A 72,089-nucleotide genomic window follows, 5' to 3' on the forward strand; every position below is an offset into this window, starting at 1 on the left:
CTTAAAAAGTCGTTTTTCTTTCGTTTCTTCTCATTTGGCTCGACCGTACAAAAAGTGTTGGCAGGGGCAAGCCCATGTTCAAGGGAGAGTCCCATGTGCTTCTTGAGATTGCCGCTTAGCCCTCTCCTCACCAACCATTCTGCCCCCACCTGACACTAAACAGTTGCCATTGTCAAAAGCTAAGCGGATTTAGCCAAAAAAAAAAAAAAAAAAATTCACTCCTTGATCAATTTCGCACCAAATGTTTGCATTATTCAAATTTGTACACCGATATACATTTACCTACGTATAAATCGGACAGAAATGCTTGTACTCATATAGAACTATAATCATATCTACTCAAATCCAAAGAGCTTTTGCACGCTTTGGGCCCTACATGGACAACACATGCAATACTGAGGAATGGAGGGAGAAAATCATCATGTATTCAATGGCTATAGCATGCGCTTTAACTTCTCACTATTCTTTCTACTCTTTAGTACTTTTCATCTTCCAAATCTTTGTAATTGCCTCATATATATCTGGCGTCGACTATGCTCATTTGTCACGGCCATGGCAGAGAAGGATAGAGTGGAAAAATTTCATAACCCCAATCATCTTTTGCGTCGTTAATGTCCAATCCACAATCAGCGGGATGTTTAGAGTTCCTTCTAGATCATCTAAGTTGCTTTTTAAATGAGATGCTACAAACTTAATTAATTGCATAAGACTGGTAGGTAAGGATCTAATTTAATGATGCGATAGGTGTTATTACCATGAGCCCATTTATAAGGAGGTTCTAAATGGTAATAGGTCTCATAATCCATTCATATGATTTATGTATGCAAGAGAAAAATGAAAGAATAATGGACAGCAGGAAGAGAGGAGCGATGCAGGCACTTGGTGTTCATTTGGAGCCCCTTTTTAGTTTCTTCTATAAGAAGTGGCTAGTGGAGGTTAGGATTTCTGGATGGTAACATGGAAGGATAAAAGGGGACAAAACTAAAGAGTTGGGAGAGGTTAGTCTCCCTAGGGTTTTCAAAATAATATCTTAAATCTTTCAAATTTCTTCTATTTTGTGCGGATTTTCTTCATAGAATTTTGGGAGAGGAGATGTAGTATTTATAGGGAGTGGGTGAGGGCTTTTATAGCTTGGATTTAGTGAGGATTGAGGTTGCATTAAATCTAAGGATTAGAAGCAAGGGATCGAGTGGCTTGTTCTTACTAGCTATTAGTTTGAGGAGAAATTGATTATTAGGATTTGACGCTTCGAGATTCAGCCCACATTGAGCCCACAGCGAGGTTCGCGGTGAAAAATGGAGTCCAACGAGACCAAGATCACCCGAAACAGATCTCGGATGAAGGAGATACGAGCTTTTGAAGTCGGTACGAGGTCGAAGCGCGATCGGAGGGCCCAGGTGACTCCCGATCTTGATCCGACGGTCTGGTACGTGATTTGGGTTGATTAAGGAGTCCTAATCATGATCTAAGTCATGATTAAGACCTATAAAAGCCCTATACATGAAACAGAGGAGGGTGGTTCGGTTTTTTGCACCGTACGAGCCGTACGGAACCCAAGAGAAGAGAGAGGCGGAAGCGCTGAGAGAGAAGGAGCAGGAGGCTCCTGGATAGCGGTCGCCAGGCACTTCAGGGGTTCAGGGGGTCTTCAAGAGAGAAAGAGCTTTTGTGAGGGGAACTTCTAGTGAGAGAGAATTGGGTGTACAAAGATTGAGGGTGAGGTCTCCTCTTGTAAATTTTTTTTTCATAGTGAAGTTTGCATGCCCCGTGGAGGCGAGCCCTTTTGTGGCTGATCCACGTATTTTGATTATTTTTCTTTTTATTTTGTTTCTTCTTTCTTCCTACTGCATCGCGTGGTACTGAAAAGGTCTTGGAAGGTGGTGTCCAGGTCAGACATCCACCCAACAAGTGATATCAGAGCAAGGTGGTACAAGGACGCAGATTGCAGTGGTGGTGAGCAAGACTGAAGATGGAGAAGACAGGAATAATCAAGATAGAGATCAACAAGTTCGATGGTAAGAGCAATTTCTCCTTGTAGCAGGCAAGGGTGAAGGACGTGCTCATCCAACAGGAATCAATGCTCTCTTGTGCGATGAAAAGCCAACCACCATGGAGGTGCGGGATTAGAAACGGCTATAGATGCAGGCGGTGAGTACCATCCGCATGTACCTGACGGATGAGGTGGTGATCCATGTGTTGAGCGAGACTTTCCCGACGGTGCTGTGGTCAAAGCTCGAGGAGTTGTACATGGCGAAGTCTCTCACCAACACACTTTTTCTCTGGAGGCAGTTTTACCAACTGCGGATGACTGAGGGACAGAGCGTGCTGGAGCATTTGAGCCACTTTCAGAAGATCCTCACCGACCTCCTCAGCGTTGGCGAGAATGTTGAGGAGAAGACCAGGGCACTGGTTTTGCTAGCGTCGCTTCCTCCTTTGTACGAGTCCTTGGTGACTGCTCTTCTAGTGGGGAAGAGCACCATCAAGATGGATGAGGTCACCGCGGCGATACTTCAGAACGAGGTTCTCAGGAGGGAGAACCCAGCTTCAAGCTCAGGTGGCGGTAGCTCAGCTTTGGTGGCTTCTGGAGGAGCAGGAGGCGGTAGACGGAGCGACAGAAGATCGCAACGAGGGCGGTCCAAGTCCAGGAGGGACTTGAGCAAAATCAGGTGTTACCGGTGTGAGGAGTTGGGGCATCTAGCCAGAGATTACCCTCAACTCAAAAATCAGACGGTGGTTGCTGTAGCGACGGCCGGCAGCGATTTAGATAGAGATATCTTGGAGATATCTGACGAGATATCTACTTCTTTCCAGCAGTGGATATTAGATTCTGCATGCCCCTATCATGTATGTTGCAGAGAGTAGTTTGACTCCCTGGAGAATAGTGAGGGCACTGTATATCTGCCGGATGGATCGAGCTGTGCGATCAGAGGTATTGGGACGGTCAGCTGGAGGACACATGACGATGCAGTGAGGAGATTGGGGGAGATCCGATACATATCCGATTTCAGACGGAATCTTATCTCACTTAGCAGACTGGATTCGAGAGGCTACAGGATGGTAGCTGGTGGAAGAATCATGAGGGTGTTACGCGGCGATAGGATTATGCTGGAGGGGAAGAAGGGGAGCAGAGGACATTATTACATGGCGGGGAGCCCAGCGTGAGGTGGAGCTTCGGGAGCCAAGTGGAGCCCAGAGCGAGGTGGAGCTCCAAGAGGCGGATCGGACATGAGACAGGAGACTCGAGAGGACGAGAGACGACGTCGCAAGGTGAGATTCCTATTGCTGCAGGATGATGCCTTGAGTAGGTCTCAGGTCAGGAGGAGCACAGCATACGACGGAGATGGGATCGAGCAGCCTGGCTCGACTCCCATGTTTGCCTATCCATGATCAGCAGGCGATTGTCCCAAGGTATAGGGGCGAGGAGATCCAGAAGCTCTCAGAGTTTGAAAGAGGCCGAATATCGAGTCGAGGTGGAGATTGTTAGGATTTGACACCTCGAGATTTAGCCTAAATTGAGCCCACAGCGAGGTTCGCGGTGAAAAACGAAGTCCAACGAGATCAAGATCACCCGAAACGGAGCTCGGATGAAGGAGATACGAGCTTTTGAAGTCGGCACGAGACCGAAGCGCGATTGGAGGGCCCAGGTGACTCCCGGTCTTGATCCGACGGTCTGGTACGTGATTTGGGTTTATTAAGGAGTCCTAATCATGATCTAAGTCGTGATTAAGGCCTATAAAAGCCCTGTACATGGAACAGAGGAGGGTGGTTCGATTTTTTGCGCCATACGAGCCGTACGGAACCCAAGAAAAGAGAGAGGTGGAAGCGCTGAGAGAGAAGGAGCAGGAGGCTCCTGGACAGCAGTCGTCAGGCACTTCAGAGATTCAGGGGGGTCTTCAAGAGAGAGATAGAGCTTTTGTGAGGAGAACTTCTAGTGAGAGAGAATTGGGTGTACAAGGGTTGAGGGTGAGGTCTCCTCTTGTAAATTTTTTTTTTCATAGTGAAGTTTGCATGCCCCATGGAGACGAGTCCTTTTGTGGCTGATTCACGTATTTTAATTATTTTTTCTTTTATTTTGTTTCTTCTTTCTTCCTGCTGCATCGCGTGGTACTGAAAAGGTCTTGGAAGGTGGTGTCCAGGTCAGACATCCACCCAACATTGATGATGTAAAAAAAAGGAGGGTTGAGATGATAGGAGAGTTTTTTTTTTTGTTAGAGTGTATTTCTTTGGAGAGAGGAGGGATTTGTTTGAGAGCTATGATTTAATGTAAAGGAATTTAAAGATAATGATGAATTTGAAGTAGTAAGATCCTATTTGCTAAGGGGTATGAATAGAGGATTAGAGGGGTGGATGATAAGGATTTGAGGATCTGAGGGGGTGCTTGCTTAGAGTGTATTTCTTTGAAAAGCTAGGATTGTGCAGAGAGTGGTTGGTTTGAGGGCTATGCTTCAATCTACATATATGCAAGGGATATGATAAATTTGAAATGATCAAGTCCAATTGACTAATGGTTATGAGGATAGATTTAGGGGAAAGATTTAGGGTTATTTTAGGCCTTTAGGAAAGATATGAGTGTCAAACATGAGTCACTAATATTAAGCTAATGCTTATCAAGGATTTGCCATCCAAATAGATAAGGTTGATTTTGAGAAAAATCTTAGGTTTATTATTTAATAGTAGAGCTAGGATTAGATGTGAAGGAGGAAACATATGAGAACTTTGTAAGTGTATATATTGCAAGATAATAACTTAGTACCCAGAATTGGCGTGAGACAATTACTCAGAAGCTGAAGCTTTGAAATTCTTAAGCTCTGTCTAGAATATTGACTGAGTGGTAAAGGAATGGCCTGATACAAATGTACATGATACCTAACAGGCTAAATGAATGAAACACTAGCTAGCTAGGATAGGCTGAATAGTCGTTTAAGGCATATACCTAGTGAAATTTATCAAATCTAAGGCCAAGAAGGTACAATGACCTACGAAGATTTGTCCATCAACCTATTAAAGGGTGTGATATGGTTTGGAGTATAGTGGATATCAAAACATGGAGAGCGGAAAGCAATTGATTCCAGCTACCAGAACTGTCAAAGAAGTGGAGCTCGGGTGTGGATAGGGGTTGGCACCAGAAGTAGATGATTATTTGACGATTTAAGAAGTACAGTATAAATATTAGAATATAATATTAAATAGAGGACCTTTGACCCATCAAATATTTATAGTTTCATTTATCTTTACTTATCTTTGCATATACCATTTATTTACCTTAACTTATCTTAGTTTACTTTCAGCCCATAGTTGTTAGCCTAGATTCATAGCCCTCAACTAATACCTCCATCTCCTTCATAAGACAATGCCTTGATAGTGTCAGTCCTTTAAGCTCAGGATGTTAGGGCCTATCCTACTATCTTTTACCATTTTTTCCTTTTAGACACCAGTGACATGCCCATGCAACTGCACAACCTGATCAAAGATGCTTGTACTCTTCTACCCAATGGAAAGGGATGCCAATACGTATTTTCTAGCACACTTGATGGAGTAATATGAGTAGCTATTGAAATGCCTCCACAAAAGTGAAATGACACTCAATTATCAAGAATATTAGGAAATCGACTAGACTATGCTACCGAAGAATCTTCCCAGACTAGATTGAATGGACAAACTCCTCTGACTCTTTATAGCCTTGAACTTTCCAACAATTAGACCGGCTCTACTTCTCCTCGAGATCTTGGTTTTGAAAGCAATACTTCTCAATCGAATTAATGATTCATTCGTCAGCCAATCCTTGGCAAGACATAGTGTCACACCTCAAATCCGGGACATAACACGGCCATTCTACCAAGGGATGGAGCCCACGATAATAAGAAGCCAATTCATCATAATCATCTAAAATCCGTCAAATAAAAAGATTCAATTCTATTGTTCATCAAATAATCGAACCAATATTGGTTCAGAGCATCTAAATCCAAAAGCAAGTACTAACCCGAATCTCAACATTCATAAATAACTATAAATCCATGATTATAAAATAAATTAAACTTCTGTTGCCAAATTTTTCAGCTTGTTATACCGATCTTCAAGCTTGGATTCCTTTTGCCGATCCTAACCTTATTTCTCTGTTCAAATAAAAAGAAAACAGAAAGAATATGAGCTACACTAGCCCAGTAAGTAGAACTTGCGCTTTCTTATCGGATCAAGCATAAGTTTTTCATGATAATACAATATTTAGAAAATAACAGATAATATAAAATAAAGTATTTCATAGAGCATATAATAAAATAAATTATAAACTCATCATGCATGCATAAATCATGTATATTTCACAATCATGAATCGTAAATCATTTTCATCATGTATTCATATCATGTTTCAAAACATTGCTCACAGATATTCATGCTAAGGTCACTATTATACTCGTGACAAGGCCATGTTTCTTAATCGACGGAGTTCTTAATTCATGTGCCAACTTTATACCCGCTGGCAGGGCCATGTTTCGTGTGGATGCTAGCTCCGGATGTCGACCTTCCTGAAGGAATTCATTCATAGCCATTTGAGAGCCTTTGAAATCATTATATCTTTTTCTTAAATTATTCATATACATAGATGGAAAAACAATGAAATTCATGCTTCATAATCATGCTATTTTCATAAGACATATTCATAAAATCAATGCTCATAATAAAACATGCTTTTTCATATCACATATATCGATCCTTATTTTATGATTTCATCAATAGCAATTCTTTACATAAAAACATGATCATTTAAAAAAAAAAAAAGCATAAGATCTACTTACCTCGTTCATCTTAGATCTTCAGACTTCGTTAAAAGAATCAGCTAATCCTATTTAAAATATTAAATCATCATCAATTTCTATTCCATAAATATAATAAGATTAAATCATAAGGAAAGAGGATTGTTGTCCGGATGTGTCGGTCCATCCAGATACCAGGGCAATTCAGGATCTCTGATCTGAGGATCAGATTTAAGTGACTTGATCAAGAAATCGTGAAACACAGATCGAATTAAGGTCAAGATCAATCAATAGGGTTCTTTAATAATGGGTTTGAAAAATACTTGATATGGCCAAATGAAGTTGACATACAGCACAGATATCAAAGCAACTTCAGATCATCTTGTTAGAGTCAATATGAGCTTCTAAAAGATGAAGGCATGACTCGATACAGGATTCATAGACCTTTTTTAGAGAGAGAAAGTCGGTCATGAGAGAGAAAGTAGAGAGAGAAAGTGGAGAGAGAATCTTCGTATCCTTCAAAAGTGGCAATCATAATTGAGATCATCAGAGGTCATATCAGGGTGACTTAATATGGATTAACCATGATTGATATTATCAATTTCGAATAAGGATCGGATCGGGATCCAATCTACTGCACGAATTTCGAAGCAATCTCAGATCATCATATTTTCATCTCAAGTTTATCCTAGGGTCTGTGATGCAATCAGAGAGAGAGAATGACCCTAGAGAGACAAAATTCATAATGAGAGAGAAAGGTCTAGAGAGAGAAAATAAGAAGAAAATCTAGAGAGAAGGTAGAGAGAGGAGAGAGAAAGATTTAAGAGAGAGATGAGAGAAACTTTCTCTCACATATATTTATTATTATTATTATTATATATATATATATATTTTCCTTTCATTTTCTTTTTTCTTTTTCTTTTTCTTTTTTTAGAGAGAGAAAATAGAGAGAGAAAGAGAGAGAAGAGAGAGAAAGAGGGAGAAAGAGGGGAGAGAGGGAATTTTTCTCTTGTCTTATTATTATTATTTTTATTATTATTATTATTTTCTATTTTATTATTTTTCTATTTTGTATTTTCTTTTCTTTTCTTTTTCTTTTTCCTTTTTCTTTTCTTTTTCCTTTTTCTTTTCTTTTTCTTTTTCCTTCTTCCCAAGCTTCCATTGGGCCGAAACAGGGGACCTAGAGGTCCCCGTGCCTTGACCGACCAATCACGGCCATTCCCCATCCGGTAGTGGCCGACGGCAAGGGCGGCCTTCCCCCGAGTTCGGAGGGCCCGTACCGGCGGTCGGTGGTGACCATCGATGTCGAAAAATCGGAGAAAAGAAGAGGCCGGACAGGGGGTTCTCTTTTCCAACAAAATCCGACGACGTCCGTCGCCGGCAATCGTGCCCACGGGCACAGGAAAGAAGGGAGAGAAGAGGGGAAGAGGAAGGAGGTCTTACCACAACCTCCGATGACCCCCACCGGCGTGAAATCGCGGCGAGCACAGGTCGAAGCGCCGCGGCTTCAATCGAAAAAATCGGAGAAAAACTCCGACGATCGTCGGTGGCTGATGGATCTACACTTAAAGGAGAGGAGGGGGGTTCTTATAGAGCTCGTCCTAGGGTCTTTTAATGGCCTTAGGACTCCGATTCTTGATCGGAATCGGAGAAGAGGAAGACTCCCGATAATCGGGAGTCTTCCTCTCCTTTTTTTTTGTTTAATGAGCTTTGTGGGCTTTTTGGCCCATCAGGCCGGATTATCACATTCTACCTCCCTTAAAAAAAATTTCATCCTCGAAATTTAACATACCTTCATTTTCACATAAGTGTGGATATCTCGTCTTCATATCATCTTCAAGCTCCCATGTGGCCTCTCTCTCTTCATAATTACTCTAATGAATCTCTACATACAGAATGATACGTAGTCTTAAAACTTGCTCTTTTCGATCAGTAATTCAGAGAAAAAATTCTTCATAGGTTAGATCTTCATGAACTTGCAATGGCTCATACTTTATCACATTATTTGGATCAGGTACAAATTTTCTTAGTGGAGAAATATGAAAGACATTGTGCACTTTAGATAATTCTGGTGATAAAGCTAGTTCGTAAGCAACATCTCCTACTCGGCTCAAAATTTTAAAAGGTCTAATAAATCGCGGACTCAGCTTGCCATGTCTCCCAAACCTCATGACACTTTTTGTAGGTGATACTTTTAGAAAATTATGATCACCAAAGTGAAATTTCAATTCTCTTCTTTTTCTATCTGTCCAACTCTTCTGTCTATCCTGTGCTGCTTTGAGTCTTTTCTTGATCCGATAGATTTTCTCTCTAGCATCTATCTATTATCAGTAAAATTCTTCCTTATTTACAACTAACGTATTTCATAATATCTTTTGATTTAAAGGATTAACATTTCTAATCAATTCAGACCATCACGCTTTTGCTGCGCACTCTGATCTCAACTTACCAAATTATCTAAGTTTATCAAAAATAAAAATATCTTTGTATATTAAATCAACCAAAGATAGATTCAACTTTCAGATTTCAGATATAATTTAGGGTAAAATTTAAGATTTCCTTGTCATTACTATCTCTTAGGCATAGCACATCAAAATTAAATCTTCATCCACCTATGTTTGAACTTATTACATAAGCTTCACCACTCCTCAAGAATCCAATATGTCTAGAATTAATTTGAGTTAACCTTCAATTTACCTTACAATCATTTAGACAACTTCCAAACCAACTTTTTTTTACAAAAAAAAAATTAACATTAAAATTAGCAAAGTTATCATGTCCTTTATCCATATAGGTTTAGCATTCCAATGTCATCAAATATATCCAACATAATATATCAATACCTCCCACTTCATTCTAGGGTCAGCACTTCTCGTACTTAGGTCAACCTTACTAATTGAAATCTATGATATAACTCGTCAATTCTATTATAGACCTCATATGCCACTTATGCATAAATTTCATCATAATACCTATTGATTCGAAATCAAATTATTAAATCCTTTCTTTTATATCTATCATGTTCCTCATGATCTTAGCCTCAAGTTCAAATATCACTAAAGTCACAATCCCGAATAATGATAACCTTAAGCTCAAATACCACTTAAGTCATATTTTATAGTGATCATAACCTAAACTTTATATCATTCTATCACGTCCTTAATGATCATAATCTTAAGCTCTGATATTATCCATTATACTCCACTCGGTCACATCCTATTGATCATACATAAAGTTTTGATATCATTTTATAATCTCAATGATCTTAAACCTAAGCTCTGATATTATTCTATCATATCTTAATCATTTATATCATTTATATCATAATCCCCAATGATTATAACCTAAGCTCTGATACCATAAAATGTCCGCCCCAAATCCGGGACATAACACGGATATGCTACCGAGGGATGGAGCCCACGATAACACGAAGCCAATCCATCATAATCATCTAAAATCCGTCAAATAAAAAGATTCAATTCTATTATTCATTAAATAATCGAACCAATATTGGTTCAGAGCATCTAAATCCAAAAGCAAGTACTAACCCGAATCTCAACATTCATAAATAACTACAAATCCATGATTATAAAATAAATTAAACTTCTGTTGTCAAATTTTTCAGCTTGTTATGCCGATCTTCAAGCTTGGATTCCTTTTGCCGATCCTAACCTTATTTCTCTGTTCAAACAAAAAGAAAACAGAAAGAATATGAGCTACACTAGCCCAGTAAGTAGAACTTGCACTTCCTTATCGGATCAAGCATAAGTTTTTCATGATAATGCAATATTTAGAAAATAACAGATAATATAAAATAAAGCATTTCATAGAGCATATAATAAAACAAGTTATAAACTCATCATGCATGCATAAATCATGTATATTTCACAATCATGAATCGTAAATCATTTTCATCATGTATTCATATCATGTTTCAAAACATTGCTCACAGATATTCATGCTAAGGTCACTATTATACCCGTGACAGGGCCATGTTTCTTAATCGACAGAGTTCTTAATTCATGTGCCAACTTTATACCCGCTGGCAGGGCCATGTTTCGTGTGGATGCTAGCTCCGGATGTCGACCTTCCCGAAGAAATTCATTCATAGCCATCTGAGAGCCTTTGAAATCATTATATCTTTTTCTTAAAGCATACATATACATAGATGGAAAAATAATGAAATTCATGCTTCATAATCATGCTATTTTCATAAGACATATTCATGAAATAAATGCTCATAATAAAACATGCTTTTTCATATCACATATGTCGATCCTTATTTTATGATTTCATCAATAGCAATTTTTTGCATAAAAACATGATCATTTAAAAAAAATAAGGAGCATAAGATCTACTTACCTCGTTCATCTTAGATCTTCAGACTTCGTTAAAAGAATCAGCTAATCCTATTTAAAATATCAAATCATCATCAATTTCTATTTCATAAATATAATAAGATTAAATCATAAGGAAAGAGGATTGTTGTCTGGATGTGTCGATCCATCCAGATACCAGGGCAATTCAGGGTCTCTGATCTGAAGGTCAGATTTAAGTGACTTGATCAAGAAATCGTGAAACACAGATCGAATTAAGGTCAAGATCAATCAATAGGGTTCTTTAATAATGGGTTTGAAAAATACTTGATATGGCCAAATGAAGTTGACATACAGCACGGATATCAAAGCAACTTCAGATTATCTTGTTAGAGTCAATATGAGCTTCTAAAAGATGAAGGCATGACTCGATACAGGATTCATAGACCTTTTTTAGAGAGAGAAAGTCAGTCATGAGAGAGAAAGTAAAGAGAGAAAGTGGAGAGAGAATCTTCGTATCCTTCAAAAGTGGCAATCATGATTGAGATCATCAGAGGTCATATCAGGGTGACTTAATATGGATTAACCATGATTGATATTATCAATTTCGAATAAGGATCGGATCGGAATCCAATCTACTGCACGAATTTCGGAGCAGTCTCAGATCATCATATTTTCATCTCAAGTTTATCCTAGGGTCTGTGATGCAATCAGAGAGAGAGAATGACCCTAGAGAGACAAAATCCATAATGAGAGAGAAAGGTCTAGAGAGAGAAAATAGGAAAAAAATCTAGAGAGAGAAAATATAGAGAGAAGGTAGAGAGAGGAGAGAGAAAGACTTGAGAGAGAGATGAGAGAAACTTTCTCTCGCATGTATTTTTTATTATTATTATATATATATATATATTTTTCCTTTCTTTTTCTTTTTCTTTTTTTTAGAGAGAGAAAATAGAGAGAGAAAGAGAGAGAAGAGAGAGAAAGAGGGAGAAAGAGGGGAGAGAGAGAATTTTTCTCTTTTCTTATTATTATTATTATTATTTTATTATTTTTTTTCTATTTTATTATTTTTCTATTTTACATTTTCTTTTCTTTTCTTTTCTTTTTCCTTTTCTTTTCTTTTTCCTTTTTCTTTTCTTTTTCTTTTTCCTTCTTCCCGGCTTCCATTGGGCCGAAACAGGGGACCTAGAGGTCCCCGTGCCTTGACCGGCCAATCACGGCCATTCCCCATCCGGCGGTGGCCGGCGGCAAGGACGGCCTTCCCCCGAGTTCGGAGGGCCCGTATCGGCGGTCGGTGGTGACCGTCGGTGTCAAAAATCGGAGAAAAGAAGAGGCCGGACAGGGGGTTCTCTTTTCCAACAAAATCCGGCGACATCCGTCACCGGCAATCGTGCCCAAAGGCACGGGAAAGAAGGGAGAGAAGAGGGGAAGAGGATGGAGGTCTTACCACAACCTCCGATGACCCCCACCGGTGTGAAATCGCGGCGAGCACAGGTCGAAGCGCCGTGGCTTCAATCGAAAAAATCGGAGAAAAACTCCGGCGATCGTCGGTGGCTGATGGATCTACACTTAGAGGAGAGGAGGGGGTTCTTATAGAGCTCGTCCTAGGATCTTTTAATGGCCCTAGGATTCCGATTCTTGATCGAAATCGGGGAAGAGGAAGACTTCGATCGGGAGTCTTCCTCTCTATATTTTTTTTTTTTTTGTTTAATAGGCTTTGTGGGCTTTTTGGCCCATCAGGCTGGATTATCACACATAGTCTCACAATTCTAGTTCTATGTTGACAAGAGCAAGCTAGACTTATTAGAAGTTATTATTACCCAAGTGGCTTTTGTGTTGAGGCTATTTGTGAGCAACACAAGATATCCTTGGCCTTGATGGTGAAGCAGGTTCGGAGGTTTGTCTTCATGATTTTTGGTTAGCATCAAGCTCTACAATACGCTCGGTGTATATCCTATGGTGAACTCAGCTGATCATACCCCTATGGTGGATGAATTGGCCTACTAATATCTACAGCATGGAAGTGTTAGAATCCTCAAGAAGCCAAATTTTTAAAAACTCACGGCCTGACAAGATCAAATATTGTCTTGGAGACTTCTTGCAAACCGAGATACAGGAGAGACTACCCTATAAGTGAACACAAGAGTAGATCAAACTGAATAGGTAGTCACTGATGCTTTGGTTGACATCAGGTTGCTATTCAAGCCGAAGGTAGGCTTAAGCCATCCAGATCTATGGATAGCTATGAGGAGAAATTTTATGGGATCATGTTGACACTAGTCCATAATAATAGAGTCGGTCATCCTCTAGTGGTAAGGGATAGGAGGAAGCAATATTTTCATCCCATGGTACAACCTACTCTTGTCACTAAGGTTGGAAGGTGTTGGGTGGATGTCTAGTCAGGACACTACCTCTCAAGATCTTTTCAGTACCACGCGATTCAGTAGGAAGAAAGAAAAAATAAAACAAAACAAAACAATCAAAATACGTGAATCAGCCACAAAAGGGCTTGCCTCCATGGAGCATGCAAACTTCACTATGAAAAAAAATTTTACAAGAGGAGACCTCACTCTCAACCCTTGTACACCCAATTCTCTCTCACTAGAAATTTTCCTCACAAAAGCTCTCTCTCTTAGAAGACCCTCCTGAATCCCTGAAATGATCGGCATCCGCTGTCCAGGAGCCTCCTGCTCCTTCTCTCTCAGCAACGCGCGCTCTTGTTTCTCTCCTCACGGATTCCGTACGGCGTCCACGGCAAAAACCAGACCACCACCCTTCTCTGTTGAGGCACAGGCCTTTTAAAGGCCTTAAATAAGGGTTTAAACCTAATTAGATTAGGTTTAGGTCTCTTAAACAAGCCAAATCAAACCTCTGAATCGTCGGATTAAGACCGAAAACTCTCTGGGCCGTCCGATCGCGACCGGTCCACGGAATAGTGCCGTGGACCGCGAGAAACGTGTGGGAAATGCCCACGCGGTCCGCCATGGAACACCCGGTCCACGGTGAACCGGGGTACAGGGCCCAAACAAGGTGCCTGGGCCTGGGCCGGCACGCACACACGGGCCTAGGCCGCGCTTGCATGTGGGCCCGCCCATGGGCTGGGCCGCACGCCCGCTTGGGCCGCTCGCCCGGCTGGGCCGCATGCCTGGGTCACGCGTCCCACTCATTAGCTCTGCCTAGGCCGCACGCCGCCGCCACTCCATCGGCCCGCTGCCGACGGTCCTCCACCGCCTCAGATCTCGTGCCGACTTCAAAAGGTCGTATCTTCTCCATCCGAGCTCCGTTTGGGGTGATCTTGGTCTTGTTGGACTCCGTTTTTCATCGCGAACCTCGCTGTGGGCTCAATGTGGACTGAATCTCGAGGCATCAAATCCTAACAGAAGGCAACCACCCCCAGTGGATGTCTTCATTCTCTCTTTGATTATTATGCATATTAGATTTATATGCTAGGGCCAACCTCGCAATGTTATGCATTGGACATGGTTTTGTTCAGCTTGAAAGTCAATTATTCGGTCCATCAAGAATCCTCATGTTGACTATGGATGGAACTGATTCTTATATTTTAAGAATGTCCATCAATGACAAGAATGAGGATCCTAAAATAAAGCTAGAAGTAGACTTATGAATAAAGTACACAATACTATTGATGGTCTATCAAACAGAAATGATTTTCATTTTTGATCATATATTATTTTTAGCTAGAAGGCTAATATGTCAGTCCAGCATAAAATCCAAAGCTTTTACAAGGGAGCTTATAGACTCCTATCTATGCTTTTGATTTGCTCCCATTCATGTTGCAATTGTTTGGACTTCTCATTAGGCTTATCCATTAATCTAGAAAGAAGATCAGGTAGTGTAGAGGTATAGTTATGGATCTGAGCTTGAGCTTCATCCAGAGCCTTATATTTCTTTTCGCTTTTCCTTTCCCACTTAACCTGGGTTTCTTCCAAAGCTTTCAACATGTCACTGGCTTCGGTCAATTGAGGTTCTAAGGAGGTACGTAATCACATGCCCGCTCTGTTGACCACAACTCCTCCTGGAGGTCACTGTAGACATTCATAATTGGTTTTAGCATGTCTTCAAGTATGGCTACTTCAAATTTAACCTCCTCCTTTCATGAAATCACTCGCTTATCGTCCTCGATCAATGAATCTATAGACATTGGTGGGTTTGAGCAAAGCATGAAAGTCTACCTTTCAAATAATCTACCAAGTTTGCTGCTTCGCAAGTTTGCTGCTTCACAATTTGGGCTATCCTTTAACTAACAAGAATGTCGAGATCGAGATCGATGACATTTTGAATTTTCCTCCGGGCCTTCAAGACTTTGGTTGAAGGGATAGATTAGATGAGGTTGCTGACTGACGATGGCCTTGATGAGTGCGTGGCTAGCCTAGCCTTCATTTGGCCCCATGAACTAAGGATGGAGCAATCATGACCTTCATTGATTTGCGAACAAGAGTTGACTAATTAGAATTAAGCCATGAGTAAATAAACATAGTTGACTACTTTAACCTCTTGGTTAGTAGCTGATGATCTTGAAACTAACTAATAGCTTGTAAGTTGACTATTGAACCAGATCCGCATGAGGAACTAAAACCTGTTGGGGCTTTACAGCATTGATTGGGCTGGATTCAATTGTGACTTCCAGGACTCAAGGAGATTGCTGTTAAGGACAAGGCTATTAGGATGACTAAGCTTCTATCAATCGGTTGGATGAATTGGATTGGATTTTCAGGAAGTTCACTGGTTGCTCTCGAAGTTGGGAGAATTCTTGGTGGGATTCAGCCATAGTGAAGCAGTGGCATAAAATGAATCATCAACTTTGGGCAAAGACCCTTTACCAGACCCCTCGCTATTCTCCTGAATTACTAGTGAGTCATAGGGTCCATCTCCATTTGCTCTGAGGGTTTGGTAGAGTAATTGACTTAGGTTATGAACCATATCCTTCTTCCATTCAAGGGATGATGACTTGACCTTAGATTGAGCAGGCCTTACAAGAATGGCCTCTAGAGGAGTAAAATGAAATAAGAGGGTGCTAGAATTGAGGTGGGGTTACAGTAGTGAGTTCTTGAACTGGAATTAGGTAGACGTGCTGCAAAAGTGGAGGAAAAAGTTCTTGACTATAGTATCCTTAGTGTTTGGTCGTGAATGTTTTGTTTTTCTTCAACCCCATAAATGTATTGAACTAGAACCTTGTGCATGGTTGTGTTGTTTCCTTTAGTATAGAATTGAACACAAAGTTATAGATGTTAGGATCTCATTTTAAATACGCTTCATATCTTTCACCATATTCTTTCTAGGAACATAAAATGTTCTCTACCATATCATAATTTCACACTCGTACTACATCTCATCTTCAGTTTTTTATTAATCTTTCTATTGAGTTGTTTTCAGAAGATTCTGTTGATGGTTCTTCTAATGAGCTCATTTATGTCACTCATTTGGCTTCTCTTGAGGTGTTAGCTCAAACAGATGATCCTAACAACGATCCTTTCTCATCCGCTGAGTCATCCTATCCTCCATTACTTTGACACTCTACTTAGGTAAGAGAACTATCTATTCATCTTTGTGATAATCATTGTTTTTCCACCTTATTTCCTTACATGAGCCCCAGTCCTATCGTGAAGCTAGTATTAATCATGTCTGGGATCAAACCCGAACTGCAAGTCTTGGGTCAGTGGGGCAGTATGAAGCCTATCTTGTGAAAAAAGGCTTTACATAAGAATATGTCATCTACTGTGCGAAGACTTTTACATCAGAGCTGCTTGTTTAACTTCTATTCGGACTTGCTAGCAGTTGCAGCTATATGGAAATGAGGATTATATTGAATGGACATGAAAAAGATCTTTTTAAATGGTGATCCTATGGAAGAGATATACATGCAGCCTCCTTCTAGTCTTGATTATCTTCTTAACCAGGTTTACTAACTTTGGAGAGATTTGTATGGTCTCAAGCAAGCTCCACAAGCATGGTTTGCAAAGTTCAGTACTACTGTAAGTCAATTTGGCTTAGCTTCTAATTTGTATGATTTTACACTCTTTATTAGCCGAATAACTTCAGGGATTTTACTTTTGTTGCTAGATGTGGATGATTTGATTATAGGTGATGATTATGCCCATATTTAACCTTAAATAATTTCTTGATCAACATTAGAAATGATAGATGTTGGTCCTCTCAATTATGTTTTCAGTTTTGAGGTCTCCTTTGATCCTGATGGATATTGTCTTTCCCAAACTAAGTATGCTTATGATTTGATATCCAAAGCTGGTTTAACTAATAATAAAACTACTGCAACTCCTCTTGAGTCTAACGCTAAATTCACTCATCTTGATGACACATTACTGAATGATGTTACTTTATATTGGAAATTGATTGGGAGTTTAATTTATTTGATTGTGCCAACATTGCACATGTTGTTCATATGGTTGGTCGACTTTTATCAGCTCTGCACACTATCAGCTGTGCAGCTGTGCTCTGCATTCTCCATTTGCATTAATAATACATTATTTCACAGTCTCCATTTTTATGCACACATATCTTGTAGCTTATGTACCTACTTGGAGGTTCATTGGGTAGGTGATCCTACTGATAGACATTTCACTACCGGCTATTGTGTTTTTTTTGGAAGATTCTCTTAACAAGGTAAGAAGCAAATAGCTAATACCAAGTCCAATGCTCGGACTAAGTATCATGCCATTGCAAGTACTCCTTAGGAGCTTATTTGATTGTATTGGTTGTTAGAAGATATGGGAGTTGAATACTCCGATGCCATTATTTTTTATTATGACAATTGAAGTGCTATCTAAATTGCTTATAATGATGGTTTTCACAATCATACAAAGTATATCGAAAATGAATATCATTTTGTGCACCAACATCTTGTTCGTGGTATAGTTTGGCTCCTTTCAATCATCTCAGTTAATTAGATTGTTGATATTTTTATCAAAGCACACCACTTAGATGCTTTTGAGATTTGTTTTCCACATTAAAGCTAATTCTACTTTACCATCTTGAACTTGAAAGGGGATATTAAGCATATCTACCATTTTGTTACCATACTAGTCCTAATATAATTGATATCTTGTAGGTTACGTACCTACTCGGATGTTCATTGGGGAGGTGATCCTACCGATAGATAGACATTTCACTACCAGTTATTGTGTTTTTTTTGGAAGATTCTCTTATATCTCGACAAGGTAAGAAGCAAATAGCTAATACCAAGTCCAATGCTCGGGCTAAGTATCATGCCATTGCAAGTACTCCTTAGGAGCTTATTTGATTGTATTGGTTGTTAGAAGATATGGGAGTTGAATAGTCCGATGCCATTATTTTTTATTATGACAATTGAAGTGCTATCTAAATTACTTATAATGATGGTTTTCATAATCATACAAAAAGTATATCGAAAATGAATATCATTTTGTGTACCAACATCTTGTTCGTGGTATAGTTCAGCTCCTTTCAATCATCTCAGTTATTTAGATTGTCGATATTTTCATCAAAATACATCTATTTGGATACTTTTGAGATTTGTTTTCCAAATTCAAGCTGGTTCTACTTTACCATCTTAAGTTTGAAAAGAGATATTAAGTATATCTACCATTTTGTTATTGTACTAGTCCTAATATAATTGATATTTTCTCTGATATATTTTTTTATTAGCCATATTATTAGGCTATATATTGATGTACGTACTGGTGTAACATGAATACCATATACAAAAATAAACATATTATTTCTATTTTCTTAATTATCATCTGTTAAGTATATTTACTATCTTATTACCAGTCCAAATATAATTGATATTTTTTTGATATATTTTTTTAATAGCCATATTGTTAGGCTATTCATTGATGTACATATTTTTATAACATGAATACAATACAAGGGAGATAGAATAGCATTTTTTTTTTCCTCTTCCTTTAATTCATCATTATCATTAGCTGCCAAACATCCAGAATACGTGCACTTTGGTAGATCTGTATCAATGATGTCTTTATTAATTACAATATACAGCTGCACAACCAAACAAACTCCCCTGCAACAATCCGGCCCCTGAGAGAGATAAGGGGGATTAAAATAAGCGTCATCTTAATGGAAGTCAATCCCTTATTATCCCACAATCACATTTATATATCCATGCACCGCCATACGCCATATTTATAGGCAATAACCTGGTACAACTGGTACAACTATTTTTTTTTTAACCACAAACCAGCTGTTATTATTATTATTATTTTTTGGATCCATGGTCACTAATACTGCACTTTACCGAGCTCCACCTCTCTCTCTCTCTCTCAAATCTTTGCCTGGAGACAGACAAAAGTGGAGTACTGTACTTATCGATATTTTTCCTTTTACTAGCGAGTTTATAATTGACAAATGACCGGAATAAAGGCCGGGGACCTCATCTTTTATTCCAGCAAGTTTCAATAACAAGGAACCAATTTAGGCCATGGTTCCCTTAACCAATCATTTCCTACTAAGAGAAAAAGGAAAGCTGAGATCTTTAACCAAAGCGTCCTCCAGTTCGCTTCCCCGACTACTGGTTCTTGGATCCCTGAGGATTAGCTCAAGGCCTCTGAGAAAAATTTTGGATCTTTTTACTGAGCTTGCGTGGAGACCATCTGGTTCCAATTAAAGAGGAGTTCCCGGTGACAAAATCCAGTGAAGGCATCGGAGTGTGGAGCAGGGGAGCTGGGTACTCTGTTCCTTGGGTCTTTCTTTTGGTGATTTCGGTGGTGGGATTGGGAGATTCCTGGAGTGGAAGAGTTGGATTTAAACTATTCTACTTGATGAGCTTTTGACTTTATTGGTGTCTGAGAGATAAAGATTCGATCGTCGTTTAGAATTATGCTGGAGGAATTTGATTCCCTATTGGAAATTTCCAACAAAAAAAAAAGGAGGGATTTTGATGGATTTGGGAGATTTCACAGGGTTGTAGGAGATCTAAACTCCCAACTGCGTGTTTGATTGGTGTTCTAGCGAGAAAGATTGGATCTTTTTGCAGAGAAAGATCTGATCTTGGTGGGAAATTTTCTGCTCCGGTTCGAGTTCGTGCTGATAAGTTCAACTGGTGTTCACTGATTTTTAGCTTCTCAGTGCTACTAGCTTGGGCCTAACGACTGGCGAGGAGAATATAAACTTCTTCTTTGGGTAACCTAAGGAGTGAACCTTAGAAACCAGCATATGGAAGGGCCAACTCTCTTGATAGAGTTAGAGTCCCATTCTATCTCTGGAGTCTAACAGAAAAAAGTCGTCAGCCTCAGCAATCATGCCTCTCTCCGAATTCCATCGGCCGATGACAAAGGATAAGCCGGAAGCCACGCCATCAAGAGTGAACAATTGCTCATCCGATCTATTCTCCATGTAAGTTGGCTTTTCTTGTTCTCAGATTCAATTGCAGTTTTTGTTGGATCATATCTGTTTTTATTCTTTCTGTTCGCTTTTGGAATATCATATAATTCTTCATATAATGGCCTAGTTTTAGTTTCATTGATTGATACATGTTCTGAAAAATTATGTTCATGCTTTTTGAATCAAGGCCTGATCCCGACTTTGCCGAGCTACTGTGGGAGAACGGCCAGGTTGTGATGCAGGGTCATTCCAGTAGGCCTAAGAAGAGCTCCTTCCCTACTAGTTTTTCTTCCCATGCTTCTGGAGTTGAAGAGAAGGATCACAGAGATGTCGATGTTCCAAAGACTTCAAGGTATTATGCAATGGACCCAATGATTAATGACTTCTCGCCGTCGAGGCCTTCTGCCGACGTTGGTGTCAATGCTCAAGATGATGATATGGTCCCATGGATCAATTACCCAACTGAGGAACCTCTCCCGGATGATACTCTTCAGAACGATTACTGCTTGGAGTTCTTGAATGAATTCATGGGGGCCAATCTGAATGCTCATTCTGCCTCCAGCAAACCCATGCCTGCCGACAGAAGCAGTGGCTTGGGCCAACATGCTCCAAAAGCACTTACAGAGAGTAAAAGTTCAGAGCCTAGTAGAGTGAGGACCAGCCAATTGTTTCAAATGTTACAGCATTCCCAGAGTTCAGCTCCAAGTTCCAAATCAGGAGGGATGGATAAAGGGATCGGTGATGGTGCTAGAACCCTTTTGCAGAGCAAAAATCCTGCAGGTCCCAAGCCACTGCAGCTGAATGGTAGTGGCATGCTGAATTTCTCCCATTTTTCAAGACCTGCTATGCTGGCAAAGGCCAATCTCCATGGTGTTGACAGACCGAGGAGCAATGAGAAGCTGTCCGCTCCTTCGAATAGCAATCCTGTGGAGTCGACATTGATGGAATCGACCAGCTGTTTTCAGGGTGCTGCTGGGGTTCGAGGCAGATCAACTTCAGGTCCTCACAAGATGGAGTTGCAGTCCTCTGCCAAGACTCCCCAAGAGGTGATCTCTGCCGAGCATTCGCAGGCTATCTGTCAACAAGATGCTTCAAGGAAGAATATCCCAAATATCCTTACTAATAATTGTAGTAGACTCCCCGATCAGCTCGCGAGCTCGAGTATCATGGCAAGTGTGGCCTTAAGAAGGCAGGAAACTGAAAAGGCTCCTGAAGCAGTTGTTGCTTCTTCTTCCGTGTGTTCAGCTAATGGTGCAGGAGCAGCATCCAATGATCCTAAACAACAAGAAAAGAGGAAAAGTCGCGAAGGAGAAGAATCAGGGTACCAAAGTGATGTAAGTTGGATATAAGAGAATCCTATGAAATTCTTCGCATATGAGCTTCTTTTGATTAATTCCGTGCTGATTGTTTACATATAGGATTTTGAAGATGTGTCGGTGGGGTTGAAAAAACCTGCACCAGGACGAGGGACCAGCACAAAGAGAAGTCGCGCTGCAGAAGTACATAATTTATCAGAAAGAGTGAGCACACATGAGAACTTGTGTTCTCAGCTTCTAATCGTTTTCTTTTGATTTTAACTGATAACTCAGATGCAGTGTATATAATTTCTGTTTCATATTGACAGAGGCGAAGAGATAGGATTAACGAGAAAATGCGTGCACTACAAGAGCTTATACCCAACTGCAACAAGGTGATACATTTTTTTTCATTTAGCTACTAATGAACAATTTTATCAATAAAGTAGCTGACATGAAAGAATTTGCCTGCCTCATTTGGAATCACACAATTTTGAAGGCGGACAAAGCTTCGATGCTTGAAGAGGCCATCGAGTATCTTAAGATGCTTCAGATGCAAGTTCAGGTGAATGCTTTTTGGTCAAGAGAGTTCTACTTCTTAGGGTTTTTCTCGTTGTGATCCAATTGCTGAAAATTATCTTTTCTTCTTTCAATATAGATCATGTCCATGAATAGTGGTTTATGCATGCCTCCAATGTTGCTACCTCCAGGTATGCAGCATATGCATGTGCCAGCCATGGCTCGTTTCTTGCCAACAGGCGTAGGGATGGGCATGGGTATGGGACTTGGCTATGGGATGGGAATGTATGACATGAATGGCTCCCCCAGTTGCTCAATGATCCATGTGCCGGCCTTTCATGGACCGCAGTTCCCGTGCCCTTCAATTCCAGGGCCTCTGGGCTTGCATGGCTGCCTGGATCTGTCAATCATCAGATGTTTGGAGTCCCAGCGCATGGCTTCCCTTTATCGATGCCCCGGCCATCGTCATCAGGGATTTCTGTTAAGGCAAACTCAGTGCCTGAGATTACAGCACCAATGACTTGTGCCATTCCAGGTTCAGACGCAGCTCCTGCTTCAATTTCTGAGGATCAACAGCACCAAAACGTGGAAACGTCACCAAGATCAAACACCGACAACTCACAGATTCAGAATCCTAATCAGGTCTGCACTTTATCGTCAGGCCGTATTTTCTCAAAATGAATATACTTACTATCTTCAATAGTTCAATGCCTTAGTTCACATGACAACTTAGTCGATATATCTTGGTCGAATTTTTTACAATGACACAATTAACTGATCTGCTTTCATGCTGTCAGGAAGTGAAGGAACCATTTTAGCAGTCTTCTTTGGTGAAGATGAGTAAAAAAATTCATCGCATGCCAAGGAAAATGGATTGTTCAACTTTATCACTGAAAATGGAATTAAACAAGGAGTGAATGCCGAAATGTTCAGGTACTGTTCAGCATTTTAATCAAGTAAAAAAGGTCCTGAATTTTCTAGTCCTACAGGCTACGGTTGACAAATATGCAGCACTGCCTGATTGAGATGGGCAGCTCGCAAAATTTCTCTAAAGGCCCGACTTCTGAAGTCATCCACCATGTGAAAAATCTTGTTTTAATACAAGACGCTTCAAAATACCTAGAGAAGGTGTTTATGCCTCTGTAAGCATTTCTGACTTGATGTAACTATGTATAATCTTCATTAAATTCTTTTTTTTGCTTAAGTAGAGCATCGCTACTTTGATGCAAATTTTCTTCAACAACTTTCTTGAAATTCCTTTGGGTCAGTAAATCTGCGAATAACAAAGCAGTGAATGCATTTATCCGGATAAATATCATCATAAACAGAGCTACATATTAGCTGCTTTTAGTAGTTAATGACAATAATTTATAGGGTATGCGAGTCATTAAGTGTATGGTCCATGCCATCACTAGTTGCTCTGGATCTACCACCAAAAAGGCATCGATGCAGAACAGTTTTTGATCTCTTCTTGATTCGTGGTTATAAAGTTTCACCCTAGGTGTGCCATGCATCCAGACAAAAAAGATAGCAATTTCAGTTTCATGTGGCCCCTGATTCCAGAGGTTGAAGTGTTGAGAGTAATGAGAGAAAATTAGGATAGGTTGAGTGAGAACCAATTTGAAGATCAATACAATGTTGAAGGATAGTTAAAATTCACTGGTGACAGTGGACCTATGAACCTAACCACAAACAAATAAGATAAGGTTTATTGCTTATGTCTATTTTTTCCCTTCACTAAGGGTAAGTGCAGTGTAACTAGAATGCTGGTGTTGACTTTCATTTTGCAGAGCCCTGTCTAAGTTGCTCATGTTCTCAAAGCTCAGTTTTTTATATTCTTTTTATGAATGACATTCCATTATAATTATTTTTAAAAAAGGGTAACTGTTTCTGTTTGGCATCATTTTTATTTTCTGTTTTTCATTTTAGTAAACAAAAAATATAAACTGAGATAAAAAAATACATGGTACTATTATTTTTATTTATATTGGAAGTTTATTTTTATTATTCCAAAAGAGTAAGAATTTGAGAAATAAAAAACTTATATTTTTATCATCATTAATAGCATCTCCATCATCACTATTGCCGCTATAGCGTTGGTGCTGCTGCCACTTCCCGCCTCTACTACATCGCTAATATCTCCACCATCATCACCACCATGGCCACTATCACTCCATTACCATCTCTACCATACCATGAGTACCATTGTCATCATTTCCTCTATATCAATGGTGCTCCATCTTGTGATACCCCACCCAACAGCACTAATCTTAAAGCATTAAAAAAGAAAAAAAAAGCTGGTGAAGAAGACTTCTGATGGAAGTTTTCTTCTTCTCAATTTTTCTGACGGAAATCGGTGCCAAAGAGGAGTCGAACTCCTCCCCCCTCCCCCCTATTTAAAGGGGTTGAGCTCTCCCTTCTAATCCATCAACCAATTATGGCCACTCTTACTGGAGAAGCCTTCATCTTCTTTGAACACCCTTCTTGTGTACACCTTGAATCCTCATCGGAGATGAGGTATTGGACTCCTATTTTCTATTTATCTTTCTTTCTAGATCTTCTCCTATCTCTAACAAGCCACCGTTGGTCGGATTCTATTAGGAATCACTTGAAATTAGTCTAAAAACACCTCCCCTCTTTGGTTTGGTTGTTTCGCCCCTTTGTTTTGATTTTTCAGTATTAGAAGGTGTTGATTCCTAACTGTTGGTCTGGGGTCAATCAACTGCATCATTATTGTCCTAGCCACTTTTGGCTAGAGCCATGCCAACAGTGATCCACTGTTCTAAGATTAAGAGGGAGGAAGAATCCTCTATTTTATCATGAAACCAAAGGAAGAAAGAGAAAGAAGAAAAAAAAAAGGGAAGAAGAAAGAAAGGAAAGAAAGAAAAGAAAAGAAAAAAAAAGAAAAAGGAAAGAGAAAGAGTTTCTCTCTCTCTTTTCTCTTCCCTATCTCTTTCTCTTTCTGAAATTATTTCTCTCTTTACTTTTCTCTAGAATTATTTCTCTCTCTATAAAATTTATCTCTCTAAAATTGATCAAGTAAAGAGCTTTCTTTCGATAATTTTGATCATAGTTAGTGAAGGGTTCTAATCCACGGTTGCTAGATAGCATACTAGTACCCATCTTGATCGGATCTAGATATCATCAGATTCAATGTCTATGGAGCCAATTGTATTGAATCGTGCTAGTAGGGGTTAAACATTGGTACTTTGATATCTCAGAAATGGAGTGATTAAATACTGATTGCCAGTAGGACGATTAAATACTGGTACTTTGATATCTTGCAGTGAGAATTCTACACTGGTTATTTGATAGTTTGCCAGTAGAATAGTTAAATGCTAGTAATTTGATATCCTGCTAGTGGGGATTATGCGCTGGTACTTTAATATAGTTCATGGTTGTCGACATGAACATGGTATTTTGAAAGAAATCGATTTATATAAATGAAAATAAATTTATATGAATCTTATTTTGATTAGCGTTGTATGTTTTGAATTGATGTATCTTGCACGATTATTTTCAATATATTATTATTTTTTGATTTATCTAGCTAAAGTATATATTGCTTGCTAGACTGTCTTGCTCATTATTTTATAATTTACTATTTTATAGATTCAGAAGACTAGCTTGACTCTGGGATTTGATTTAGGAGAGCAAATTAGAAGTAGAATTTGATATCTTTATTTTAGATTAGAATTTTTTGAAGTTGATGTAAGAATATGAAATATTATTCTATAAGATATTTAATTTAGTTATTTGAAATAAAATTGAATGTTAATTATTTAAATTTTGTTTCGCTATTGCTTTATGATATTGTTATGAGATGCCTCTATATTTATGGAGAAAATTCTTCATAAATATGCGGTGATTGTCATGATCTCTGATTCATAATTTCAGATTGAGAGCACGACACATTCGTCCACCTTGCCACTGCTGTCACTATCATCACAATCATCGTCACCGCACCTTATCACCATGGCAGCACCTCTTTCCTTTGGTTGTCAGTGGGCTTTGAGATGACCTTCCAAGGTTAGCGTTTCCTGCTTCAAGCATCTAGCAAGCACATGCAGCTCAGCGAGCAAGCTATTGTTGCCACTAATATAGTACTTGTCCTGTCACAATCTTTTTGCTCTTGCCTTCTTCAATAATTATAATAATCATCAATCCATTTGCACCCACTTTGCCCGACCTGTCAGCTGCTGCTTTTGGACCTCCCATCCATCAAGTAGGGTCAAGGATGCCTTTGATGCCTTTTAAGGGTACCATGTATCTGCCTTATCATGGTTATTGGTGGGTGGAAACAAAACTATGTTACGTAATTAGGTCATCCTATATTTTAAGCCTGTTATCACATATCTAGGCTAACAAGATCTAGAGAGATGTGCCGAAGAACAACATATGTTGCCCAAGTGGTAGGAGTTATAATCATACAATTATTTGCTTCTCCATAAGAGTTACATTGAGCGAGGATGATACACTGCCAGCTGTGGCAGAGATGGAGATGAAGAACTTAGAACGAAAGTATGGAAATTAAGAAGACAGATGCAAGCTCATCTAATTAAGAAAAAATTTCCTTCCTTAATTAATGTAAGTGGAATCCCTTTTGCAAATGATAAGGGAGGCTATGGTGAAAATGAAACTATACTGGCCTTACATGTTAGTCTACTTGAGAATAATTACGCCCATGATGCACCTAACTACCATGCCATCCAAGTTGATACTTTATACCCAACTTTTGCTTACCTGTTGCATAAAAGTAATTTTGTCATCTCTTTAGAATTTGCTAATGACTTCTGTTAGAATATAGTTTGATCTACTTTGCCTCCTTTAGTTTCTTTCCGGTTTGTCTAAACAAAGCTGGTTGAATTTGATCTTTCATCTCAGAAAAAAAGGGAAAAGGAAAACACTTTATAAACACAAATAATATCAGAGAACGAGATAACATGCTATGTGATGAATGTGTTTGAGAACCTAATGATAGATCTACTCTTCAGAGTAGGTGCATGATCTTAGCTAACAACTATTCAAAGGCATAGGCAGATGTTAAAATGGGTTACATAAGTTTAGAATCTTATTGTAATGATTGGAAAAGCATTAGGTTCATCTTTTGGGGAATTAATCAAAGGAATATATAGGTAGCACCCAATCATTGGTCCTTGATCGATATATCCAAGCTTTTCTGAAATCAATAATAACTCAATCCTTCAAATCACTCTGCCCAAAATGAAGTCAAGTTCATCTATCATCTCACAATTACATTGTTCCCGATTTAGAGTGTGACATTTTATGGTATTAGAGCGATAAGTTTGATTATGGATAGAGCTTAAAGTCTAGCAATGGATTATTAGATCTCGTTTAGCTAGGTCACGTTTAATTGAATAAGAATAAATAAGTTTTAGTGGAGTTTCCATTGCTCATTTAAGAAAGCTGATTAATACTAGTATTTTTGATAGGCGATGATCAACACTAGAGAAGATAATATCTTGATGAATTTTGCCACTAGGAGGAGAGGAGCAATAAGGACTACAAGAAGAGATGCCAACCAATCAGTTGAGCAAACTCTTAATATATTAACCACTTAGACAGACATTGCTGGAGTTTGTGAAGTGGTGGCTCAGCTTATTCAATGACAACAGCAGACACAAGCCGTTCCTCGACCTATATCATCTTTAGAGTCATATTATGAGATGTTTAGAAGGCTTAACCCATTATTGTTTGAGAGCGGATTTGACCCTTTGGTTGTCGAGATCCGAATTCAGAAAATGAAAAAGATATTTGATGCACTACAATATCCTGAGGATATGAAAGTTGGGGTAGCCAATACTAAAAGAAAATGCTAAATTTTGATGGACTATAATAAAAGCTGCATATGGTCATGCTAATAACCAGTTGACATGGGAGGAGTTCAAGAAAATATTCTATGATTAATATTTTTTTGAATCAATAAGATTAGTAAAGGAAAATGAATTCTTGACTTTGAGACAGAAAGATGATATAATGGTACTAGAGTATGCAAACAAATTCAACGAGTTAGATCATTTTTGCCTCCAACTCATAGAGTCTAAAAGATGCAAAGCAAATAGATTAGACCATGATCTAAGATATAAAATTCAGTCTCATTTGTCATCTCACCTTTTTAATAACTATAAGGATGTATTGGAATGAGCTTTGAAAGTTATAGATATTAAAACATCGGAACAAGAAAGGAAGGATAGAAAGAGGTCTAGACCAATAGGAACTCGGAGTGATCAACATGAAAACTTAAAAAAATAACTCTAAGAAGAAGAAGGGAGCAGAGACTTGTGGATATTACGATAAAAATCATGATGGATCTTGTCTTAAGAAACTTGGAGTGTGTTATCAATGTGGCAAGTGGGGACATGGCAGGAATATGTCTTAGTAAGAAAACAAATGACTCCAAAGCCATTGGCTTAGTTGAATAGAGATGAAGAGAGAATGCACGAATATCTAGCTTGACTCTACAAATACTACGACGAGCAATAATATAGCAATAGGTACAATTCCAATCAACTCAAGAAGATGCCTGTGTGATTATTGATTATACCTCATAGTTTTATTTGGTAAAGCCATTCTTTCATAGTTTGCTATATCTTTGAATGATATATTTTAGAAACTGGATGAGCCATTTCTATTATAAAATTATTTATGTCGAACTTATATACATACATACATATATAAATCTAAGGTTTATGTATAGAAACCTATTAGTAGAAACTTACTTACTCTAAGATGACAGAGAGTAAGGCCCGCTAAGAATCTATAAACAGATTACAGATTAACTATGAACTATAAATTTATATTATTAAAGACTATAGCTCAGGTATGTAAGTCTTCATAATTATAAGTCTCTTAAGATACCTTTATAGCACACAGTTCAGTGAAATCAAACTATCTATACTAGACTAACTAGCTATCTATGCTAATACTATTTATCTATGCTAATACTATCTATGCTAGACTATTTATACTGAGTCTATTCTACTACGACTCTTCTAATATAATCTAGACTTAAACTCTAAACTCTAAACACTATTCTAAACTCTAGACACTATATGACTCTTCTAAGATACTATACACTATGCTAGACCTAAAGTTTTCCTATAGGTTATCTATGGCTAACACTATGGCTAACTAGGTTATCTATGGCTGACACTATGGCTAACCTAGAGGTCTTCTAACCTAAACTCTAGTTAGGCTAATTTAGACACTATGGTGGTCTGAGTGGACCCTAGACTCTTCTAATGGACAGGGTGGTCATATTCTACAGGGTGGACACAGAGGTTTCTAAAAGAGAACCTATCAGTGAGATGAACCTATATATATATATATATATATATATATATATATATATATATATATATATATATATATATATATATATATAATTGCATCATTCAAAAGATAAAGCTAGTTAATAGGAAATAGTTCAGAATATGAGACATAGAAGCATGTCTTAGATCAAAGTTCCATAGCGAAAGTATGGTGAAGATGATTTGAAAACCAAGCATCTTCACTTGTTAGAAAATGAAGGTATGTCAAGTTTCGAGGATGAAATTCTTTTAGGAAAGATAGAATATAATAACCCGATCTACCGTACGAATCATAAAGCAACAAAAAAAAACAAAAAAAATTGGAAGAAGACTTTTGATAGGAGTCTTCTTCTCCTTTTTTGATAGATTCTAGAGAAAAGTAGAGTCCTGGGAAAAAGAGGACCCTAGGGCTCTCTATATATAGCCCTCTTTCCCCCTCTCAAGCCACTCCATCGGTGATCATTGCGCCCCTCTCCATTTTTTTTTCTTTTTGAAGCCGCTGCCTCCCATTTTTGTGCCTATTGGGATTGAGGATGAAGATGCCATCAGACCCCAAGGTAAGCTTCGATCCTACCTCCTCTCTTTTTCTCTCTCCCTTCTTTCAATGGCATTGTGCGCTATCGTTGGCCATCAGCTTTGTCGAAAAATCATGAAAACGAAATCTCCTATTTTGGCCAAGTCTTCTTCTTCTTTTTTTGGCTACCAATGCCTTTGCTCCTTGATATCGGAGCCTTGATTGGGTTACCAAGCTCCCTATCTTCCACCCCGATGATCGGCTAGTGATCAAAGAATCATGAAAAAAGAGGTGGATCCCCTACTTTTTGAGTATTTTTCCTTATTTCCCACCATTTGGCCACTTGCTGCCAGCTATCTCCTGCTCCATGATCACCAATCACCATTGCTAGACCACCAACTATGTCACCGCACCTCATTGGATCATGGATCATAGACCACGGACCATAGACTACCATCTCCTATTTGGTCAAGAAAGGAAGAAGAGAAGAAGAAGAAGAGAAGAGAAGAAGAGAGAAAGAGAAGAGTTCCCTCTCCATTTCTCTCTAGTATTTTTCTCTCTCTATCCTCTCTCTTTATCTCTCTGTCAGATACATGAACCCCAGTATGAACTTGAGATGATCTTTTTAAAGGGATCCGAAATAGCTTTGATATCCGTGAGTCTATCAATCCCACACCGACCATATCAAGTATCTTTAAAATCTATTATTGATGAATCCTGTTGATTGATCTTAGTCTTGATCCAAGCGGTGCTCGATAATTTTTTGATTCAAATCGCTTAGATCTAACCCTCGACTAGGAGGCCCTGAATTATCTCGATGACAAATAGCCAGTCAAATTAACCATCCAATCTACAGTCTCCTTTCTCTTATGATTGAATTTATTAAATAAAAATTAATTATATTTTTAATATGTTAAATAGGTTCGATAAATTTATCTAATGAAGTTTGAAGGGTTAGGACGGAAGAGGTAAATAATCGGACACCCCTTACTTGTTTTCGAATTATCGGATGCTTTTAATGCTTAAGACTTTATAAAATATAAAAGAAATATTTGATATCGATGATTCTATATTTTTTTAAATTAAGGATCAAGCATATGATATTATGTGAATCATGTATTATCAAGAAAAGTATGATTTTATGGATATTCTAATATTAATGGTTTGTCTATGAATTATGAACTCTATATTTTTGAAAATTTGTATAGTTGTTACGAAGACATCGATTTCATGATTGTTTTACTTTATGGATTATGTACTCTGTAAAGTCATTAAATATCTTTCAATTTATTTATTTACGATGTAAGAATATGTATTTAAGAACATATGATTTAAGAAGTATGACTATAGACTCTTAAATAGCTATGTGTGGCTCTGTCAGTAGGTTATAGTAGTTGGCACATGGCCATCATCAGTGAATTACAATAGCTTGACATACGGCCCTTGCCAGCGGGTTATAATAACTCAGCAAACGGCTCTCACCAGTGGATTAAAGTAGCTTGACATATGGTATTTATCAGCTGGTTATAGTAGCTCAGTACATGGCCCTCGCTAGTGAGTTATAATAGCTCGATATATGGCTCTTGTTAGCAGGTTATAATAGTTGGCATGATTTGATTTCGGTCATTTATGGTATAAAGTGATCTTAGCATTTAGTTTAAGAGAATTATTAAGAATTATGATATGACAAAATGATAGATGATTTATGGTTATCTATAAAATTAATATGATTTATGAATTTGTTTATGCTATACATTGGAAACCATGTTTATATAAATTGTATGATTTATGTAGATGCAAGAGTGTGATTGATTTATGATATATTATTTTTATGAAATTTTATATTTTAATGATAATCATTTTTTCTACATGATTTATTAATGTATGTATAAATTATGCTTGATGCGAATAAGATAGTGTAAAATTTACTTACTGAGATGGTGTAGCTCATATCTTTTTTTTTTTATTTTTTTTACAGAAGAATAACATTAAGGACGATGGAGAATTCAGGCTTCGAAGTTTATACTAGCAAACTTGAAAATTATTGAATGATTATGAACTTGTCATTAACTATTAATTTATGTTTTGAGATATAGATTTGATATTTAATTTTAAATTTAGATGCTCTGAACCAAATCTTAGTCTAATTACTTTATAAATGATAGAATTAAATTTTTTATTATATTATATTTATAATAATTTTAACTGATTATGATTGTTAAACTTCGTACTATCAAATGCAACATCCCTCAATGATATGGCCGTATTATATCCCAGATTTAGGACATGTCAATACATTCCATCCCATTAGCATGATGTTGAATTCAGACATCTTTGCCTATCTCCATAGCACAATTGCGTCACAATTTGTCAATTACTTGCAAAATATAGACCAAACATACGTTGATTATTGTTTATGAGGTAGAACACATCACAACAATACTACAGATGATGGAAAAGGAAGGCTGTAAAATGACTCAACGAACGACGCACTTGGGAGACCAACACACAATCACAAATCCACAGCCTTGTAATTTTTTCCTGATCACTCACATGCACGGATAATACAAGACAAAACCAATGTACAAACTCCGTAAGCAGTACTAAGTTTATAACCAAAAAAAAAAGGGTGGATATATTACCCTCTGTTCCATCAAAAAAAAAAAAAGAATATCTCAAAATATATATAAACACTCAAAGAAAATATAACCAAGTCAAACACAAGCACCCCATCAAAAAAAAAAAAAAAAAAAACAATACATTGAACCGATACCATACAATTCATCATTTCCATCATCAAGCTAAGAGGCATATTTTCAGTAAATCCTTCCCTGCAGGTAGCATTGTTTGAATCCTCCCAAATTAATTGTTCATCTATTTATTCACATAATTTCTCCACCACGGGGCACCATGTGGGAGGCACACCAGCACAGGCAAATTCAGTGGATGCAAGAATGACCTGTAGAACATAATAGATGCCAGAGCCTATAACAAATGATGCGACCTTTTAAACTGAAAAACCTGCTTCTCCATCAATTCACTTTAATCTCATCTTTGGTTCCTGCAGACATGGTCTTTGAACTAGGTGATTTGCCGAGGATTGCTCTCTTTGCCTTCACAATTGAATGTTTCACCTTTGATATTATGTTATTTGAATGGCGTTGAGAGGCTTTAGGAGCCTCTTGTTTAGGGGACTCTTTGTCTTGCTTTGGAACATCATTTTTGGAGGGGTCGCTTATGTTTCCATCATCAGGTTTCCTAGTCCCTGCTGTGTCTTTTGCAAGTTCCTTACCCTTCTCAACCTCCTCAGAATCAGCAACTCGTTCTGCAGCAGATGCAGCGAAAATATTCTTTTCCTCCATATCATGTTCTTTAAAAGTTTCACCTAGCGTCTTCCTTGCACTTTCCAAAACCTCACCCTTCTTTTCACTAATTGTTTCAGTACTTTCAGGAGCTCTTTCTCCCTCATCCTTCTTCTCCTGAACCATTTCGGTACCACCAGATGTTTTCTCCTCCCCTGATGAGACTCTGGAGATGCCAGCAGCAACATTGAAATCTTTGGAGGTCTCAACTGAAGTTGGTTTTTCACCTTCTTGACTGTTATCCTTCTTCTCCTCAACCATCTCAGTAGCTATAGAAGATTTCTCATCTTTGGATGAGACTACAGCAGTGCAAGCAGCAGCATCAAAACTTTTGGAGGTCTCAACTGATGTTGTCTTGTCACTTTCCAAACTCTCTTCCTTCTTTTCTGTGACAATTTCAGGACTTCCAGTGACGTTCTTTTCCTGAGATGAAAAGCCAGCAACTTCAGAGGCAGCATCAAAATCCTTAGAGGTCTCTCCTAGAGATATCTTCTCGTCTTTCAAACCTTCATTCTTTGTCTCCTCAAACATTGCAGAACCTTCAGAATCCTTCTCCACCTGGGATGAAGCCTCTGCAATCATGGAAGCAGCATCAGGTTGTTTGGTGATTTCCTCTTTACGTTCAGCACCTTCAGAGACCTTCCTTTCCCCTGAAGAGACTTCAGGAACTTCTGTAGCAGCATTGAGATATTCAGAGATCTCTATCAAAGCTGCCTCGTCACCTTCCAAGCTCTCATTCTTCTTCTCCTCAAGCTTTTCAATACTTTCAGTAACCTTCTCTCCTTCATATGTATCTGCATCACTAGCAGCATCAATTTTCTTTTTATCACTTAGATATGGTTCTTTATCTTCAATAATCTTTTCCTGCTGTTCTTCAACCTTAGTTTCCGGCTTCATGGGTTCTTCAGTGATTTTGGTAACCGAACTGGCATCAGCAGCCTCTAACACTTCTATAGCAGCAGAAGGATCTGGCTTGCCAGCATCAACTGCTACTCCTTTCACCACCTTTTCAACTTCACGACTCCTCATTTCTTCTTTTGCAGAATCCTCAATGGCTTCATCAGCATTTGAATTTGCATCAGTCTTTCCAGGTGCAACAGTAGCCTCAAGAGCAACAGCCCCTTTTCCAGCTTCTTGGAGCTCGGCAACATCTGTCACAACTGCACCCAAATTTTCAAATGAAACAGCCTCCTCAACTTTCTTGCTTTCACCTTGGGAAGCCTTGGCACCTTCCTGAGTACCAAGGCCTTCAACACCATTAGATGCAGGCTCTTTGGCAGTAGACAAAATTGGTGGCTCCTTTTGATTGTTTTCTGCTTCGGAAATTGAACTTGGAATGGTGGAAGGCTCTGTAACTTCTCCTGCACCTTCTACTTTTTCGGTCACTGATTCTGAAACTGCTCGCTCTTTTGATGCTTCTGAATTTGATTCTTGAATTGAAGATTCCTCAAAATCCTCCGTTGGTTTTTCAACCACTTCAGGTGGTCGTACAGGAGTATTAGATACATCGGCTTGATTCTTTAATTCTTCTCCAGTAACTTCAGCTGCTTGTTCTGAAGGGGCAGAGATTTCAGCTTCCTTTTTAAAATTGTCCACCTCTTCCACAACATGAACCAACAAATCATCTGAACCAGAAGCCTTATCATTATCTTTTTCTGCCTTTCTCACCTCATCTGTGGAATCACTCTTACCTTCTGGCTTTTCTTCTGATCCAGTTAAAGCTGTCTCATCATATGTTGAACTCTCTGCTTTCAGCTTTGTTTCCTCATCCTTACTTTCAATTTCCTTTGGTTCAGAAACATTCTCTGCATTGGTATCTTTTATATTGTCAATCTCTTCCTTCTCCTCAAGAATCTGCCAAGTTCTATACCAGTTAGTTAGCTACCAAAAAGTATCTAGAAAACGAGATTCTCTTAAGCATCTAAATCAAGAATCTTGTACAAAATCAAAATAACTGATAATTACGTAAAAAGTACATAATTAATATAGACTTTTCCTTTTCTTTACATTTGTCAAAATTGATAGTAAGCGAAGCAGATATATGTTTACGCATGTGTACGACATGATCAGAAATGTGAAAGCTAGTATCCTGTTGTTGGTTATCAAAATAACAATGTACTTGTATGTATAGAAAAAGTTTTTTTTATAGAAAAAAAAGAAAGAAAGTTGAAACACTAATTACATGTGCATGGAAATTAAGGCTTTTTTAGATACAAATGCAACTAGAACTACTACATTAGAAATTTTCAATGATGGATTGCAAGTCATCTCTACATCCAACACAAACATGGAACAGTAAATTAGCACAAATTTCTATGAGAACAACATACAGGAGGTAATACATCACTCAATCATTAAAAGGTTTTTTGCCATTTGGAAAGAGGCCAAGCTCATGTAAAATTTAGTAGACATAATTTTGTTTTCCTGAATTGATCATATTAGCAAACTCTATCTTGTTAGTATGACGATACTCTTGCTACGCCTAAGCGAACATCTCAAATGGGTTTTCTAAAAGATCCCAATCACTAGTCTAAATAGTACGTAACTGAGATTTTTTATTAAGTGTATCAGCTAGACCCATTCTTTGTTGTGAAGATTTTAAGACCAAATAGTAATGTTAAAACAATCATTCAAGAAGATATTTTACAAAGACTTGATTTCCTTTCTAATCAGGTACGCTAAAACAAGTTTATATGTGAAGTACATTATAAGATATTGAAACTAAATTCAGAACAGGCTGAACTAATTTTCCATGAGCACAAGATGTGACACGAAATCCAACATTTAAAGGTTGTGTTGCACTTCTTAAAAAAAAAAAAAAAAAAAAAGATGATCTGGCAGCTCTATACAGTCGTCCTTTATCAGGAAGTGAAAGAGGACAATGCATGTCATGAATTTGTTATTATGAGTGACAGAACCAAAAGCAAGGTGTTTTAACTCTGAGAATTTCTTTTTCCTTGACAAAATACGTGACCTAAACATGATAGGGAAATCAAAACTAGCTCTTTATTCAGCATCTATCAGATGGAGCTAGCAAATTTTTTAATAGATTGTTAGGATTTGACACCTCGAGATTCAGCCGGCGACAGGCTGACGGTGGTGCGGTAGCGCGCGGCAACGCACGGCCCAGGCCCGAGCACACGCGTGCAGTACGTAGCCCAGGCCCAGGTGCACGGGCACGGGCATGCCCCAAGTGCACGCGCGCCCGGATTTAGTGACCCGATATCCCGGTCCACAGTGGATCGGGCGGTGCACAGAAGGGCATGTGGACCAAGAGGGCGTTTCCCCTCGATTTGTCACAGTCCATCATCGACCGAACGCCGTTTCCCCGGCGTTTCTCACAGTCTACGCACCTTCTCATGGACCACGTCGCGATCAGATGGCTTGGGGAGCTACCGATCACGATCCGACGGCTCTGGGTGGTTTTTGGGGTGCTATGAGATTATGTTTGCTATTGTTTTTAGGTTTTAAGCCTTTATAAGGCCCTGTTCACAAACAGAGAGGGCGTGGCGTGGATTGCTGCTCGACGGAAGATCCTGAGACCAAAAGCATGGCACCGACAAGAGCAGGAGTAGGGGCTTCAAACATACTGTTGGACAATGGACAACAGTCGCTTCAGGGGTTCAAGAAGGTCTTCCGAGAGAGAGAGCTTTTGTGAAGAAGAGATTTCTGTGAGGGAGAGATTGGATGTACGAGGATTGAGGGTGTGATCTCTTCTTGTAATGTTTCTCTCTTTTCTCATAGTGAAGTTTGCATGCCCCATGGAGATGAAATTTTCTTTGGCTGATTCACGTATTTGATTGTTTCTGTTTTATTTCTTCTTTCTTCCTGCTGTGATGCGCGGTATCGAAAAGGTCCTGAGAGGTGGTATCCTGGCCAGACATCCACCAACAAGTGGTATTAGAACGAGACGGTACCAGGACGCAGATTGCAGTGGTAGTGAGCAAGATTGAAGATGGAGAAGACAGAATCAATAAAGATGGAGATCAACAAGTTTGTTGAAAAAGCAATTTCTCTTTGTGGCAAGTAAGGATGAAGGACGTGCTCATCCATCAAGGATAGATCGATGCTCTCTTGTGCGAGGAGAAACCAACTACTATAGAGGTGCAGGATTGGAGATGGCTACAGATGCAGGCGGTGAGTACTATCCGTATGTACCTAACGGATGAGGTGGTAATCCATGTGCTTGACGAGACTTTTCTGACGATGCTATGGTCGAAACTCGAAGAGTTGTACATGACGAAATTTTTCATCAATACTCTTTTCCTCTGAAGGTAATTCTATCAGCTATGAATGACTGAGGGACAGAGCATACAGGAGCATCTCAGCCACTTCCAGAAGATCCTCACCGACCTCCTCAGTATTGGCGAGAGAGTTAAGAAGAAGACCAGGGCGCTGGTCTTGCTAGCGTCGCTTTCCTCTTCGTATGAGTCCTTGATGACTGCTCTTCTAGTGAAAATGAGCACCATCAAGATGGTCGAAGTCACCGCGCGATTCTTCAGAACGAGATTCTCAAGCGAGAGAACCTAGCTTCGAGCTCAGGTGGCGGCAGCACAGTTTTGGTGGTTTCTGGAGGAGCAGAAGGCGGTAGATGGAGTGACAGAAGATCGCGACGAGAGCGATCCAAGTCCAAGACGAGGGACTTAAGCAAGACCAGGTGTTACCGATGTGATGAATTGGGACATCTAGTCAGAGATTGCTCTCAACTCAGAGATCGAACGAGGGCTACTGCAGTGACGGCTAGTAGTGATTTAGAAGGTGATGCCCTAGAGATATCTGACGAGGTATCTAATTCTTCCTAGCAGTGGATTTTAGATTCTGCATGCATCTATCATGTATATTGCAAAGAGGAGCAGTTTGACTCCTTAAAAAGCAGTGAGGACACTATTTATCTGCCGGATGGATCGAACTGTACGATCAGAGGCATTGGGACAGTCAACTGGAGGACACATGATGGTGCAGTGAGGAGATTAAGGGAGATCCGATACATACCCGATTTCAGATAGAATCTTATCTTACTGAGCAGACTGAATTCGAGAAACTACAGGATAGTAGCTGGTGGAGGAATCTTGAAGGTGCTATGCGACGATAGGATTATTCTAAAGAGAAAAAAGATGAGAGAATATTACTATCTGATGAGAAGCCCAATGCGAGGTGGAGCTTCAGGAGCCAAGAGGAGTCCAAAGCGAGATGGAGCTCTAGGTGGAGGTAGATCGGGCACGAGACGCGAGATTCGGGAGGATGAGAGATGATATCGCAATGTGAGATTTCTTTTACCACGGGATGATACTCCGAGCAGATCTCAGGTCAGGAGGAGCATAGCATACGACGAAGATGGAATCGAGTGGTCTGGCTCAACTCCCATGTCTGTCCATCCATGATCAACAGGCAATTGTCCCAAGACATGGGGGCGAGAAGATCTAGAAGCTCTCAGAGTTAGGAAGAGACCGAATGTCGAGTCGAGGTGAAAATTGTTAGGATTTGATGTCTCGAGATTCGATCCATATTGAGCCCACAGTGAGATCCACGACGATGAATGGAGTCCAACGAACCCAAGATCACCTCAAACGGAGTCCGAATGATCGAGATACGTTCGATTGAAGTTGGCATAAAATTCAGAGCGACGACGGGTCGGTAGAGTGGCGGTGGCGCGGCAGTGCGTGGCCCGGGCACGCAGAGCGTGGCCCAGGCCCGGGTGCACGCGTGCGGGCGCGGCTCAGGCCCATGTGCATGCGCGTGCGGGTTCAACACCCTGGTATCCCAATCCACGGTGGACCGGACGGTGCACAAGGGGGCATGTGGACCAAGGGGGCGTTTCCCCTCGATTTCTCGCAGTCCATCGACCGAACGCCATTTCCCCAACGTTTCTCACGGTCTACGTGCTTTCTCGTGGACCACATCGCGATCAGATGGCTTGGGGAGCTGCCGGTCACGATCCGATGGTTCCGGGTGATTTTTGGGGTGCTGTGAGATTTTGTTTCCTATTATTTTTAGGTTTTAAGCCTTTATAAGGCTCTGTTCACAAACAGAGAGGGTGTGGTGTGGATTGGCTGTTCGGCAAAAGATTTTGAGACCAGAAGCGCGGCGCCGACAGAAGCAGGAGCAGGGGCTTCAGATATATTGTTGGACAACGGACAGCGATCACTTCAGAAATTCAGAGGGGTCTTCCTAGAGAGAGCTTTTGTAAGGGAGAGCTTCTTATGAGGGAGAGATTGGATGTACAAGGGTTGAGGGTGTGATCTCCTCTTATAATTTTTCTCTCTTTTCTCACAGTAAAGTTTGTATGTCCCATGGAGGCGAGCTCTTTTTTGACTGATCCACATATTTGATTGTTTCTGTTTTATTTTTTTTTTCTTTCTGCTGCGACGTTCGGTATCAAAAAGGTTCTGGAAGGTGATGTCCTGGCCAGATATCCACCAACATAGATTAGTGAGTCTTGACCATGAACAACTCAATCAGGGCCAACAGAGCCCAGATCAACAAAGTTATTTGTATCCATGATACCATTCGTATAGTCTTGGATCTATGTCAGTTTTAAGGGCAAACTTACTGGCTAATTGTGATAATCCGGCCTGATGAGCCAAAAAGCCCACAAAGCCCATTAAACAAAAAAAAAACAGGGAGGAAGACTCCCGATCGGAGTCTTCCTCTTCTCCGATTCCGATCAAGAATCGGAGTCCTAGGGCCATTAAAAGACCCTAGGACAAGCTCTATAAGAACGCCCCTCCTCTCCTCTAAGTGTAGATCCATCAGCCACCGACGATCGCCGGAGTTTTTCTCCGATTTTTCTGATTGAAGCCGCGGCGCTTCGACCTGTGCTCGCCGCGATTTCACACCGATGAGGGTCATCGGAGGCTGTGGTAAGGTCTCCTTCCTCTTCCTCTCTTCTCTCCCTTCTTTCCGGTGCCTGTGGGCACGATTGCCGGCGACGGGTGTCGTCGGATTTTGTTGGAAAAGAGAACCTCTGTCCGACCTCTTCTTTTCTCCGATATTCCAGCACCGACGGCCACCATCGACCGTCGGTACGGGCCCTCCGAACTCGAGGGAAGGCTGCCCTTGCCGCCGGCCACCGTTGGGCAAGGTGTGGCCGTGAACGGCCGACATAGGAAACGGGGACCTTTAGGTCCCCTGTTCCGACCAAAGAAGGCCACAGGGGAAAAAGAAAAAGAAAAGAAAAGAAAAAAAAAAGAAAAAGAAAAGGAAAAGAAAAAAAAAGAAAAAAGAAAAAGAAAAAAAAAGAAGAAAAAGAAAAGAAAAGAAAAATATATAATCAAATAATAATAATAATAATAATAAAGAAAAGAAAAGAAGAAAAAGAAAAGAAAAGAAAAATATTAAAAAAAAAGAGAGTTTCTCTCATCCCTTTCTAAAGTCTTTCTCTCTCTAGAATTGGATTTGTTCTCTCTCTACTTTCTCTCTCTACTTTCTCTCTCTAAAAAAAAATCTCTCCAAGAAATCCTATGAATCCCTTATTAGGCTATCTTCTCCACTCCTAGGGACCTATGACCTTAAATCGGTTTAGAGCCGAAGAGAGAGATTTAGTGGACTGATCATCAAATCGGTCATTTCTTTATATCATGTAATTTTATTAAATATATGAAATAAAATTTATTGATGATTTAATATTTTAAATAGGACTATTCGATTCTTTTAAGGAAGATTAAAAGGTCCCGGACGATCGAGGTAAGTGGATTTTATGCTCCTTATTTATTTTTAAATGATCATGCTTTTATGTAAAAGAATTGCTATTGATGAAATCATAATTTTTCATAAAATAAGGATCGACATATGTGATATGAAAAAGCATGTTTTATTATGAGCATTGATTTCATAAATATGTCTTATAAAAATAGCATGATTATGAAGCATGAATTTTATTATTTTTCTATTTATATATATGTATGTTTTAAGAAAAAGATAAAATAATTTCAAAAGGCTCTCAGATAGCTATGAATGAATCCCTTCGGGAAGGTCGACATCCGGAGCTAGCATCCACACGAAACATGGCCCTGCCAGCGGGTATAAAGTTGGTACATGAATTAAGAACTCTGTCGATTAAGAAACATGGCCCTGTCACGGGTATAATAGTGACCTTAGCACGAATGTCTGTGAGCAATGTTTTGAAACATGACATGAATACATGATGAAAATGATATACGATTCATAATTGTGAAATATACATGATTTATGCATGCATGATGAGCTTATAACTTGTTTTATTATATGCTCTATGAAATATTTATTTTTACAATAATTGTTATTTGCTAAATGATGCATTATCATAGAAAATTTATACTTGATTCGGTAAGGAAGCGGAAGTCTACTTACTGAGCTAGTGTAGCTCATATTCTTTTTGTTTTCTTTTTCATGTACAGAGAAATAAGGCTAGGACCGAAGGAAAGAGAATCCGGACTTGGGGATCAGCAAAGTAAGTTTAGAAATTTTGCTCTGGAAATTCAGTTTATGTTTATGGATTGTAGTCATTATGAATTTTAAGACTTGGATTATTTTATCTTCGGATTTAGATGCTCTGAACCAGTTTTAGTTTAATTAAATATTTGAATTGAACTTTATTATTACATTTATTTGTGATACATCTGTTATTATATTTAAGAAGATGAATTTTGGCTTCATGTTATCGTGGGTCCATCCCTCGGTAGCATGGCCGTGTTATGTCCCGGGTTTGGAGCGTGACACTAATATTGTGAATATAGAAGAATCACCTAACAGCAAATCTTAAAAGCTAATGCTCTTCGTAATTATAAAATACCGTCTTAACCTTTTTATTTAAAAGAAAAAAGAAACTTATGTCCATGATTCATGAAGACCATAATTAGAGATGGTCTCAGCCTACTAAGATCTTCAGTTTAACGCAAAACTCAAAGGACTTAAACAAAAAAAAAAAAATCTTAGTAAAGCTGGGGAGGAAGTCTTGATACCTCCTTTCCAATTCTCCAAAAAAAAAAAAAAAGAGCTCTCTCTTCTTTTTTTCACAAAATCTTCAGCACTGGCTTGCAAAAACAAGAAAACAGAATAATAAGAAGAAAGAGCTGGGATCAAATCGTCATATCAGTTCACTTACACTTGATCCCCCTCCCACATGATCCATGAATGCTAGAATTGCTTCTGCTGCTTTAAACAGTTTGTACCCACAATACAAAGTTGAAAAGTAACAAGAAAAAAGCATCACAATTGAAAATTTTCAGGTGTGTCTCGCTCCAAATTCCTCATCCTAGCAGGGAACACCCAAACCGAAAAAAAAAAAAAAAAAGAAAAGAAAAGAAAAAAAAGGAATGCGATATTTCCATTTTTTTCAGTTTCATCAGTCCTTTCACAGGTGGTGGCAGCCGAGAAAGATGAACTCCAGATAGAAAGGAAATGGACATAAAGAAAAGGAAGAATACCCCATCAGTCGTTTGATCTGTTGGCAAAGCCTCAGAGGCCATGGATGCAAGATGAGCCTCCTTTAGCTTAGAGAAGAGCGGAAGTCGCAAAGAGGAAAAGAACCAGAGCTCACAGTGATGCAGCAACCCACAAGCTCAATCAGAAAGAAAACATACCATGAGCTGGCATCACCTCAGGCCGATACCGCCAAAGAAGTGAAAATAAGGACCAGGAAAAAAATAATAATAAAGAGTTCACAGATACACTCCTTTTCAGGCAATCTGCACTCACACTGTGTCCTTTCGCTGAGGCATGTTCAAGAGAGAGAATGAAACAGAGGGAGTGTACGCTTCTTCGAAAGGAGTGTAATTATCAATCACCAAAAATAATATTAAAATTCAAGCGTTCTTTTGGTTTCCGAAAATAGATGCGGTGCGACCACCCTGCCAGCCGTGTCCACCTAGATTGAGGTGGGGACACATGGCATGTGATGATTGGGCATGTGCTTGTAGATGTTGGGTTTGTGGGTGTCTTTAGCTTGATCCATCTGGGTTGCCATCGGACGTGATCCCTGCCTTGGCAAAACGTCGAAGGAGCTTTCACTTTTTGATGGACCCCTTGGCACCATTTTTCCAATTCCTCCACTACTTTCAAACTCTTGGCGGTGTGCGGTAAGAGACAAGCAATGTAGTCTTCTTGGGTACAATGCAAGCTTACCAACTACATATAAGCTTTTGATTGCCTCTTTTGATGCAAGTGGTGGCTTTTAATTGCCTTTTTTTGGGACAAACTGGATGCAGACGTTTTTAATTATCTCCGAACCATGTTGTGATGGACCTAGATGAAGCCGAAGAAAAACAAAAAAGATTCTTTAACATAGAGAGAGAGAAAGAAAATACAACACGCGCAAGTCTACATAGTTCAGCCACAAACCTCCACAGGGGAAAATGGAGAAAAGATTCCACTATTATCAAATGGATGAAATACCAAAATAAAGTCATTTCTCAATAAGACTAATCCCAATACACTCATCTCATAGTTTTCTAACTAGGCAAAAGAAGATATATATTTATGTGCATGCATGTGTCATGTACAAAATAGTCAGGTCCATACTATCATTACAGACCTCACAAAAACTTTCGAATCTTTTTTTTTCCTCAAATTTATCAAAATAAACTGGCATGTAATGATATAAATGCTATATAATTTTTGATAAATTTTAAAAAAATTATATTATTTATTTTATAAATTGAATCAATCAATAATTAAATTAATTCTGAAACTTTTTCTCATAGTCTATTACCATTGTATCAAAAATCTATGCATCTTATTGTGTAAGAATATAGACTCTTCTTTGGTCTGAGGTTTCATGCTCCCATCCTTATTTCGTTCAGCTATTAGGATTGGCCGACTGTCCATTTTTTATGGGTAATCAATTATTTTATAGCATTTCTGATCACAATCAAAATATGCACCAATATCCAACAATAATTATTTATTACATAATTTCTACTATATCAAGAATATTTGATGTTATCAGTCAATCTAAAGTTATCGCTTACTGACCTCTTATTTGAACATTCAATATATTTATTATTTTACCCTCGAGATTCATTCAACCTAATTCTTTTCTCTTAATTTCTTTTTCTTACTGTATTTTCTTCATTAACTTTTCTTTCAATTATTAATACTTTATTCACTGCATCTACGTTAGTTAATTCATATGGTATCATCTTCATAATTGAGATATGTGGATTTTATCAAGGGAGAAACATGCCAGCCAAAGAACCATAAATCCATAGAATTTTATGATTACTTTTATTTATCCAACTCCTTTGCTAAGATTTGCCAATTTTCTAGTGTTGTGCTATTGCATCTACATATCTCTAGCCAATGTTTAACATAAGAGATGTAGATAATATTATAACCTCATTAATGGGTTACCACCCTTGTGCCACTGACTTAGAAACAAGTCCAAGGAAAAACATTCCAAGAATGGAAAAACCAGGATAGTAATTTAGTCCAAATAGATGGTGTAAGGCTCATAAAAATTAATTTATTTGGATGTCCAATAATACAATTTGCTACATTCCTTCACTAACAAAGCTCTAAGTCTCTATCACATAATAGTCCACTTGAGCTCTTTACACGGCCCATTTCTCAATTAACACCAATGAGCCCACATGATAATGCTCCCCGGTTCCGATAACCTAATCCGAACTCTCAAAACAACCGTTAGATTTGCAAGTATAATATGGCTCCCTCAGCTTGCTGTTCCACCTCAAAATTATGATAATCTCTGATGCTATGTCAAGACATTGTGGTAACAGGAAGCAGGTCCTTTTGATCCTTTTCCTTCTGATTGAATCTGCTTTCTCAGCTCCTCAAAAGCATGCATCGTCTCAGTGTCAAGACCTCCAGCAAACTGCCAGGAAAAGAAGAATCATTCAACATGCTTACATATGTTGGTCAGTGGATGCACAGATTTTGTAAGCTAAAATACGCATGCAGTTCGAACATTTTGCTTATCAGTTTACACGCACGCGCACACACTCACTATAGATATGGCACAAGCTAAGCTTGTAATTGCTGTAGCTCTCGAAAAGCTCATCTGATCTCAAGGTGGCACATAGTGGTCTTTCGGTATCGAATGCCTTCCAGCTCGAACAGAGATACCAAACCTTAAAGGGGCGCTTGGTTGGAGAGAGTGGAGGTTTGGAATTGGAATCAGAATGGATGATTCCTATTCCAACTATTTGATTGGGAAGAATCTTATTCCGATTTCGATTTCGGGATGGAATGTGAATGGTCCAATCTATATAGAACTCAATCCCTATTCTCCTCTATGGATTCAAATTTTCATTCCAATTTCAATTCCGATAACGAACCAAGTGCTTCAGAAGATTTGACCATTCCAATTCCGATTCCAAGCCATTCCGATTCCCATTCTGATTCCGGTCGCGAACCAAGCACCCCCTAAATATAATAGCCCATGCCTCTATAGGGTCTGCACTTGCTACAATTCAAACATATGGCATCCAGAGAGATGGGAGACCAATCTCCTTGTGCCCATTGAGGCACAATTCTATCTTACACACATGCATACATATACGTCTATATGTATGGTAAGGTCTGCTTTAGCTAAAGAGGCAAACGAATGCCCTCAAGTTCACGTGTAAAAACCATTAAATGCATGTTTTTGTGATAGAGATTACTCTCTGAATTCGCCCCCTGTCAAGAATTTAGCACCTGGTCTCGATAAATACTCGTGTTGGATTTTTAGCCTTCACATGGTGATGTAGTTTAAAGATCATCGACTGACCTGATGCACCCGATAAGCAAAGCGAACACCATGGAAGACAAGTGCCTCCTGTGCTGATTCCCTTTCTGAATGTCGAACTGATTCAAGCTCCATTGATACTCTCTTTAAGTACACTTTGGCGAGCTTCACAGAGGCCATCTTTATCTGTCATAATGAAGGATAGGAGGATCCATTGAGACATATGAAGAAGGGTTCAAGTGTCAGCCCATGCAAAATTTAAAGAAAAAATTAAAAGGGACTTGATATCCTTTTTTAACTTAAAATTTTTTCAAAGAATTAATAGATGCTGTGCTCTGCTGGCTACCACATGTCCTGCTAGGCCAGTTAAAATGTACATGACTATGTCAAGATGATGAATTTGTGAACACTGTTTTGGCTATACATATTGTTGTTTGGTGTAGCTAATTGTAAGCCTAGAACATCATCATTGCATCAAATGAGTGCCAATAGGAGTTTTCTGAAGGACTACAATAAGTGCACATGCAATTAGACAGAAATTATTCAACAGCAAATGGCATACCTTGCTCACCATTCCCGAATCAAGCATCCAGTCTGTTGGAATTTTGCACTCCCTGAAAGGTAGCATAGAAGTATTTCTCAACTTGATCAATCTGTGCATGCTTCGCTCGAGCCTTCAACAAGTGTCATAAATGGAAGAGAAGGAATCGGTATTAGAAATTATTGAAAAACTCAGGGGAGGAGACAGCCAGGATTTCCAAAGTATGATGATGAAATATGCAACATACTCACTTATCTAGCAAGTTTGAGATCTTCTTCAGGGTGGCATCACATGGCATGGAGGCATCATCCTTTAAAGAAGAAACTTCAGCTTCTACCTGTTTAAGATCACGGTATTCACAAGCAGCTTCTCTTAATGTATCAGCTTTCCTTTCAGGCCAGTTAAAATGCTTCAAAACAGCTCTCTCATCAGCCTGTACATCATTAAAGAAACAATTAATATCATGTAAGCAAAAATCCTCTCAAAATCAAAACTTATAGAAAGAAAAAGGTAATGATAGAAAAAATAAAAGATGTGATGTGCATCATTTTTAAGGACGCAACTAAAATTTCATTTTGTATCTTCATGTTACCATGTCACAAGTTGAAAAGAAAGATACCTTTGGATTACATATTGCTCTTTTGTTCCTTCTTTTTAATTGATTACTGACAGGCTAGTGATATTGGAGAACTATAAACACAATCAGTCTGTGCTTGGAGGCAAAAACCGAGGTTGCCAACTGGTTGACCTGGTAAAGTCCCTTGCGCAAGAATATAGAAGCACAAGCCTACATAGTTAAAGTACTTAATGGGCTTAAAAATTTAAGAGTCATTACAACTGCACTGCTAGCTTCCTTATCTTTCTATTTCTAATCTGCTGCTACTTGTGCTTGATCCTGATTTTTTAGGCTCCTGAGTCCTACATTTAGCTGGAGGAGGAACACTCATTCACAGAGATTGTATGTCCTCTTCAAATTTCAGCACTAAAGAAAGTCCAATCAAATTACTGCAATAGTTCGCAAAGGCTACCTTCTACTTTGCAATTCTTTTGGACAATCTCCTCTTAATTTAAAAAAACTCTTTAATTTTCATTGCCCATCCATCAGGATTTCATGTTCACAAATCTTGCTACAATTTTGAGATGCTTGTTTTGCATTTCCTTAGTGTTGTGGTGTGGAAGGAAGGGTATCATTAGTCCCACATTGGTTGGAGTTAAGGAGTACTCTGGTTTATATAGGAGGGGACCATCTTTCTCACGTAAGGTGCCTTTTAAGGGGCAAAACCGTGAGACCCAAAATGGCCCATACAACCCCCGGGCCATGAGTCGTAGGCTAAAGCGGACGATATCTCATGTGCCAAGCCATGAGCTCTTGACTACAACACTTAATATCTGGGGCTATGTAAAGCATTCAAATAATGCATTAGTCCATCAGCAAGAAACAAAGGAAACTATAGATGACCTGAAATTTCAGAAGTACAGAAGTGAACTAGATATGTTTGACCACAAAGCAAGAAATTGTAGTGATCATGCATTTTCATGTCATTCTAGATGTTTAAAATGATATCAGTGGAACACAGCATGCAGATTGGAAGTTCACACTATAAGAAAGTAAACACTAAGCAAGAAGTCTTCAAACTAAGATGCTTAATGAAGTTGTGACACAGAATACTTCCAACAATTATGGATTTCCAAGAAGAAAGTCCCCTTAACCCAAGAAAGTCCCCTTAACCAGGCCTAGGCACAAGAAGGTGTCAGTACATTTGCTGCCTTTCAAAATTATCTTCATGAAGGAAACCATGGTGCGGACTTACCTAAAGCTATAACTGGATTTAAATCTTGACAAGTAGAAAAATTGTCCTATATAAATCAGTTAACCATTATGAAGACATGAAGTTGCTTTTCTCAAGTTTCAAGAGGAGTTCAAAAAGCAGCTCACCATCTTGCAGTTTTTCTAAGGTATCATCCCTGGCTGGATATGAAATAAAAGTTCAATATTGAAGCATCACTAGACCCACAAGTCAGAGAAGAGGAATGAACAAAAGAACCAATGGCACAATTTCCCCCACATTAGAATATAATAATACCAAGATTCTTTTGATCTCTCAGGTTTTGCAGAATATTTATACTGTGATTTATTTCATCAACTTAAAACAAAGGAGATGAAAACCCCTCTAGGCAAGCCCAAGCTACATGAAGGTATTAGAAAACTTGCCACCTATTTTAAGAAATATAGTATAGAAACAAACTGAGCTGTGGATTTACCTAAAGGTATTATTAGATTTAATTCTTGATTAAAAATTATGTACTTAATGAATGCCTCTAATTATCACTATACATGAAGACTATTCTTATCATACTTCAAGATTTTAAGCAGCTCCCCACCTTGCACTTTTCCTAAGTTATCACCAATCACATGTGCAATAATGGCATAATTGTTGAGCAATGTAGAGCCACAAGTCATATAAGAGGAAGAAGATAATAGAGCACCTTGTCTAAACTAGAATCTTATATGAAATGGATAAAATATCTTAATGAGTCATTTGGATCTCCTTCCCTAAAGCAATCATTGCCTAGATTCATGGGTCCTATGTTGCCACCATAACCATTAACAATAACATTTTAAGCATTACCAATGTAGAGAGCTGTCCATCAAGCCAATCAACAAAAGTCAGGACATCTTCCATATCCTTGTGAGATGCAGATTGAACTTTCTGTATGAGCTGTTTGATGAGGTCTCCTTTTGTTTCCACATCTGCTTTAATCTATGGAAGAAGTTAGAAAGCCAATCTTGAGAACAAGAAACAATGATGATGACATAAAACCAAGGATCTAAAATGCTTACCGCTAACAAATGAGCTGATCGGTTTTGAAGCTCTCCAACTATGCTGTTATGTGCCTTACTAGACACAGGACTGACAGAATTCCTTTTCCCCACCGAATCCTTCTTTCCATCTCGCTTTGTTAATGAATGATATAGTTCAACTAGTGCTGTAGCCTTATGCACTGTATTTTCTCTTGCAGGGATACTGTGAGGTGGAGGAGGTGGTGGTGGAGGAGGTGGAGGAGGCCCACTGATAGGTACACCCTGAGTTGGGGGAGGTGAAAAGAGCTCCTTCAAAACTTTTGGTGGATTTTCTACAGCTTTTGTCCTAGATTTTGATGCCAAGGACTGTATTTTCACACTGGTGTCTTCCCTGAGAACCTCCTTTACTCTAAGCTGATCTAACTTGCTTGCTATGAGTTTCTGCTTGTCCCTAAATCCAGAAGGATCGGCTTCATCACCGACTGGCACCACCTGCATTCATTTAAAGAAGTTACTATGTAAAAATTGGAGTCTTGCATTGTCTCAGTTTATTGAGTCAATGAATTGATGGTTCCTTGGCACCGATTTCACCAAAAAAAAAAAAAAAAAAAACATAGATATAGGATTTGATAATTAACATCAAAATCATAGGACACCAATTCGCTTTTACAAGCAAAGAAAGAAAATGATCCTAAGCGTCTGACAATATCTCTCTCCAAAAACAGGATAATTTAGGAATGAGGCCTTGGTTCTTCTCAGTATAAAGTAGAAATGCAACCTCTCTCCCTGTCTCATTCTGAAGTGGAACATTTTTCATAGATTGACTAAAAGAAACAGTATGAAGGATAGACTGCAAGCAACATGAGCCATGATGAAGAAAATAGGTAGCCACATGTATTTCTCCAAATCACCAGCAACGCAAAGAAGAAATTCGAGTAACAATTCCTAACAAAGATGCTCACAAGGATAAAATCTTTACCTGCTCACTCCTCTCAAGGGCTCTGATTTTTTCTTGAGCAGCCAAGAGGTCTTCCCCAAGCTTCTTATTCTGCGATTCCAGGCGAACGTTAAGGCCCTGCAGCTTCTCCAACTGGGCTCTCAGTTCTACCACTTCATGCTGCAATTCCTTCACCAATCTGTCTTTCTCATCAAGGCAATTCTTTGTCCTCACAACAGCTTCATCTTCAGTTCCCCTGCAATAGATATCTCCCCGCCGCCGCAACCGAGCATACTGCTCGGCAACTCGGTTTCCGCTGGTAATCTTCAAATTCTCAATCTCCCTTCCCTTTGGAGCTCCGACATGATCGACCCCTGGCTTCGGCTTGTTCAGTTGAATAGATCTTCTAACACTTTGGGTGCTGTTTGCTTCTAAAGGAACAACCTTTGGCCCTGCTTTCAAGCCTTGTGAGATGCCATTTCCCGAATCTGTTCTCGGGCTATTCCTTGCTCTGGAAACTCTTACTCGAGCTGCCGGCGCCGGTGAGGAGCCCTTGTTATCAGTTGTGGAGAGCTCTTGCATCATTTTCTGTCGAGAACAAAGACCTTCAAGATTACAGTTGTTGCTGAAGATGGTTCAAAGAACTTATGAGATGTTTCTCTCCATGTGGGGTGGTGGTTGGAGAGCAGTGGGAGGGCGTGTAGCAGCGGTTGGGGGTCATGTGGGAAAGGCCAAAGTCTCCACAGTTGACCGTGGAGGCATTCAACCACCGAGCTTTCTTTGCTGTGCAATACCTGGGATCCAACGACGACAAGCAACGATGCTGCGTGAATTCCAAGTTACAGCTTAGAGCTACAGAGCCAAGGTACATGGCTTGGAATCAAGGGCAAATGATTTGTTGATGGGCTGCGAGGCAGATATATCCCAGGACAGGCAGCGGATGTCTGTGTGAAGGAATGATTGGTGTCTATACACCGTCTAGCATGATGCAAGGATAATTTTATGGCTCATGAGAACCGGAGGACAAGCACAAAAGCCCTCATTTTTGTTCGTCTGATAAAAATTATATGTTGAATGATACGGTGAATTTTTATTGAATGGTCCAAATTATATGTGATTCTGACATATAATTTGCAAATCTGTGGGAGAAGACAGATTCAGATCTTTGAATGTTAAAGTCCGAAATTTAGATGAGTTAGTGGATTCTACTGTTGGGCAAAATTATCCTGGAGGAGAGATATAAAAATATAAACCGGCTAAAGATTAGTAACAATATTATAAATTAATTAATTTGCAAGCTTGGCTCAGCTTATGAGAAAAATGGAGATGAATGACTCATCTTAGACATCCGTTGTTGTTAAGTAGTCATTGTTATTGGCCTAACTACAGTGATAATAATACTAAAAGTACTAAGATAAATTATAAGAACATCCTTCAACTTTAGCTTAATTTCACTTACACCCCTTCGATTTTAAAGTATCAAACTAGTCCTTCAAATTTTTGAGATATTCTAATATGATCCTATCGATGCAATGATATCATTTGATCATCATATGATATCATGATTATTTTATAAAATGATCAAACTATCCTTATTCCCATCTCCAGTTTCTTCCCTTCTCCACCTCTAATACCAACATCTCTCCTCCCTCCTTCTCCATCTTCCTCTTCCTTCTCATCTCCTTCTCCTCATCATCCTCCTTCAAGCACACCTATGAGTCTTCTCTTCATGACTCCCTCTACTTCCATCCATTCCTTATCAACAATCTATTTATTTTCTCTCATCTTCTTTCTTCTTACCTACTTCTCTTCCTCCTCCAAATCCGTTTATGATCCTTCTCTTTCATAGTGGCTTCCTCCACCTCCATCCATCTCATCAGCAAACCCTCTTTTTCCTGCTCCCCTTTCTCCAATCTCACTTTTCTTCATCCTCCTTGAAGCCCGTCTATATCTCTTTCTCCATGGATCCCACCATATCTGCCTCTTCCTCACAGGAGACCTCTCCTCTTCCTTCTCCCTTTTCTCATCCACTTTCTTCTTTTGTCCTCCTCCTCAAGCTCATCCATGACTCTTCCTTCTCCTTCCTCTTTTTCTTCGCCCACTTCTTCTCTACCTCTTCCTCCAAGCCTGCTCATGACTCTCTTCCTCTATGGTGGCTTCCTCCACTTCTGCTGTTCCTTGCCAGCAACCCCTCTTTCTCCCCCCTCTCCTTCCTCTTCCTCTACTTCTCCTCCTCATTTTCCTCTTCCTCTAAGCCCATCCATGAGTGCTCTTTCTTCTTCCTCCTCTTCCTCCTAACCCTTTCTCCTTCTCCTCTTCCTCATCCTCCAATCCCGTCTATGAGATCTTTGATGCCATCTTCTCTCTCTATGTCGAACTCTACGATCCCACCATCTCTATCTACGGCAACTCCCTCCACCTCCATCGCTTCTTTACCAGTGATCCATCTAATATGAGAAAAGGATATTTTCATCTATTGAAATAGAAAGATGATGTCATTTGTTCGTAAGTGAATGATAGAACTATATTGAAACATCTTGAAAATTTAAAAGACTAATTTGATAATTTTTAAAGTCGAGAGGTTATAAGTAAAATTAAACTAATGTTGAAGAGTTATTATGATTTAATGCTCAAAAGACAACATATTTTTTAGCAAAAGTAAGACCCAAAGCACATGAGACAATATATAATAGAATATGAGGCATGTATGGAAGAAAAAAGAGAAAATGATGTGATAAATATATGAAATTTTAATTAATTGATCCAAAAGGATTACTGGACTCAATGTAAAACCACTTCGGTCACCATAAAGAGGATTATATTAGAGTTGGCAAAATATGATCCAACCCGTCAACCCAACCCGTATTCGATCCGCCATAAACAGGTTTGGATTTAGGCTAAACGGGTTTGGATCATAAACAGGTCAACATGTTTAACCCATTTAATAATTGGGTCGGATATGAGTTTCAGATATCTAACCCGTTTAATCCGTTTAATATTTAGGTTGGATTGAATCAGATAACCCATTTAACATGTTTAACCTATTTCTAACCCATTTAACCGTACCTGTTTAACCTGTTTAATCCATTTAAGACCCGTTTAACCTATTTAAAATCTGTTTAACCTATTTCTGATCCATTTAACTTGACCTATTTAATCTGTTTAATCCGTTTAACCTAATTTGATCTATTTAATTAACGGATTAACGGATCGAATCGGGTTATCTGTTTAATAAACAGATCGGATTCAGATTTGAATTTTTGACTCGTTTAATAAACAGGTCGGATTTGGGTTGACCATTTTCTGATCTGATCTGTTTATGACCCAATCCATTTATGATCGATCCGATCCGTTTGCCACCCCTAGATTAGATAGGGCCAAGGAATGAGATCCATCGTGTCAAGAAATTGAATATGTCAAAATTTTGAAGACCATAATTTGCCTATAAAATGTCTGATTTAAGTGCTTTTTTTTCTAAAATTGAGTAACTTTTCAAGCTTTTCGACATGATACCATTCCTCGTGGGTGTGGTATATTAAGCGATCAAGGCTGGATTCCATCATTTAGGCTCTGGCATAAGCTGGTCAAAATAAAAATTTTTCTAGTTAAGAAAGATTTTGATAGGACTTGTCTTCCAATTTGGACAGAATTAGATAGAGCAACTATAGACAAAATTGGTGTAAAAATCAAGAATTATCTCCTAAGGAATTTTAGATTATTAATGATTATTTTTATTAATTATATTTATTTCAAAAAGTTGTATCCTATTTTAACCAGAAGAGGAATGCAATCCAAATTACGCAAGGACAGATCTCATTGGTATAAATGGAGACTTGTGTAACTCAATTTGTTATTCATTAATAAAAGAAAAAAAAGGATCTACACCCTACTTTTGCCATTCTTCCACTTTTTTTAAAATTTTTCTAAGAAAATTGAGTTGAACAGGTTGAGGAAATTACTACTTCCCAATCTCATAATCTCATAGGAGTCTCATAGGACATTTTCTTATAAGTTGTGATGGAATAGTAGACAATTATCGGCATTGTTAAAGAAGTTTATTGTAATTTGAAGACTCAATCAACTATGATTGCATACTCTAAACTATATAAATGAAGTTTGGTAGCTTGAGAACCTTGAATGATTTGAATAAATGCATGTCATATAAGTTCCACCTTCAGTATTTTAAAAGCAAAAAGTTTCCACCACCAACAAATAAAGAAAGAGAAAAATTGGTTACCAGTACCACTCACCAAATAAAGAGTAGTTAAAGGAAGATTCTTCAAGACCATTTCAGATCATTAGGAACCTAGTTTGTTCCTATTTTCAGCTGCAATTGAGCGAGCTACTACTAACGGGGTCAGGGACTACAGAAATCTTTTGGTCCTATCTTCCTTGAGTCCCAACACAAGGAATACGGAGATACCTTATATGTGCCGACAGAGTATACTAAAGAATCAAAGCATCCGATACCAAACAAAAAATTCATTACTTTATTGTTCGTAATAGGGTATCCAAAGTAATTGGAGTTGCACGTACCTGGAATTATATCAACTTCATTCACAGCTACTAGATCTTTCTTCAAAAAGTAACTCCAGTCACATTTGACTGTAACTTCTGTATATTTGCCATCAGCTGTTGCAATGCTACCTATTATCATTTCAGGTAAACGTGCGTCAACTTGCAGCATCTGGACTGCTTACTCAAGCTGGAGTCATATATATTTGAGTTTGCACGACACAAAGCAAACACTAACGAAGCACCAGTTGCAGTAACTAGGTTGCAGTTGCTCACCAGCTTATGTACTACCAAAATGACTACAAAGGGGTTGGTAGAAAACCTACTGAATTTTAACTCATCATTATCCATTAATTTTAGAATATGAATTAGGGCTCTCTCACTAGCTCGCTCGATGGCTTGCTTGCTCACTCTAATGCACGCATACACACCCAACTCAACTAGATCACTCCAGCCAATAATTTTTCATTGGGATGTTGTGCGCTTCAGAGTTTGATATGCATGGTACTTTGTACCCTAAATGCATGCTACCCCCACCCGCCACCCAAAAGATTAGCGGGAGTACTACAAATTGCTGGGCCAACCACCTTCATCAGTTGTCCTATGAAATGCCCCAACAAAAGCACACAAAAAGCTCACACCGTGCCGACCGCCCTGTCCTACGAAGCTATGAGTGTATACATCTAAAAGATCATATCAGAGAAAAATATGTAATCATATCACTAGACCTTCTTATGGGCTCTGATCACCTCAACTTTGTAGAAATATTGATGCAGATTCCTCCTAAAATGCTCACCTCTCATAAGTCAGAAGATGCCACGGACCCTCCAACAAATACCTCAACAAAAAACTCCTTCAGTAAGGACAAGGTTGCTGTCCAAAGCCTTGGAAGAACATGTGAACTGACAATTTCACCTTTTGTTTGTAGTTGCAGTCATGCCAAAAATCTGCGCTGTGAATGACATAAAATACTTCTCAATCTGAATTGTTTGTGATTGTCGCTGCTGCATCTCCCATGCATTTCCAGAGATAGGATTCTCATCTTTGGAATTTCAAACTTTTGGCTTCTTTATTTTTACTGTTTTAATACATAACATCATGCATACAAAACCAGCACTGTGTCATTTAGTTTCTGAGTGAAAAAGTTTTTGTTCTGTCCCTATTCCATCTCCCATGCATTTTCAGAGACAGCATTCTCATCTTCGAAATTACGAACTTTTGGCTTCTTTACTTTTACAGTTTTAATACCCATCTTCCCGCATACAAAATCAGTGCTTCATTTTCTTTCTGAGTGAAAATAATCTGGTATAAGTCGGGTATAAACTAATGCAAGGCCGACTCTTGACGTCTTCAATTCTTCCACCCAACAAGACTTGACAACCTTTCTACTTGAGCAACATCTAGAATTGTCACATGCCACTGGTAGAATGAACTTGGTAAGGGCAACTTTTGGTCACTCATTAACTCTTGCCCGCTCCACGACATTGTCTTAGAGGGTCTACAATTTTTTCCATTTGTTCTGAGAAATTCAGAATCATATTATTCTCTATAATTGCACATGCTAGTCTTGCTGCTGCTCTTGTTGAGGACGCAACTAAACTTCAGTGGTGTGAACACACACTCATCCATTACCACATAATTCACCTAACACATTCATATACTAATGACCATAGCCATCAGGATTATTCCAGCTTGTTGGAATAGACTTCAAAAACCTTTCTTTTCCAACTATTCTTACCAAAGGATATCGCTCCGTTATACTATATGATTTTCAGCATCATTTCCCATGGCTTTGATCCAATCTTATTTAGGTTTGCACCTAGTTTTTGGCACTGCAACATGTATGCTGAAATCCAAACCTCTCCTTATGGATGTCACCTAACCATCCGCCTAACATGCAACCATCTTAGCTGGCTGTCCACCATCCTCAAATTGTGCAACTCCTATGCTTCCACAAAGATAGCTATTAAAATTTCAGCTAGAAAGATATCAACCCTAACTCTCTTAGATCTTCACGGGTCCATATGATGGAAGGCATATGCTAGAAGACCAGAGTTGGCTGATACAAAGATGGAGCAAGTTCATCATGTGATTGCTACCACCTACTCTCTCTATCAGCTAGATAGAGAGATCTAATTATTAAACAATTTCAAGTCCCCTTAAGCCCATAAGAAAACTCAAATGCAAGTTACCAAACTATCAGTTAGAATAGATCACACTTGTCTACTCGATTTTGATATAGGATCCATTAGGCAAGTAGCCAACATGTTCATCCCCTAGATACTGCAATTAAAAAAAAAAAAGAAAAAGGCAATAACCATGTGTAAGGCAATCTATTCATATTCTTGGAATGGGGTTCTCTACATTATCTGCGTGGGTACCACTTCTATAAAAAGTAGTTTTGTTTCTCTATGAACAGGCACGCGTAGGCTGCACTAGTTCAATGAATTATAATTCATTATCTAATATTTATTGTTTTTCTCTCAGGAAAAAGGTAGATGGTCCCATCAATTAATTTCATGGAAGGAATGGAATGATCAAACGAAAGGAGAGCTTGTGCAGCATCAAATATCCATGTATATGGATAGGATGGTCCAACCCAACATCCGTGCATGTTTTGTAGATCCTGTTAATTAACCATATACAATGTATTCCCCAAATTGCCTCTTTAAGATGGTATAGCTTTATGATTACTTTGACAAACAACTAACAGTGGTCCTATTATTCCAGAAAAGGACCATATGTACTTTTCATGCCAAAATCCAGTTTGATGATCTGGAGACAAGAAGGGCACTAATCAATCTGCTATGGTGGAAGACCAAACATCGATCTACATATAAATGCTTAAGTTACCGAGGGAAATGGGGAATAGGATATGTAGAAAGATGAGGAATTAGAAAGCTTGTAGTTTCATGGTCATACTTGGGGCCATGAGACCTTTCTACAGGTAAATATATAGTTCGTATCCCATTGTAGTTGAGCTCTAGAATTTAGAATCTGATGGGGAGCTGAATCCTAATATTTCTTATTAGGATTGGCCTAAGAATATGAATCCAATTGAAACTGGTCCCTTGCTATGCCACATGTTGGCTTACGATTAGCTAGTTTGATTTTACCGACATTGCATGCCCCCACTTCTTAGTCCGAGCCATTTTTCTCAGCTCAGACTAACAAAATAGCTAGATTAGCTAATAGTAAGCTGACTAGGGTTCACCTCAACTCTCCCATATCCTGAGGTCCTTGGTCGTCCATCACATTCGGGGAAATTTGAGTGCAGATCTAAAAGTTTGGGCATGCAATTTAAGTGGGCTTTTTGAAATCCAAAGAGTTCTGGCAGTTGGTATGCTCGAATGGTTCGATCCAGACAATCGCTTAATGGTTAGTAACAGTGCGACATGTGTCAGCTCATCAAATCAAGAATTTGGTCAGATTTATCCCATCTAGCTGATTTGAGCTGTTGAGAGCTCTGTATAAGGGAGGTGGGCCTTGGTACCTTTGCCTCACCTATAGGATTTCGAAGTCCTGCTCAAATAGTCCTACTCAAGCATCCCCTCTGTAGCTCGGTCTCTCAGTCCTTTTGCCCTTAGTTTGGTCCCTGCCACTTCATACCAGTTAGGGGCTGCTATCAAGCTACTTTCCCAGAGATATTATAAGTTGGTCTCAAGGAGTTGTTAGAGGTCGGTCTCCAAAAGTTGTTGCAGATCGGTCTCAAAGGTCTCCAAAAGTTGTTGCAGATCGGTCTCAAAGAGCTATTAGAGATCGATCTTTAAGAGCCATCATATGTCGGTCTCCAAGAGTTGTTATAAGTTTCTCTCAAGGCGCCATTAGAGGTTGTGATGACCCAGCCCAAATGGGGCTAAAGAAGTTGAGTCTGGTCTAAATGACCCAGCCCAAATGGGGTTAAAGAAGTTGATTCTTAATTGATAAGAGATATTTAATATGTGCATATTCTGTATGAAATATTGTATTATATGACCATATTTATTTAGTAGATCTTATTTGTTATTAGCAATTCAATCAGTATTATATTTGTTGTTTGATAATTTATGCTAATTGATTTTTATTTATAATTTCTGAATGCTAAGTGTTATCATGCCTCGATGCAGACAATGTAATGATATTAAGTTGCAGACTTCCTATGATGGATCATGTTCTGATCAACCTTAATAGTCGAAGCAGACACAACAGTTTGAGGTCAATCTATCATCCGTAGAGTAGCCCGAGGTTGATCCATTTTTATCCGCACAGTAGTCTGAGCCACAGCACGATTCTTCTGCTGATGAGGATGCTTGTATAAATGAGATATATATCCAGAATAATTTAATAGCAATATTATATATTCATGACTATGAAGATTTATATATTAATTTGGTTGATTGATTCATAATATATTTTTTCATTTTATGTGTTTGTTATAGATGCATTTGGAAGAGCACGGACTAGACGTGGACCCATACGAGCTAAAGATATTTGACACTTAGCTGAGGGTGAGAGGGTCGTCATCCAATGCAACCAGATAGGGTAGCCTATCAACAAGATTGCTAGATTGTTGACGAGCTTCTTAGGTACTGTTGTATAGAAGGGTCAACTTTGTCCTTTGAATTATGCTAAATGGAATAACGTACTTCTTGTCTATAAGCTTGAGATTCCATGAGTAGTAGAGATAAATAGACTTAATAATTTTTATTAATTTATTTATACTTAATTAATTATATTGTTTAATAATTGAATATCTTTTTTTGCTTTGTTACAGAATAAATTTATACTCTCTCCAGACAACTATTAATGGGTACTGAAGTCTCCCAATCAAAAATAAAAAGAATTTAAGATAACACAAAAGAAAGACTACAAGAGAGAGGGTTTGAAGGAGGATGATGTTGCTTGTATTTGTCCTCTTGATATCACTATAAAGAAAAAGACTATTAGCGATGATAATTAGTGATGGTTAATTTGCTGTTGCTAATAATCTTTTTTACCAACAGCTTTTGACGACGAAAAAAAATCCATCATTAAAAGTTAAAAATTATTAGCGATGTCATCACCGTTGCTATAAAAGAGTATTAGCGATGGCTTTAGAAACCATAACAGATCCATCGATAATAGCTTTTTTTATACAGCAAAAGATAAAAATTATTGGCAATGACTTTTTTTTATCAGTAGCGATGGCTTTGCCATCACTATAAGTATTAGCGACGGCTTTAGCAATGGAATTTCACCATCGCTAATACTATGCCCTAAATATCTATCGGGATCTTAGATTTCCATCACCACCCTCCTCTTTTCCGCGTCCTCCCACCGTCCAGCTTCTCCGAGCCCCCGACCTCCCCAAGCTCTCGACCTTCTACTATCTAGCTTCCTCGAGCCCCCAGCCTCCCCGAGCCTCTAGCTTCCCGCCATTCCGCTTCCTTAAGCTCCCAGCCTCCTCGAGCCCCCGACCTCCCGTCATCCGGCCCTGAGCCCTCGGCCTCCCCAAGCCCTTGATCTTTTCGATCCGCCCTTTGATCTGGCTTCCCTGAGCCCCGACCTCCCCCTTTCTTTCCCTGATGCGTCATCGGACCCCATCCCAACGCCCCTACCTCCCCCTGCCGTCCCCCTTCTTCCCCACCTCCTCCATTTTTCCCCTGCCTAGGGCTTCCCCCTTCTTCCCCGTCTCCGCCTTTCTTCCCCCACCATCATCCCCACATCGAATCGACTGACCCTGTGCTAGATCCAGCATCCCCCGCCTCCCCCTTCTTCCTCCCCTCTTCCCCTGCCTCCCCCCTCTTCTCCTACCACGCAGCCAGAAGTGCAGCCCACAGTCCCTCCACTATCTGCTGTTTAGGGGTGGCAATCGAATCGAGTCGGGTCATAAATGGGTCGGATTAGATACAGATCGGATCAAAAAATATCAAACCTTAATCCAACCTATTTATTAAATAAATCAGATTTTCAATCTTGAATCTGAGCCATTTAATAAATAGATCATCTAATCTGATCTATTTAATCTATTTATTAAATAATTAATTTATTTAATCAACCTGATCCAATCTATTTAAACTTGTTCATCATTTAACCTATTTATTAGATGAATAACCTATTTAACCAATCTGGCCCAATCCATTTAATCTATTTTTAAATAAGACAAACATCATAATTCACAAACAGCCAGCATGTTTAATTCAAGATAAAATATACCATTTTAAACTAGAAACACATTATCCTTAAAGGAGAACAAAAGCTACCACTATTTAACATATGATCACTTTAAATAATATAAAGCATGAGGAGAAAATTTGCTCAATAAAAAAAAGGAAGAAGATACAATAGTAGCATATACAGAAGATTCAAATAGGATACAATATTAACTTTAAGCCAAATCCCATCACCACCAAAAAATTAAAAACAATTAGAACATTAAAGAAAGGAAGAGGAAGAGGAGGCTCAAATTTAGTATTTCATCTATAATTAAATTAAAACAATAATAATCGGTTGCCTATAGAAGAAAATCGTCCAAGATTATTGCTGTTAGAAATAGTTGAATTAGCAAAAAAATATTCCAAAATCATCATAGCCTCCCTACACAAATCTTAAAATAAATCTATGCACATAGGCCATACTACATATTTTGACAATCAGCATAAAAAAATAGAAATCAAAATTCAAAAGAATATAAAACAGAATACAAAACTAATGAGAGAAAAAAAAATAAGAAAACATATCTTGGAAGGATTAAGGAAGTACAGAAGGAGAAAAAGAGAAAAAAATCCAAGATCTCGAGTGGACAACCCCCCTCAGCGACGGTCGTTGGGGAAGAAAGGGCACTGACCATCGAAAGAAAAAAAAGAAAAAAAAATTCTAGATCTCGAGTGGCCAAGGCACCAAGCAGTACAACCGCATAAGTTCCCTCGGCAACGGCCGTTAGGAAAGAAGGCACCAACCATCGAAAAAAAAAAGAGAAAAATCCTAGATCTCAAGCGGCCAAGGCATCAAGTGGCACAACCACACAAACCTTCTCGATGATGGCCATTAGGGAAGAAGGCATTAGCCATTGAAACAAAAAAAGAGAGACAATGGCATAGATGGTAGATCCATCAAGTGCCGACAGTTGAGTGCTGACGACGCACCTCCTCTCAAGGACCAAAGGAAGAAACCAAAGGAGGAAAGAAATCGAGAGAGAGTGGAAGCATCGGAGGAGATGGAAGCATCTACCGGCGGTCATCGAAGGAGTGGAGCTATGGATGACCGAAGGAAAAAATCCTAGAGCATCGAGAGTCAAGAACGAGATGGGATAAGAAATGAAACAGCGGAACCATCGAATAACCAAACCCACAAGTCGAAACCCCTAAAACCCTTAAAGGATCCAGCTGTCACAGGTTAAATAGATCAACTATCTAAAATCTGAGCCCGATTTAATTAATAAATAAGTTAAACAGGTTGATCCATTTACGATCAAAATCTGTTTAATCCAAATCTAAATCTATTTAAGACGGATTGAATGCAAATCGGATTGGTGGATCGGATCGATTTTTGCCATCCCTACTACTGTTTGGTCTGATGAGTATTAGCGATGGCAGCGGCGACGACTCCATAACCATCACAAAATATCATTATTTTTAATTTTTTAATATTTAAATTAATATTTATTAGATTTAGTTAAATTAGATTTAATATTTAAATTAAAATAATAATATTTAATTAGATTTAGTTAAATTAGATTTAAATTAATATTTATTAGATTTAATATTTAAATTAATAGTATTTATTAATCTGGGTCAGGTTTTGTTCGTCTCTGATAAGTATTAGCGACGGTGGCAGTGGTGGTGGCAACGATCATGGCGGCTCCATATATAACCATTGACAAATGTCGTTGCCTATTTTTTATTTTTTTATATTTAAATTATGATTTATTAGGTTTTATTTAATTTATAATATTTATTGATTTGGGCTGCTGCAATTGGGTTCGAGCTGATCTCAGGCTTGATCTAAGTCGGGCTCGGACCTCTTCTTTTAAAAGATTGTTGGGCCTAGGTCCTGTCGGAACCTCGAAAAAAATTTTCGAATTGGGTTCAGGCAGAGGTGTGGACCAACCCAGCGCAACCCGTTTCAGTCCTATTTGCAATGCTGTTCGATACTTCAGAATCTCAAAGATGGGATTTGCCTGGATGCCATACTGGAGTGCTAGTGCGGTCTAGTCATCTGGCGCACCCCAAGTCCATATGCACGAGACCCACATCCCGGCTCTATCCATGTGCATGCTGCTGGAGTGCTCGTGCGTCTAGTCATCTGGCGCACCCCAAGTCCGTATGCACGAGACCCACATCCCGGCTCTATCCATGTGCAATGCTGCTCGATACTTTGGTAGATGACTAATTTAAAAATGATAAATATATTATATTGCATAGAATCATAGATCCATCTTTTAATTAATATACATATTCTACAGTATCCGTATATTTATATATTTTTATACGGATGGAAGAACTATATACATTAGTCAATTAATTGTTCAGTATAGATAGTTTAGAAAATGTAATTAATTTTATAGATCATTGCAGTAATCAAACGGTATGATGAAGGTTCAAAAAAAATTTTGGATAATATTTTTCTTTAGTTCTCCTCATACATCTTAAGCTGTATGGAGAGAACGAAGAAAAAATACTATCAAAATTTTTTTCGACCCCTATTGCATATCGTTTGATTAATGTACTTGACCTATAGAATTAATATAATTTCTAAATGGGATTGAACCTTCTATACCTATTAGTTGATGGTAAGATGCATTTATTATATATCATTCGAAATGATAAAATAATCTTTAACAATTGTCTTGTATTTGTATATGCAGAATCCTTAGGTAGTATGCCATAGACCGTAGTTGGATGGACCGTCGAATAGTCGACAGGGCGATTTCTACTGAATATAAGGAAGATATCAAGTACTTCTATGATTATACTTTTGGGAATGTGGCACTCTTATATTAAGATCATATTTGTTGCGCTTATAAGAGATGTGACAATAGAGAAAACTTGATAGAGATACAATAATTGTCTATTTATATAAGAGTGAATTTATGCCAAACTACAAGCATTGGTACCAGTATGGACAGACGTGAGAGACAATTTCAAGGGTTAGAAGTTAGCATGACAGGGACACAGATAGAATGATAGATATGGTTATGAATGCTACCGGTCCTAAATTTGATCGGGATATGAAGGACAATTCAGAAGCTGACAGTGATGATTTCTATCATATGCTGAAAGATGCTGATGAACCACTATGGTCGGAATGTAAAATACATACTATATTATCAGCTGTGTCAAAATTATTGAACTTAAAGGTCGAGTTTAATATAATGATCAATTGTTATGATAGGATGGTAGCAATAATAAAAAAATGTACCAAAGAATGAGAAGCTTGTTGGAAGCTTCTATGCTTCAAAGAAAATGGTGAAAGGATTAAGCATGGGATACAAGAAGATAGATGCATGCCGTAATGATTGCATGCTTTTCTACAAGGAGGACCAACTAAAGAGTTCATATGACATATGCGGTGAAAGTCGATTTAAATCGAGGCAAGAGGGTAGAAATTAGAAGAACATACTATATAAGGTTCTTCGATATCTTTCCTCACTTTAAGGTTTTGGAGGCTCTATTTGTCTAGGAGTACTGTCAGATAGATGAGATGACACAAAGAAAGGATTTGCAAGTACATCGATATAATGGGTCACCATCGGACAGTGAGATATAGAAAAATTTGATGCTTGCCACCCTTTATTTGCTCAAAAATGACGTAATATCCGACTGGATCTATCTACGGATAGATTTATACTGTTCAGTCATGCAATGGCCCCTTATTCATGTTGGCTAGTCTTGATTACTTCATACAATCTACTGTCTGGGATGTGTATGAAAGAATATAATATCTTTCTTGTAATAGTCATTCCTAGACCATGACATCCTGGTAGAAGTATTGATGTATATTTAAGGTCTTTGTTGATGAGCTAAAATTCTTATGGTCCGATGGCACACATACATTTGATGTATCGAAGAAGTAGAATTTTGTAATGAAGACTGCATTGATGTGGACTATTAGCAATTTTTCTACTTATGGGATGCTATCAAGATGGAGTACTCATAGGAAGCTAGCATGTTCCTAGTGCATGAAGAATATAAAATCATTTCAACTTGAGCATAGTCGTAAGCCCTACCGGTTCGATTATCATCATCAATTTCTCTTCGAGCATCATCCTTTTCGAATACAGCGGGACAATTTCAGAATGAATAAGATAAAGAAGGACCAAGCATCCCCATGCCTCAGTGGTATGGAAGTGTTTCAGAGGGTATCCCAAGTAGACAAAGTCTAGTTTGACATACTATTTGACAAGCAGAAACTTTGGAGGCTCGGTGAACTCATAACTGAGTGAAGCACAGCATCTTCTGAAAATTACCGTATTGGTCTACCAATTGATCCGTCATAACCTTGATGTCATGCATATTGAGAAGAATGTATTTAATAATATTTTCTACACTGTTATGGATGTCAAGGGCAAGATGAAGGACAACCCAAGGCTCGAGCAGATATGAAGAACATATGCAAGTATCCTCTATTAAAGCTGGTTGAGGTGTTACCTAAAAAATTTCTGAAGCTAAAAGTATCTTACACCTTAACAAGGGAGCAATTGAAAGATATACGTAAATGATGTAAAAATCTTAAGTTTTTAGATGATTATGCAAGTAATCTAGCTCGATGCCTCAATATCAAAGATTGTAGGTTTGATGGACTAAAGAGCCATAACTATCATGTCTTCATGCAATGATTACTCCCATTAACTTGGTGTGATCTCCTTTCCAACTTCATATGGAATTCTTTGACTGAGCTTAGTCTTTTCTTCAGAGTCATTTGTGCTACCGAACTATTCATTGATCATATCTCCAATCTTGAGACTAGTAGTGTAGAGACCATATGCAAGTTGAAAAGATATTCTCTTCTAGCTTCTCGACTCCATGGAGCACCTCATGATTCATCTGACATATAAAGCTAGGATGAGGGGACCAGTGTAGTACATGTGGATGTATCCATTTGAAAGATATATACACAGTCTTAAGAAGAAAATAAAAAGTAAGGTCAGAGTCGAAGGTTCTATCATGGAGGCTTACATAATAGAAAAAATTTTAAATTTCAGCCGACACTACTTTAATCCTAGTGTGCAAACAAAGCTGACTCAAGTGGGCTAAAATGTTGGTAGTGGTGGTGAGGGATCAGAGCGGGAGATCAATATTAGCCTATCCCACTCGTGAATTTGGGCACGAGGTTCCTCAGATTTTAACTGATACTGAATTATGATAGGTAAAGGCATATGTTTTACTAAACTGCGAGGAGGTCAATACATATGTTGAGTAAGTGTCCATCACCAACTATTCAACCACTTATTACAGTATACTTATCTTATGTATGTTTAGGCAAGATGATGGGATATTGAGATGGGACAACCCGAGGATAAGTGAAGAAGAAATTTTTGCACAGCTCTCACAAAACTTTGTATATTGATTTCACAAATTGGTAAGCATCCATTGTCATTTCATATGTTTTATTTTTTCAATTTATTCTTTTTATAATATGCAGTTCATGCAAGAGGACGAATCTATACCTAAAAAACTAAAACCATTGGATCATGGGCCAACAAAATACGTTACATGTTATAATGACTATAATGTAAATGATTTTAAATTTTACACCTAGCGATATGAATATCATAAGAGCACAATAAACAATGGTGTGTGTATAAAGGACAATGGTAGGAAGAGGCGGAGAGTGACTATTATGGAATCTTGAAGTAGTGATCAAGTTAACCTACCTTGGAGGTAATAGTGTCATTCTATTTAAGTGCCAATGGTTTGATAACAAGCATGGTATGAAGATTGATCCACGGCATGGGCTTATTGAAATAAACATAGATTAAAAGCATATATCAATAAGCCATTTTGCTAGCTCAATAAGTTGTTCAAGTTTATTATATTCATTTTTCATCAAAGGAGAGAGGAAGAAAAGAATGGCAGACTGTTTGCAAATTAAGTCTCGACCCGTTCATTACGCACTCGAAGAAGAAGAAGAGTTTCATTTACAGAATACTTTCAGGAGGATGAAACATCTGAAGTTCATCAACCTTTCATAGATGCAGAGTTGGATGTTCAAGTTTTCTCCTATGTGATGGATAACATGAAGAGATAGATCATTTTGAGTTTGTTTTAAAGGACAATCCTATCCGAGAAGGGGAAGAAGAGGAAGAAGATGAAGAAGTGGAAGAAGAGAAAGAATCAAATAAAAAATTGAAAGGTACCAAACATCTGAAGAGGCTGATGAGTAGTGCTCTTCGAAGCCCCACCTCTTCTTTCTTGGACTTCTCTTTAACTCCAAGCACCTCTCAGCAACAGCCTCCACCTAGGCATCCAAACCCTTATCTCTCAGCAACTACTTCTAGTATCATTTTATTTTTTGCATTATCTTGAATCATTTTAAATACTTATCTTGTATCATTTTAAATCTTGCATTGCCATCCATAATTATATAATTAATTGTAAATCTATTTATTTTTATTTTGAAGATTATAGATTATGTCTTTCAGAGGTCGGAGCAGTCACAGCCGAAGAGAGAGCTTTTATACAGCTAGCTCGCATGGTTCTGTACCATATATACCATGCGGTAAACTCTAATACTTTAAATATTATTTTTTATATTATTTTATCTTTTATTATCTAATATAATATTCTTTATGATGTCTTAATACTCTTAGATTTAGATGATATGGGGTCACCAATGATCTCACAGTCATACGAAGTAGCATCTGGCTCTCAGAGTCAGCATGTGGTAGAGGATCCACTCAGCTCGCGGCACCTCCGACTCAGCTTGAGGATAAAGAACTCGTCCACATTCAAAGTCGCTCGTAAGTACTATATCTTCACTGAATATGTTTAAAATTTAGCCATTTTAGAGTCTAATATTTATTGTTCAAAATTAATTTTGCAGCACATTTAAAGAGCTTGGGGTGCCTCGTGGGGTTACCAAGATCATCTGATGATTGATGCCGGGGTCGGTGAATGAGTTCTCCAGTTGGCCATCGGGGGCTCGTGATGCAGTCTTGGAGATGTTCTTGGTAAGTTAAAAATATTTAATTTTTAAATTTATGATAGATTTATATTCTATTTATTAATATACGCTTGCTTCTACTTATAAGAGTACTATCGATTCGAACTTCTCAAAATGAGGAGGCTGACCATCGGACCTTCGAGGAGGTAGCCACACGTAGGCTCCAAGATGGACTGTACAACCTTAGATAGTCCGTCATAGAGCACTCCAGTTTCGAGTCACCATCGGACTGGAAGTCTTATACAGATCATTGAATACAAGCTAACATATGGAAGGCCCTCTACAACTGATGGAGCACTAAGGAGTACTTTGGTAGGTGGCAGAATACATGGCAGAATCAGACCACCCAGCAGGATCCGATCAAACACATCGGTGGCTTCGTTGGCACACATGTTGTGACCGATAGATTGATAAAAATTTTACATTTAAATTAATTTTATATTAAATTATTCATATATAATTTTAATTAATATGATTTTATTATTTATTTATTGTAGATACGGTAGCTGGATCGTAAATCAGGGCAGCTGCAGATATGGGAGGCCATACACCAGTCTAGGAGGATTGGTGGTTACTTAGATTTTAGATCTCGACAAATCACGATAACAACTTAAAATATTATTTATTAAGTTTATATATATATATATATACTGATATGTATAGACTAATAAATTTTAAATTGTATAGATAGATTACGCGGAGTATCTCATATCGTGGCACAATGAGGATCCATCATCTCAACCCCTCCTTGACCTCTAGGGATGGCTCAGGGCCACCAAAAGGGTGTGTAGAAGTCGAATCAAAGGATTCGACCATAGATTTGACCCTCTAATAGCTCGATACTCTTCGACATCCTCCTCTCAGGCCTTGACGATCTAGACATGGGGTAATGCACATGTGGAGAAGGTCATGCAGAGGCTTTGGAGCCAACGATCTCAGAGCTTTCGAGATGCCATCCACGATACAGTCATTGAGATTCTCCAGAATCTGTATCTATGCAATCAGTTGGGCTCGTTACAGCCATCACAGTAGGTAAGTCTATTAATAATTTTTTTTACTTATTTTAAATTTTTATATTTAGAAGCTTCACATGTTTAGATTGAGTCCAGAAAAGAAATCTAGAGGGTAAAAATTTAATCTAACTATCCAATCGATGGGTCGAAAGTATCTATAGCTCCGTATCATCGAATGGAATGCGTAGGAACAATCTGTTTAAAATTGAAGTAGTATATCAAAATATACACCTCCGTATCGATATATACGCTTGCGTATCGAAAGTTATTAATGATATTTTATTTTTTTATTATAGAATGTTGAGACATCTGGTTTTATCCATTAACTGCTGGAGAGAATGTACACGAGCAGGAGAACGACGAGGAAGATCTCACATATTTTTTTTTGAATATATATAATTTTGATACTTATAAAGTAGTATAAATTTATAAAATTATATAATTTATATTTTTAATATAATATAATTAATTTTATATTTTGATTGTGGTAAATAATTATTAGTTTATTTACAATAGATTTTAGAAAATATAATTGCTTGTTACTATGATTAAAATAAGTTTTTAAAAATTTAATTATGATTTTTTTAAAAAATAAAAAATTATTAGTGATGGTATTAACAATGAAAAATACTGTTGCTAATAGTTTTTTAAAATTTAATTAAAAAAATTTAAAATAAAAAATTATTAGTGACAGGATATGTCGTCACTAATAATTTTTTAAAATTTTAATTAAAAAAATTAAAATAAAAAAAATGAGCGATGGCTTTATTGTCGCTAATACAGTCACTAATTATATGTATTAACGATGGGGTTGTTGTCATCACTAATAATTATAATTAGCGACGACCTTATTTCTGACGAACTATTAATGATGAGAGTCTATTTTCTTATAGTGTATAGATCCTCATCAGTGGAGGAGCTTGTGCATTATTGGTTCTTTGAGAGGAGATAGGTAATTGTATACATTCATTATATATCTTATGTTTTGTTGCTTACGAACGTAAATTATATATATATATATAATATATCATATTATTTACTTTATTTTATAGGTATATTCTATTATTGGTAGAGCTACACGAGCAGCTCTGTCTGTTCCTCGTACATCGAGATCTAAGAGCTACGCACAATATAGATAAAAATTCATATACTTCTGTCAAAATCTTTAGTATATTACAGATTTTTTTAGACTAACTTGTATATATATGATCCTCATACTTCTTAATGAAACTGCATATAATATTTGGCATATCATGTATCATGATATTTATAAGTTTTATTGAAACTCTTAGAATTTGTGAATTAAAATTTATGGTTCATAAATTTTATAAATTTATGTTTTCTTTAGATGGATAAGCATGAAGAAGCCTGATCAGTTGAAGTTTTATAGGATGACTCATATTCATCGAAATGGCCATTTTGTTATTGACGAGTCGAGAGACATATTTGTATATATTTATAACAATTTAGTACAATATTTGTAGTTGTATTTTTAAATATAAATTAATATTTTTTTTTTTGAACATAGGAGAGAGCTTCATTTATTGTTGCTGAGTGTGTTGGAGAGTCCTTAGCATCTACGGAGGCCAGTCGTATCAAGGTCTAGGTGATACAGAGTTACTGGGACCAGACCATTATAGTCAAGTGAGGGGTTATAGAGTTGGAATCATCTCATTCAGTTATTCGACGTACACCGATACATTCAAGATGCTAGATAGAGCTCTAGCAATATGGATATTTGTATGCTCGAAGCTCGAATGGAGGCAGGATTGAGAAGTAGATGCAAGCATGGATTGAGGAGCAGCTACAGGCGCGGATGGAGGCACGGGTGTGGCACAAGTGGAGGCATGGGTGCAGGCACAGGCGGAGGCGCAGATAGAGACGATCAAAAAAAGCTATAACACTGCGATATCTATCATGAGGACTCAGATTGATCAGTTGACATTCGCGTTACAAACATTTGTAGATTCTTATAAAGTATATATCTTACTATGTTTATATTTGTTCATATACTTAGTTATTTAATTTATATTATGATTTTAGTATTCTTGACTAATAAAGTTTTTATATCTTTATTGTACGCTCCCGGTAGTTACAACAATCATAGAGTCGATGATGATCATACTCCTATAGATCACTGATAGTTCGATGTCTCTATATTTTTTTGAAATATTTTTTTTTTACTTTCTTCTTCTTGGTTGTGGATTGTAATTCATAAACATGATGGATAATGTAATCATGATTTTATTATATTTTATGGGGTACTTATTATGACTTTTATTAGTGTTTGAAATTATTTATAAATTTTGGATAGATTCATAGGTTTATATATCGATTATAATATTATATAGAGTGTTGATTGTGATTTATATTGGTATTTAAATTTGCTTTTAAATTTTGGACAAGTTCACAGGTTTATGATGTTATATAGAGCCTTGATTGTGATTATGTTGGTGTTTGAATTTTTTTATAAATTTTAAATTAATTTTATATATTTTGGCATAGATTACTAAATTATTTTGGATTATTTTCTTCTGGCATAAGACATTGCCGATGCTTTATAGCATCACACTGGTTGCATAATTTACCAACGCTATAAAGCATCCATACTATTTAAAATTTGCCGATATTTTTTAAAAGCATCGGCACCTTTTCATAACTTAGCGACTCACATAAGCGTCAGTAAGTGTTTAAACTTACCGATGCTTTCGTGGAGCATCGATAAATTTAATTTTCACTCTTCACTTACCGACACTTTTTCGATGCTTGTGTTTGCATTGGAAAGAAATTTTGCGATGCTTATTAGCAACAGAAATTGCCATTTTTTGCATCGGCAATGCTCCATTGTCCTGTAGTGAGATGGTTATCCATGTATGCAAGACTACATTTAAGGTAACAACAGGTGACAAATAGATAGTTGTTGTGGCTGCACTTACCTGCACGTTATTTTGTGGCTTCGATATAAACTATTTGACTTAATGAATATATTCTGAGAAAATTATACAGGGGAGCTAGCAGGTTTGGCCAGCTCCTTGTTCATTAAATAAGAAATTAT

General features: G+C 38.2%; 3 protein-coding genes across 3 annotated transcripts; 1 reads left to right on the top strand and 2 right to left on the bottom strand.

The window, feature by feature from the left end:
* The first annotated feature begins 19,446 nt into the window (after nt 1–19,446).
* Nucleotides 19,447–23,419, top strand: LOC105059744 (transcription factor PHYTOCHROME INTERACTING FACTOR-LIKE 15). The gene is given in 8 exon segments (XM_010943163.4): nt 19,447–20,430; nt 20,606–21,752; nt 21,837–21,938; nt 22,043–22,108; nt 22,213–22,278; nt 22,372–22,621; nt 22,624–22,874; nt 23,030–23,419. Coding segments are annotated over 8 exon segments (1,998 nt in total). The 5' UTR covers nt 19,447–20,335; the 3' UTR covers nt 23,051–23,419.
* A 9,263-nt stretch (nt 23,420–32,682) lies between these two features.
* Nucleotides 32,683–43,009, bottom strand: LOC105059745 (uncharacterized). Its single transcript, XM_010943166.4, has 2 exons — nt 42,844–43,009; nt 32,683–35,293 (listed from the first exon to the last, which is right to left on the bottom strand). The coding sequence occupies exons 1-2, from the start codon at nt 42,883–42,885 to the stop codon at nt 33,110–33,112; spliced, it is 2,226 nt and encodes a 741-aa protein (XP_010941468.1). The 5' UTR covers nt 42,886–43,009; the 3' UTR covers nt 32,683–33,109.
* A 1,836-nt stretch (nt 43,010–44,845) lies between these two features.
* On the bottom strand, nt 44,846–51,383 carry LOC105059746 (INCREASED PETAL GROWTH ANISOTROPY 1-like protein 2). Its single transcript, XM_010943167.4, is given in 8 exon segments — nt 44,846–45,166; nt 45,168–45,248; nt 46,146–46,289; nt 46,666–46,777; nt 46,896–47,077; nt 49,275–49,406; nt 49,487–49,939; nt 50,427–51,383. Coding segments are annotated over 8 exon segments (1,680 nt in total). The 5' UTR covers nt 50,970–51,383; the 3' UTR covers nt 44,846–45,133.
* Between the last annotated feature and the right edge of the window lie 20,706 nt (nt 51,384–72,089).

The sequence above is a fragment of the Elaeis guineensis genome, chromosome 10 (genome assembly GCF_000442705.2).
Source record: "Elaeis guineensis isolate ETL-2024a chromosome 10, EG11, whole genome shotgun sequence".
Lineage (NCBI taxonomy): Eukaryota > Viridiplantae > Streptophyta > Magnoliopsida > Arecales > Arecaceae > Elaeis > Elaeis guineensis.

Coding starts and splice junctions, on each gene's coding strand:
- LOC105059745 (XM_010943166.4), bottom strand. CDS start 42,885: ATGGCCTCTGAGGCTTTGCCAACAGATCAAACGACTGATGGG. Junction 35,294..42,843: donor CAGATCAAACGACTGATGGG/GTATTCTTCCTT, acceptor AGAACTTGGCAG/ATTCTTGAGGAGAAGGAAGA.